The 71338-nt window shown below is 37.8% G+C and overlaps 1 long non-coding RNA gene across 1 annotated transcript; it reads left to right on the top strand.

Annotated features, from left to right (window-relative positions):
- Positions 1-11100: 11100 nt before the first annotated feature.
- Positions 11101-52765, top strand: LOC122153935. The gene is made up of 5 exons (XR_006165790.1): positions 11101-11212; positions 16776-16813; positions 33564-33705; positions 51996-52143; positions 52686-52765. It is a non-coding gene; the product is annotated as an uncharacterized LOC122153935 (long non-coding RNA).
- The last annotated feature ends 18573 nt before the right edge of the window (positions 52766-71338 follow it).

Genomic DNA, 71338 nt, shown 5'->3' with positions numbered 1-71338 from the left:
CCATACTGACTTGAAATAAAAAGTGCTTAATTACAGAGTAGTCAACAACTTCTCTGAAACATGATATCCTCTGCATATAGCCACATAAGACTCTCCATTTTACTGAACAAGTGATGTCTGAAAAAGAAATCTGTTCTTTGAGGAAATTCAGTAAGATTTTTAAAATGGAGTCTACTGTTCCAGAAGGAGTAGAGAAAAGGCATACAGATTAGCTCCACAAGTAAACCAACATAGGAAAAACTCTAGAAATTTGTCAACCTAGTTACCATGGCTGATGTTAGGTTTTACCACTAAACAGGGAGACAGAAAGGCATGTATAAATCATGCAGTGTGAATAGTGAAAGTAATAGATTTAGATATATGCTTACCCTCTGTGATGCCTTCCTTCCTAGTTCATAGAAGCAAACCCCACCTTTTATAAATATGTTCTTGGAGGGTTATATATTCTTTTCAGCCAGAGACTGATGAATGTATATGCTTCCTCTATGTTTGGTGAGATTCTGAATTAACTCTCATAGACACACCAGCCAGGCTGCAGGACTTTCACACTGGTTTTGCAGGAGTAGTGCTGACCGGCAAGGCCAGGTCTCCACTCCCCTGTGACCAGACATATGCACACACCAACTATTTAGACTTAGTTTACCTAGCAATCTTCTTAGCAAATGTAGTCAATGGCAGAGCCTGGTTAGCTAAGTTGCATGCTTAAGCACAATATCCATTCTGTCAACAGACAAAATGAACTGGAAAAAATCCTAAAATCTTCCAGGACCTGGCTGGGATAAAGTAAAAAACCCTATTTTTTCAGCCTTGTAGTGCTGCTTAATAGACCTAACTGAGGATAGCTACTTCCACAGATAAGCATTTGATGGGAAAACTGCAATTCTTGATTCTGGCAGCAGCAGTTATTCTTGTCTGTAGTTAATTAGTCCATGTGAGGGAGGTGTGATGATCTGCTGATACAAATCAGTGGCCTCAGAGCTTGTTCTGGAGGTCTTGACCATAGTTCTTTATACTTGAATTTAATCACATATGGCATGATCATCTGCACACTGTAATCCTCCTGCAGTGTTGCTGCAGATATCTAAGGGAGTTTTCTATTCAGGCTAAAGAAAAGCTGTTTTCAAACTGCAGGAAGTTCCTCATGACTTATTACAGGAATTGATAGCCCTTTAGCTAAAAAGTGGGTGAACAAGTGTTAAGCAAAAAGGATTTCAGGTGTAACGGGTTTAAATTGGAATGTCTGCCTGCTTGACTCAGGAATATTATTGGGAAAGCTGATGCCCTGCCTCATGAGTATATGCTTCAGGGGTGTCATGGACTGAAAAATAGGACAGCTGCTGTGTTATTGCATTGCTTCACTATGGTAGTTACAGTTTATTTTCAGCAGAAATTGTTCAAGTTTTTGTTCTTTATCATTAACTGTCTCTCTGTGCTGCTTTCCCCTTGAAAAAGGGATGATTTAATAGATACAAATATCACACTGAGAAATGGGACAGTAAGAGGAGCCAAAACTGGTTATGCTAGTTTTATTTTCACTTCTTCAGTCTCTGAGTAATAGGTAAAGTTTTCCTAGGCACCAAATAACTTGACTGCCTAAAGTTCTAGTTTTGATTTGACTTCAAGCCTTGTATGCCACTGACTTTTAGTAAAGCTGATTCCTAAGAGCTAGTTTTATAGCACTTCAATGTCTAGCTTGGTTAGTGGACTTTGAATGTGTCACCCAGGATCCTTTCTGTTGGATAGTCCCTTCAAACCTTGAGAATGGTCAAGCACAAAGAAATGTGTAAGGCAAGTCTTTAAGAGATTCTTGGGCCCTACATCTCCTTTGCTGTGAGTTTTCCTCCTACTTTGTTTTAATTATGGTTTTGTCTCCCTTTAAATAAGGAAAAAAAAAAAGGGGGGGGGGAGGAAAGTCACAGTATATAGGGTGAATAGGGTAAAAAAAACCTCATGAAAACAGAGCCTTAAGTGAAAAGTTCACATTGATGAGCAAAAATCTAAATCCCTCAGATTATATTTATCTCCAAAGAACTGTATCCGTCTTGAAATAATTCATGTCTTCCCTTGACCTTTGCAGGTTTCCAGAAAAAAGCTACGCAATCTGGAGAGTTCCAATGCAGGTCATGTAGGAATAATTCAGAGGCTCTATTTAAGGAACATATGCTGCATCCACTTATTTCAAAGAGACACAAGGATAAAAACTTACCATCCTGAACAGAAAGAATGGGAGAAAAAGTATGATAGTGGGGAAAAAATTGAAACTTTCAGGAAAAAGAATACATCACATTAAATTTCAGCAGCTATCATTTTTTTTTTTTTAATAGAGAAAACACTGCTTAAATTAGTAGGCAGTGCTTTCTTATTTTAAAATATGACTAATGTTCTTTCTGTTTGAGAAACAAGAGTTCTCTCTAACAGAAGAATGATTCGGATCCTTTGCACATGTATATAAATCAAGAGAAATAGTTCACCAGGAAGTAGCTGTGCCAGGTTTACATCACCACATATAGGATTGGATCTGTTCTGTTTTCCTCCCTGTCTAGAACTACTAAGGAATGATGAATACTGACTCTTATTTTTTCCATTAAGTGATGTTTAAGAAGTATAATTCCAGCCACTAGTGGATTAGGACAAGGATAGTATGGATAAAAGCAATCAGAGATTATAATATCCATATCCATAAAGAGTTTAGGTTTGTAAAGCCTCCTTGGAAGAGACCTTGTGCAGTGAGCTGCCTTCTAATGTGGGTGTGAATGTGTACTGAAGTAAGAGTGGCAGAAAATTTAAGAAGGGTGGGGAAAATAAACTAGGATTTTCCCCTTTGGTTTTCTCACCTCTTGGTTGTATGATTACAATCTCACCATGTTTCCATAAAAGCAGCAACGCCCAAAGGAAGCTGTGCAGTCTCCAGACAGCTGGACAAGAGATGCTGTAGGGTTCAAACAGGTTAGAAGGCAAGAGAAAGTTTGAAAATCAGTTTGAGAAGTCACCAAGTGCAACAGCTGGTGCCTGAGAGCATTCTGTGATCCATACAGTGCTCCAGCAGCAAGGCTTGGCAACGCAAGCAACAGAGCTGAGTGTAGCGAGGAATGTAACACGTTGAGATGCCACTTAATGCAGCTGCCTTTATTTTGAGACACAAAGGCTTTACCTGAAGGCACTGTAAAAACCATTCAGCGGGATCGATGCTGTCTGTCACCTAATCTGAATCATCACAGTCATCAGTGACTGTGTGCTGTAACTGGTACTTAATGGGCTGGAAAAATCAAGAGAGGATTGGTAGGATCACTCTACCTTTTCTTCAAGTTCATGCAGAACACAAAACACACAGTTTTTAATTTTAATTCCAGTTGCTGCTCTGTGTGTTTCTGAAGGACAAAAGCAAGTCTTACTCATTATATTATTTGTGTGGCATATTTTTTTTCAGTATCTTTCATGCCAAATAATGACTTTTTAATTTTTTTTAAATCCAGTCACACATTAATCATTATGCCTGTACTTTGTTTTGCAGACATACAGGGGAATGTGTATACATTTATGAATAATTTTCATATCTGAAGTGTTTAAGCAGAAACAACAAAGACTGGCTTAGTTTGAAACACCATTATGGAAACAGAGTTGTTAGCTAGGTTACCTTTATACAGTTACTTGAGATCTTTTTTCCATACTAGTCAAATATATACATCACTCAATACGATAAAATACTTTCAGGATGTGCCCAAAGTTTTCTTGTGTAGTGTACATATTTTGGCTCTAAAATGCTTTATATGCACCACAGTTAAATTTTGTGGTAAAGAAGGTTTTATTTTCTTATCCAAAAAGATTTTGTGCCTGGCTGGATTAAAGCTAGTTTATATGGTCTATTAGTGTGATGGATATCATGTTCTAAGGGTAGCATTTGGAAACCATTTGTGTAAGTTTATGCAGTGCCCAAGGGTGACAGTTCAAAATTTCTTAGCAAAACAGCAAATTCATCTTCCCAAAGTGTGCTCTTTAGCCTGAGTCACCTTGTCAAACAGGTGACAGCAGATGAAAATACACTGGTGTTCAGTTCCTTGCCAAACAAAATCATTGGCTCTTTTTGCTGTTTCAGAGTTCAAAGCAAACAGGCTATTTCCTTTTTGCAAACCTCTGCAATCCTACGTGGTCAATAGTCATAACACCTTGCTCTTTGACCATCAGTGGGTTTCTGCCATATCTCCCTGTTGCCAGCATCCAGGGAGAGCACTGGAGGGAGGTAAATCCATTATTAACATAGATTAATGGGGAGGAGGAATTAAAGGTAAATCTGAAAGCATTTAACCATGACTAGAAAAACTACAAAAGCTTAAAACTGTAGACATGGGACAAACCTAATTAGAGGGGTGGACCTATAGCTAACTGATTTTACTAACCTTTCAGCTTATTTTTTCTGTTGGAGAATGACACATTTCTTTTAATACAATGCCTTAAGCAATCTTGTGAAAGGCAATGGCTGGGTTTTAACACAGTCAGAACCTGTAAGTTCTATAACCTCAAGTTCAAATTGAAAAGAAATTGTAGAAGTATTTAATAAGTCTGGTTAGGAAGTATTTGACTTCAGTTTTGGCTGTGTTTTCTTAAGTTGGACTTTCCTTTTTATGGAAAAAAAAAAAAAAGCTGATTTCAGTAGCAAAATATTTTACTTTCCTCTCAGATATGACATTTTTTGTAGAGGACACAAAAAAATGTGGATATTTTAAGGAAAAAACTGTACAGAACTGTATAGGAAAAGGGCGATCCAATATCTTTTGGATATTCTTGAGACAAAAAATCATGATAGCTTAAGATGTTCCTTTTCACAAGGTGCCAGTCTAAGAATGAGATGGTCCTTTTTCACAGTGTTAGAGATTTCCTCAAACAAAATTGTGGACCAAGATTTACTTGCTTGTTGAAGGGCAAACATGTAACTCATATAGCTCCATTATAAATGATAAAAGGATACATGGCATAGATCCATCCACAAATTTCAGAAGGGCAACTCTGTTCATCTGGAGGAGAATTCAACCTTCCATGAAGCCAGAATATAAAATAACAGTACTAAGAAAAGTCAGTAGCAATAGAGTATTTCATCTTTTTCTTTCCAAGAGATTTTTTTTCTCTAATAAATCCCAAGTTCATTTAAACTGCATAGCACTGAGAGTTACAAACTTATATTGGAAAGTTAAAGTACTAGAATGTGGATTTGCCAGATAATCAAAAGCAGCTCTTTATGGTTTAAACAAAATCAATGAAAAATACTTTAATAAGCAGTCAGCAGTTTTAGTTTCAGTAACTTGCCAGATGTTACTGTATACGTATATATTAGCTGCAATAAGCAGCCTGAATCAAATGCTTAAATGAGCATTTGCCACAGGCAGTATGGAGAAACCGTACACTGCAAACTATGTTGTCATGGTGGTCTTTGCATGTCAAGATAAAACAGAATCAGAAAGCTTTCTTCTCATCACCTCATAGATCAGCTATCTGCTCTTCCTTAGCTGAGCTGCATGAAAATCTGCCCTCCCTTTCTATATCTAGAAAATACATGTGTGAGAGTAATCACACTTAAAATCAAAATTTTTGTTGTGTAAAGGTCATTTACAAACTTAAAAGTCCTGGTTTGCTGCTATAAGCAATGGGTGGAAGAGATTTAGATGGTGAATCTTCTACTTCTGTGGGAAAACGGTGAAGCGTCAAACTCATGGTGGATAATCTCTTCCTTCAGAGTAAAATTGCAAATCCCCAGCATTATGACTATGGAATAATAAACTAAAAGCTTATGCAGTTTTCTACCTTCTTATCAGTTCTTCTTGTATTTCTTCCAGAGATTGTTACAGGTTCATTACAGTGGAACTAAGGAGGTTTGCTTCCATCTTCTCCTTTAGAGCACTTGCTTCTGATCAGTTTGTAGCACAGGGCATCAGGAGCTGGCAGCAGTCAGTGCACAGTTAACAGCTGCACTATTGTCATAAGATTACAAATAGTCACAAAAAATGCCCTTTGATCTCCTCAGAGCTCACCTGGGATAAATAAGGATTTAAGAAGTTAGGACTTTTTTCTTCTTTCTTTCAGGGAGGGGTTTTAGTAATCTGAATTGGTTTTTAATCCGTTACAAGTGTTACTAAAGTCTCCTGTTGCTCAAAGGGATTAGAAAGCAAATATTTATCTCTGTTATTTCAGTTTATTTACTTTGTATTTGACTGAGCTTTGAATATTACCAATTTCACAGAAAATTACCCGCTGGCAAGAACCAGGATCAGAGGTACTAGCGATTCCAGCTGTCACAGTTCTCCTGGGAAGCTCTGGGACAATGAAGTTGCTTTTTGCCCTCTTTTGTGAGCTGGGCACATCACATTAGAGAGCCATTGGGATTCCTGTCACTGGCTTCTGTGGTTGCATGGGCAACCCTCCTCCAATCTCACCACTGGGGACATCTGCCCTATGCTCGTACCTCATATGAGAGCAACAGCAGGTAACATAGACAGTAGGAGAAGTGGGCAGAAATCCCCTACAGACTCCTAGAAAAAAGGCTAACATCAGCACTGCCTCTTTGGCTTATCTTCTTTGAGGAGTTTAATGACTACCTTATTCCAACACAGCAAAGCATTTTTCACACAGACTTAACTCTGGGTGCTGGCATAATTCAGTGGAAATCAGACTACTCGTATAAGGGCACACTTGTAGAAATTAGCTTAGAGCTATCTTTGTGTTAAACCAAAGGCAAGCTTCTTGATCAGCCAAATCCTATTTGAAATTCTCAAAGCCTTGTAGATGGTCACAATAGGAACTGCTCACAATAGGCACTAGCCACATCAAAGTGCTGCTGTCTCAGAAGCAAACAGGAAACATTCTAAAAGAATTGAAGTAGTAATAAATAACATCACGATCTTGGGATTTTGCAAGGGCAAAGAAGGAAAATGAGGCACTTCCCTTCTGCAGGAATTATTGCAAGGAAAGAGACTCGTTACATCTCCATTCTTTTTCCTAGAGTCCTCACATGAAGAAAACAAACCTGCCTAATTGCAAAAGTAAAGCTAGGTGTGGCTGGAAGTCTTGGAAGGATTTTGGCTGAAGATACAAAAACCTTAGCAAGTTCTGCAAAGTATTCCAGCTGGAATCTCCTGGAGACATGCTGAATGTTTTGTATTCCGCCACCTGGCCCAAGCCCACCTAACATTTAAACTGAGCTATATTAGTCAAGAAGGAATTAAATTATTTGATTCGAAACCCGGAACACCGAGCACAATAAAATGGAAAAACAGGCAGCTATAGAAATGCTGCTGTTGTCCTTCTCTGCAGACATGCAATGCCTGACTTCAGTGGAGCTACTAGTGAGAGAGAGCAGCACGTTTTATATATATTGCCACATCTTAGAGTGTTGAAAATTGAGGCAGCTCCATTGAAGTCAGTCATTGCATAACTGTAAGGTGAGACAAGTGCTTCCTGACACCTGCATGATTAAAAGACAGCCACCTTGTGAGTACTGAAGTCCTAATCTAACACTACCCTCAGCAGAGATGCTGGCAAATATGGAGATATGGAGTCTTTTGAAAAGGAATGCACAACTGCTAATTACTATCTTGTTGACCCTATTAAGGTGCTATAGCTGTGCAGAAATGTGAGCAAGGCCTTCAAACAAATGCCAAAGAAGTTTGTTGGATGCATATACAGCATTGCTAATTCAGAGATTTATTTTGTTGCCTATTAATTGGGTTCCTTGTTTTAAAGGGAAAATAAACATTCATTTTTGTAAAATTATGCTTGTTTGCTGGAAATTAATTTTTGTTTAGTTATAACAAAAAGAATTGTTGAGGGCAATACAATAATAAGTGTTGATGTAAGTTTGAATAAAGAGATTGAGACAGCAAATAAGAATTGTAAATTTATCTATTAATTGATGTGGCTATTATAGGTTTAGGGAGTGAACAAGATATGAAATATGAAAAGATATTGAAAGGAGAAATTCTTTGGACCATTTGTCAGTATAGTTTCTGGTATGTGAATTCATTATATTTCTCTCTATCTAGCTAAAAAGACAAACTATTTGGTTTTTTTTGCAATTAAAAGAAAAAAAAAAAAAACAAACTAACTCTCCCTCAGTTTCTACTTAACTAAACCTTTGACTTTATATAATAGTGGTAAAGTGGCTGGTCAAAATTAAGCTAGAAGCTACAACTATAATAGTAAGGTAAATGTGGCAATCATGAAATTTTATCGATGCAACTTTATTAGAACTATAATGCATCTCAGTGCACAAGTTAGCACAAACAAGATGATGAAATCTTATTCCAGTCCTGTGTAGCTGTTTAATTAAAGTCTGAAAAAAATATTTTTTCTCTTTCACACAAATATTGTAAAAATAGTATATATTTTTTTAAACAAGGTGTTATTAAAATTAACCAAGAAGCCAGCTGGATTCCTTCTTTAACACAATTGTTTCCCTCCTTCACGGATGTATTATTTTTAAAACATTAATAAAAAGATAAGGATTCTGAAAAAAAAAATATTCACAATCATATTTTACTCCTCTACTGAGTGGAGAAAGAAATAAAAAAGGGTACATTATGTCTGAGATGTGCTGTACACACAGCTTGCTCTGAGAGCTGCACTCCATGATAGCATCCTGTGTGTGTACAGCACCAAGACAGAGAGCAGTCTTATGTAAACCCAGCAGCAAAGGTGCTCTACATGATATCTGCTGGGACCAAGCCCAGACAAGCAAACATGCTGGTGTATGGTTTGGAACCTGATTAAACCAAGAGTTTAGAAACCACCTGAAAATCCTGCTGAGCATGTGACATTTGTCAAACAAAAACTCCCCAGTAGCTGTGCCAGCACTGCTCCAACTACTCCCCAGACCAATACCCATATCTGCTTCTACAACATCACTGAACCATAACAAATGACAGCTCTTCATAAATAAATAATGGTAATAAACCAAAGGCTTGCCTAAAGCCAGCTGCCACCATGATACTTACATAGCTCTGCAAGGAGGACTGTGAGACCTAGGAAACACATTGAGATTCAGAGCTCAACCTAGAAAAGAGAAGGTTAAGAGGTGATTTGATCACAAGTTATATGCAAGGAGAGAAGACCTCTTATGCCGGACAGCACTTTGATTTAACAGATAAGCTAGATAAAATGAAAATGAAACAAACTTAAAATGCAGATGTGTGAACATTTTTCATGCTAGTCTACTATTGGAAGAGATCTTGAGGTATGTGACAGTTTACCCAGCTCTTGAATTCTTTAAATCTGAGAAGCTTGTCTTCCTATGAGATGTAATGTAATTCAAGTACATTGTCATTAGGCAGGATGCATGATTCGTTCAAAGGAATTTTATGCCATGCCTTTACAAACTTTAAACCAAGTGATCATAAATGTTCCTCTCTGGCATTAACATCTGTAAATGAATTGCTGCCCTGATGAAGTCAACAGCAATTTTCACCCTGCTTTCTGTTGGAGCAGGATTTTACTCCACAAATGCATAAATGTTTGCTGTTTGTGTTCTTGACTCCGATGGCTTGATATCACCTAACTATAATTGGTGATTGCTTATCTACTAAATTACAAAGTGACTCTGGTGATGCCTCTTAACCATTACAGAAGCTGATTACTTGTATGCATGGCCCATTACAACTCATTCCTTTTTTACTACGTTCACCCTTTTCCTCTCCCCTTACTAAGATATATGTTAATACGTTGGTGAAGATAAGAGTGGTTCATTGGACCTCATATAAATAGCTTGTAATGGAATAAAATTTACTTAAGAACTTTTGAAATTGTGTTACTATTAAAAATGAAGCATGCCCATTATGTTTACCAACTTGCTGGTAGCTTCACTTGAGATCCAGCTAAATCTCTGAGATTAAAAGTTCCCACTAGCTGATTTGCTCTTGACTTTTATCTCACAGTTCATGTCATTTGCTGTTCTGTGAAGTTCTGAAGTAGTTTTTACAGAACAAAATAGCCCTCCAAGGCAAAAGTGAATGCTTGAAATAATAGACCAACTATGCATTTCTACAGGTGCTAGCTAGGAATAATGTGAAGGAACATCATTAGAAAATGTAGCATGCTTGTGAATGGAATCCCTTCTACCAGTAAGACTATTATTATGGGCAATTAGATTTACAAAGCTATTGACTGGTTGCATGAAAGGTCTGCTTTTTTTCTCTCTCTGACTACCAGGTACATGATGGACGAGGCAGGCGTGCACAAAGCACAATACATCATTAATCTTTGGGTCTAATGGGGTTATAAGTACTGTGTCAGTACATCAAACTCACACATCCATCTGCCTATCAGAACAGATTACACACTCTACAGCACTCAAGAGACAGAAAACCGATACCAACTGATAGGCCATCAGGACATCTTTAAAGTCTGGCATAATTATCTTACCGCCACTTAAGTTATGTTAGTCTGTAGCTTTACTTCTTCAGGAATTTGAGAGGAATAGAGCTAAAAATGAAAAATTCCATAAAATCATGAAGTCCATTCTGCCAAAGAAAGGAAAAATCCTTACTCATATTTTTATTATTCTGAGGAAAAATAATTCTCACAGGAAGTTTTTGCAGAGTGGTATGAGATCTATCACAGATATACAATATAAACCATATGAATGCAATGCCTTGAGATATGAAATCAATAATTACAGGATAAGCAAACAAAAGGAGAAAGCTTGTATATTTCTTTACTCCTATGTTTTACCATGCGTAAATCATAGAGGTGATTATTACACTTAACAGGAAACCTTAACTTATATTTTAATTTGATATTTTACAACTGTCCCTGTTTAAAATGCCATGTAAAATAAGTGTTATTTGCTTTAAACACTACCAAGATGTTATGCTAGAAATGTACATGATCAGTGTAGTTTTTGCATGTACTTTAGGAGAGATGGCATATGAATTTAAGGTACAAGACAACACAGCAGTGCTTGAGCTACTGTCTGTTATAACAGTGTTAATAGTGCTCCCTGGGCATAGTGCCATAACTCGTAATCATTTTGCTTCCAGTTCATCAAACTGGCTTAAACTGGGTCTTTGAATGCTAACTCGCATTTCTATATATGGCACTGCAATGTGTCACATGCTTTAAGTGGAACTGCTAGATGTTGGAAGGGTAAGAGGAAAAAAAGATGCCAGGTTAGACACAAGATAGTCACAGTGCTGAGTCTGTTAAATATACGGTGAAAAAGCTGACCAGAAAAGTAAGTGGAAAGCAAAGTTTATAGTCAATGGATTGCTATTAATGTCCTTATTTTGATGTAAAATATGAGTATGGGATTTTTTTCATTGATACTTGATTTTTTTATTCTTGAAAATAAAATTGATTGTCAACTAACATATTTCTTTTATTTTGTTAATGAAAAAAATAAATTTGATATTCTCTGTAGATCCCCATGCTGTGTCAGAGATTACAGGTATGTAATCTCTGTGCATACTTTTTTGGATGACATTTTATTTTGGAGGACAGAGTTGTACTTTCTTAAGTTCCTATGTAGTCTAATGCTGAAATTAACTGCATATGTAGAATTTATTTCTTATTGGTCTGTTTTAATAACATATAATATTTTCAAGGTTTTTTTTATTTTGTTTAAATAATAATAACCAAGGAACATTCTCTTAGGTCTGCTATTTTGGTCTTCTAGATCATATATCAAGCATAAAATTGATGAAGATGAGTGACCTCTAACTTACATACATGCATCCTAAATTCTGCAAGTTAGTCTAGCTGAGTTTTGAATAATAATAAAGATTCTATTCACTCGGGTTTTTTTACTTACTTTTTTGCTTGTATTACAAAGTCAATTCCTATACTATGTGCAATCTGGTTTAGCCATATTTAGACACATTTTTCACTTTGTGGGGCTTACTGAACACAAGGGAAGGATGCAGATTCAGGCTGACATTCAATACTGACATTCTTCCCATGTGAAATTTTGGAGATGCATGTTACGCTACACTGAATTTGAGAATTGTTTCTCTGGTTATTCAATGCAGTGAAACTGTGCATTAGAGGACTTGGGAATGAAAAGGAGTGGAAAAAACCCCCAAAATTTACACATTCCCTTTAGTTCATAATACTTGATGCACCATCTACTGAATATATTGTGCCCACTCCCACCAATATTATATTAACCTGTTTCTTTATTATGCATACCACAGTAAGGATACATGGGAATATGGCATACTCTGTAATATCTTCTAAAAAAAAAATACCTTTTATAGTCAGTCCATCCTAACAGTTACTTTCACAAGTGATTAATATTATGGATACTACATGGTACATTTTTATCTCAAAAATCTCTTGTTCGTATAGCTGCTTTTTAATAATAATTTTGTTGAAAAATTCTTTCTCTTCTTCACTTTGACTTGTAAAAAACACAGTTTTTTCAAACTTTGTCAAAAATACAATCTTAAAAACTTTCTCACTTATTTCCTGCTGGTCCCAATGTGGAGTATTGACTAAAGCTCAGTAATTTTATTCTTATTTTATGGAAACATAAAACAAATGAATATTAATTAAAGTCCTAAGTGTCACAAAATGGTTGCGGAGAGTAAAACCAAATAATCTTTCACAACCCAGTGGCAATATTCATACTGAATACCACAGTCTTTTGGATCTGTATTCTGAAATCTATTGACAAACAGTGCATTGGAGCTGCCATTCCATGATTTACTTTTTTTAAGTGGCAATTTAAAGAAATGTATTATTGAAAAACAAATTTTAAAACCTGTCTTTTCACTTCACTATGACACCATCTGAAAGCAATTTTCTAAGCTTCTTTAAAATATTTTGAATTTCTGTGTGGGGTGTATTGTCTCTTCTGCTATTTCTTTAAATGAACTTCACTGTACTAAGTCAGGAAATGATCACTTCAAGTTTCCCAAGCAGCCAAAAAGCCTTTACCTTTACACAACAAAATAATACCTCCCTTGCTGCTGTCTCAAAGTCCTTTGCAAACATAAAATTCCAAACAGCTCTGTGTGAGAGAGATAAGTACTGTACCATAATCAACTCCATTACCTATAAAGCTTTACTGCTCAGCTCTAAGTAGAATTTCTACAAGCCAACAGCTTCAAATTAAAGGTGATCTAATTTTTTTATTCTGTGGATTTCTGTATACAGCATGTGTTGACCTACTCACATTTAACTTGTTTTTATCCTTGTTTGTAATGTTACTTTAAATTATCACTTGTGGTACACAGCAGCTGGTCCCCAGGACAACAGAGAGTACATTTTCTGGTGACTGGGTAGCAGAACTGAATGATCTTGAACTTCCTACGGTCATCCATAGCCTTTCCCATATCCACCAATCTCTCAATATCTGTCACTGTAAGCCCTGTTTTGCTTTTTTCCTAGAGTAATGGAGAACTCAAGTCAGATGTGATTTTCCTTCTGCACCAATTTCATTGCAGTTAAGAGCCTTCTCTTTTTCCTTTGTTTTTCTATTTTTACTCCTCAAAAACTGTTGGTGAATTATATTGTATGTTGAAAATCATGAGTATGGATTGATCAAAATTATATGTGAATATCCCAAAATTGAGGAAATATTAAACAAACAAGCAAACCACAAGATCCTCACAACTTTCAGTGTTCTATTTTGATATTTTGAAAGTCACTTTAAAAATTATTTTTAGTTTTGAAAATGTTACTGCTATTTAAAAGTAAAATAAACGTTGGAAATTAATTGAACATCAGTCTAAAAAAAACTTAATTTTTAAAATTCTGCTAAGAATATCAGAAATATGATCTCTTCAGGTCAAAGTGAAGGGAGCCAAGGGAAAAAAAGTCACTATTGTACATCTGTAATACAGGACAGCATATCATAACAGAGAACAATAAGCTCTTTCTACTCAGCTAACCTTTGCTTTCTTTCTTCTTTTGCACTGGACTCACTACGGTAGGGTTTCCAATCTTTATCCCTTGAATTCATTTGTCCAGAATTTAAGTCTATCTGTAATAGAATAAGTGAATCATGAATGTTTCCTATTGTGAGTAATTTTTTCTATCTTTTCTGATCAAGATGTATATGAACAGAAAGTTTCCCCACTCTGTCATATTCATCTAATCCTTTCTTCTACTTTCTGACTTAAAATTTTTAGAAGAGAGAACACTCACTTTCTAACTCATTTTAGGGTCACTGGGTTCATCACATTTCTTTCACATTTGCTTATAACATGATCTCCAGAAGTATAGAGAAATTCCCAGCCTCCTGCTGTGGGTTCCAGTCAGGTAATGAAAGGGCTTTGTTTTCATTTTTGTCCTTCCTGACCCTGGCAGATAGCTTGTATGTGCACATGCTTCTTGTTTTGATTCTTATATAGTTGTTCCAGGTTTTTCCTGTCTTTTCATTAATCTGGAGAATAACAAATCCATCTTTTTTTTTTTTTTTTTTTTTTTGTATGTGTATGGAGATTTTGCTCTTTTCCTTTATCCTTTCACTGTTTCTTCATTGCCAAGTCACTTCGATCATGACTGAAGTAATTTCTGACGGTTGTAGAAAGAGAACAAGCGTTGATGGGGAATTATGTTTCTACTGAATCCAATGAAAATGAGCTGACCTGGAAGAACCAACAACTCTTTTCCTCCATTGTTACATTTTTCCCCCCATGCTTCCAACTCAGCATTTCTCTTAAATATCTGCATCTAAGAGAATTTGAGGGCACCTAATGGAAGTGCCGGTAGCTTACAGTTGTGGTCCTTTGGGACTTCCCATACACAACCTCTTGCATAGTGAGTTGTTTGGTAGCCTAAATGCATGGCACTATATCTGCAGTCAAAAGCTGCCCAAAGGATCCTTATTAAAGGCCAAAGGAAATAAATGTACATGGAAAATTTTTGAAGGTTATCTGGGGACCATGCCATGTCCAAGAATGGTCACATGCCCAAATGTCTCCTACCCTCCCCTCCATATGAATACTTGAGCTTACAGAGGACCCTTCAGTGGGTATGGAGCAAAGGACTGTATTGCTGAGGGTCATGTTACTGATGAGAGGTGGATATTAAACCTAATTCTGTAGAGTGTATATTCCTGTGAAATCACTAATTGCCATTAAAAACATTGAGTCAACACCCATTGAAATCAGTGTATGGATTTCCATCATTATTAGTGGGCTTTGGTTAGGTTCTGCATTATATACTTTAACTTTTGAATCTGTTAGATTTTTTAAAATGTGCTTGTTTAAAAACTAGGGTTTTTTAAAATCTATTTTTCTTTGTTGAAACAGCCTGTAATCTCACCCCCAAGAAGGCTTGTGTGCTTTCGAATCCACACATTATTAAGCATAGATTTGTTTTAGTTTCATAAAACATTAAATAGTCTTCCAGATAAAACTGGTTTTGTTTCCCTCATGTACAGAACTGCTTGGTTGTCATAACAATGAAAGCCAAAATAAAATATGTGAAGTGTAATGAAATCACTCAGTTTATTTGTAGTGCTAATGGCATTATTCAGTTCAAAGGATTTTATTAAATCATTGAAAATTCAGGAACAAATGATGAATAATCTAGGAAGACCTGTTAAGTAGCAGATGTGACTGAAAGATTGACACACATTATGCCAATTAAAATACAATACTATAGCTCACTGGGTAAAGAAGAGATAATGGTGCAGCCCAAACCTAGATTTACTGAACGTTACTTTCAACAAAACTGCGGGTGAAGACAATGAGTTTTGTCTGTGCTAGAAATACAAGATCCATCCCAGAATGACTTCCATGGTCCCAAGCTGACAACAAACTTCTTGGAAATAAGACTTCTGATCAGCACTGTGTTCATTATGACAATCTAACATCTTCCATTTGTTAGTGTTTTGTCCCTCTAAAGCCAGTGAGATTTTTGTCATTTAGTTTAACTGGAGCAGGGTAAAAGCTCTGTTTCTGCAGCCCAGCTACTGAGCAGGCTGGCCCCAAATTGCCAAAGTGTGTAAGCTTGTGAATAGACCTATTGACTTAATTGACATTGCTCATCTGCCAAAAAATAAGAGGAACAATTCCTTCTTGGCTCAAACCTTGCCCACTCATGCACTTCCTGGATCCCAGAGCACATAGTTTACTTTCCAACATGCTCTGGTGCACTGAAGGAAGCCAGGCTATTATTCTGGCCTAAATATTCACAGCTTAATTGAAAAAATTAATTTCTCATAAACTGAGATAAAAATGTGTCACCTGTCAGTTGCTAATTTTATTCCGTGACAAAGCAGGAGGGGACCAGACTGTGGTGGCCCTTAATGAAAGTCAGCAGGGTGGGAGTGGTATATAAGAAACTCTCTCAGTTTAGATAGTCACTTAGGGACACCCTGCAACAAGACGCTTTCATTTTTTCCCAAAGAAGGTTTGTGCTATTTCTACAAGGGACAGTCTGTCACTGGAAGAAGAAGACCAAAGAGCGAAATTCAAAGAGAGTAAAATAGTCAAAGGGATAGCTGTTTTATTCAAGCTGTTTGAACCTGAACAAACTTCCATTTGTGAGCTAAGGGCCTGATATAAAGCTCAGAAAAAATCATTATAATATTTCCGCTGACTTCTGTAACTTTGAATGTAGCCTTTCTCAATTTTTTAAAACTCATTTTACAATCCTATTTGCCCACCTCTAATTCAGCTGTGAAATCACATCCATTACAAGTAGCATCAATTTGAAAGTGTAATTGCCCTACTGTGGAAAATTATGAGAAAAGATTAATTAATATCTTCATATCTCATACTTTATATAATGACTTTGTCATAACTGAAATTGTCCTTCCCTTATCATATTGTCATTTTCTTCAGGTTTTAACTGGATGTTACACTTGAAAAGGTCAATTGTGGTAAGTTTAAAAAAATACATGAATCTGTAGATGAACAACTGACATTTAACCTAAGTGATGATGCTCTGCTTTTAACTGTGAGTCTGTTTAATTTAAAACCAATTTGGATCCATTCTTTGCTTCATTGCCGTGCAGTGAAACTCCAAAAATTTGACCCAAGTGAGTATAACTCAAGATGGAATAGATGCTTAGTAGATATATATGTCTCAGTCTCATAAATTCTCTGGAGCAAATGTAACTGAATTAAGGGAGAGGTTTTTTTTGTTGGTTTCTTTTTATTTTTTTTTTTTTTATATATAATTTACTTCTTTTGTTACTGTGTGATACTTCTAGGTAGAAAATACCCCGTAAGCCTGTTTCCTGAAGAACATCTCCCTCTGATTTACTGACTCTACTTTGTCAAGTGTTTGCTTCCATGGCAATTGACTGCTGTTAAGTGTTGGTGCTGAGTAAACTTTTAGTAAAATCTTAACATGTTCTAATTGAGTCTGAGCTGGAGTGACAGCTTCATAACGCTGTTTTATCCACTGATGATCCATTTAAGGCTTTATTCTGACATCATTGACTGGGAGTAGTATCCTTGCTGAAGTCAGCTGAGCTTTTAACAAAATAAGGGAGTGTTTGAATTGAGCAGGCACCTTAGGATCTACCACTAATCTATCTGTTTCTTTCTTATGTACCTTGCTGTGTAGTACAATGATCTTTGTTCATTGTGGCCATCTGGACAATAAGTGGGAGATGAGTGATGGATTTGGGGGTTGGGGTTTTTGCTCTGTTTTTAGTGTTTTCTGGTTTTATGCAATGTAGAGGTATGCATTATGGACATGTAGGCCTCCAGTCATTTTTCTTCTCAACTATCTGGGCCTACTTAACTGCCTTCTCACTGGCTGCTTGTCCTACACCTGCAAACAAAAGTCCTTCAGCTTCTCCTCAGTGTCTTCCTGCAACTTCCTGGAATTCCCAATGCAATGTTTCTCTTCCACACAATAAACATCCCACAGAAACACTTTCTAGGGCATCAATATTTCTTCATTACATCAATTTGTCTTTGGGTGTCTCCCCTCTTAACTGTTGAACACATACTGTCATCACCACCTGCCAGGGAACCTGTGCAAGCAGTTGCCCAGGTTGCTTCAGGCTGTCCTCTTCCCTGTTTATGGCATGATGAGGGATAGCACACACACACACAGAGCTATCATCAGAAAACCTTGTTAGCTTTGAACATTAGACTATGTGAGGTAACAACACAGTTTTTATCACAGTTTGACATCATATTTAGCTTTTGTTCAAAGAAGTATGCAGGTTCTTCCTGTCCCAACAGCTCCCTTGGTCATTACCCTCAATAAGAGAATGACCAGAGAAAACAAGGATAATGGCACAGCTCCAATCAGTTTGGTACTAGGATATTGTGTGGATTGCTTTTATTTATTTTTTTATTTAGTCATACTCATATCTCCTAAATATATCCCAGCAGTGAGCTGCCTACATCTCATTTCAAAATTTCTTGCAATTACAGAAGATTATATGTCACTCAAAGCTGCAGCTGTCCCAGCTGTCTTTTACTGAATGACCCACGGTCTCACCTGTGGTAGATTTACCATGTGCATGTGAGTTCAAGCACTCTATCGTAAGAAAATTATGTAGCAAGTCTGACTCAAATGCAGGTGCTACATCTTATGTGTGCAGAGTTTCTATCCAGATATTCTTTAAGAAATTTCAGATTACTCTCTTTTATCAGATTTTTTTTCTTTTTTTTTTTTTTTTTTTTTTTTTCAGTGTCTAATTTTCCTCTCTATTTATCTGTGTACTAATGCACTCCGGGATCCTGTTCCCCACTCTTGTCTGTCTCATAGGACCACTGCTTAAGTCTACAGTGTCACAGAGCAGCTGGTAGTATTTAGTGACCTCCTGCTCTATTAGATGGAAATTGATTTTCCTCTTCCAAGCAAGTGAAAAATCCATAATGTTCTCCATCTGCTTCACTTGTGCAGCAGCACTAGCAATTGAAGCTATAGGAGAAGATACAGCTCTTCAGACATCATAAATGGCAGTATCTTTTCTGACTATCAGAGTAAGCAGACTGTGGTAAAGCAGTTGTCTGGCAGTTTGAAGAAAAACTGTTAAGGACCCGCTGGCTGAGGTTTCTTTGGTAATGTTTGTTGCTGAATTTCCCCAATAATGTTTCACCACTGCAAAGTCACCTATAACTAGTTATATTATGTGGCCACAAATATTAAAATCTGAAAGTAATTGCAAACCATAGCCCCACCCAGCTTAATTGGAGAAATACTACCCAAACAACAGTACACAGATGTGCTTCTATGAGTAGAAAGCAAAACCAGATTTTATTTCGGTAGCAGCAATTTACCTACTCTGCCTCAGATTTAAATCATATAAAAATCAGTATTTATGACAAGTATTTGCAAAGAAGTATTCAATGCAATCATGTAGTGCCACATCTTTGGGAACTTTCAGTTACCATCAATCTGGACAGCAGTGCTTTTTGAGCACTCCCTCACGTTAAGGGTGCTGTTCATGAGTTCAGGGTGCATATTTTCATCTTTGTTTTCATCTATGTATCTGAAACTTTGAAATTAATTCCTGTTTGATATAAGAATGACCAAAAATATCAACTCTCCAGCATTACTGTAAAGCATTTTTGCTTGATCTTACTTTTCTTCACAGCAGCTCAAAACCAATTAGTAGCTGAGGAATATGTGCACCCAGATACAATATAACATATTTTTATGTGAGGAGAGGGAATGGAGTAGAAACTTGGTCAACATAGCTCACCTTGATGGGTGCTTAACTGTATGAGGTATTCAGACACCACAGTCTTGGGTGCAGTATAAGAACCTGCATAGAATACAATGAAACTAAAAAGGAGGGAGTATATAGGCACATTAACACTACGGGGAAACATTTTCCAACAATATAAAGAATATATTTTCTGGGAACAATGTCCCGTTTTTTTTTATAGCAAGCCAGATGGAAATTTTCAAGCAGATATACTCACAGTAAAAGAAATTAACCAGACATTCATATGATAACTACTGAGGTTTGTCACAAGATAGCCAGCCTGCAGTCATCAACAAGTAGGAGTATTGTTTAAACATAAACAATTCCTTATTTTATCATAATTTCCAGTGAAATCAACACCCACCAGGGGATGAAAAAAAATATAGGGAATTGGTAAACTGAAGTTCCAGTTCATCCAGTCACCTTTTGTGCAATCTAGATATATGATATAGCATCAAGACTGTTTATGGTAGCGTATTTTCATGTAAAATGGGAATATGAATATCGCTCTTCTTTATCCCACAGAAGAGCTATAAAATATCACATAAGCTGTAACTTTCAGGAAAGATAATAAGAACAAAATGTTATGTAGGGTACTATCACCAGTTCGATTGTGTTTTCATTTTACCTATTAATGACCATGCTTTCTTGAAATAGGGACAGGTTTTGACATTGTGGGAGTCAGGTTTTCTCTTGAAGCAGGGCACAAAATGAATGGGCTGCAACCATTCTAAGTGTTATATCTTTGACATTCAAGTTTTTTGAGGAGACCGAGCCCATGGGGGAGCCCTGCAGAGATAGTGGTTCCTATGAGGGAGATCCAACTCTATCAGTCTGGACTTATGCAGAGGCAACTACACAAGCATGACTGAGGTGTTAAAGACCAGACAAAAACTGAAGAGGGAATTGTGGCATGCATGAAATTCAAAAATTCTCCTGCTTTTTAGTGCCTACTGTATCACCTCCAAAGTTACTCTTTAAAAACCTGTGTGCTCATGAATGTATTTATACATATAGAGATGACTATACATGTGAGATTAAAGTAGGCATGGGCTAATACTGTGTGTATCTGGAAAGGCATGGCTAGCATTCAAAAAAAAGGTATGTCCTTTACTATCTGAATTAGATAAAAGTTTAAAATAAAAACAAAGATTATTAGGATTTTGAAATGGGTTAAACTTTGAAATTCACACCTGAAGAAGTTACTTAAGTTAAAAACAAGTATCTCTACTTTTATAGTCTATCTGTGAAAGTGGGCAAGTAAGTCCCCTACTACAATGATTCATCTAGCCCAGCATTCTGCCCTGACAGTAGCAAAAAGAGCCATTAGTCAGCAAGGGGAAAATGAATCTGGGCAGTTTTTCAAATCCATTCACCTGTTCTTACTGACATCCGCAAACACTGTATTAGGCACATCAGAAAGTGCATGCCTCCATATTCCCTTTATATCTGTCTATAGTCCTGTTCATGAATTTGTTCACTCTTTTGCAACCACTCATCCTTCTGTCTCTACAGCCTCCTGTGGCAGCAACACCTAAAGTTCATCAATTGCTCTCTAAAGAGGCATTTTATCTGTCTGTTTTAAACTGATGTCCCACTAGTTTTAACAAGTACCCTTAATACTGCAAGATGGGGTGAATAACAGTCCTGCAGTCACGCAATCCACCACTTCCATCATCTTGTAAACCTCAGTCAGACTGCCTACGCACATTATCCTCATCAAATTTAAGATCCCACAGTGTTTGACCTCTTCACATATGTCGATGCTTCAAAACTTGACTGTGTTTCTTGCCTTTCTCTGCTTCCAACTCTGCTACATCTGTCTTGGGATGTGGAGACCAGGACTGCATAAAATATTCAAGACGTGTTCCAAAGAATTTTACAGAGGCAGAACAGAACCCTCTGCCTTGTTCTCAAAGTCCTTCCTGACAATGTTCAACAGGACACTTCTGTTGGCCGCTGCCACACATGGACGTGACCATTTCAGAGAACAACCATGGTGACTCCACAGCCTCTTTCCTGAGTTGTCCCAGTTTAATTTCAGCAGCAAATGTTTTAGATTATTTAACTGTAGTTTGTCCTGGGTTTGAGTGAGTTGTGGAGTTTTTGGGTAGCAGGGGAGGGGACTACAGCAGTGTCCCCCTGTGAGAAGATTCTTGAAGCTCTCCTGGCTCCAAGTCAGACTCACCTCTGGCCAGGGCCGAGCCAATCAGCTGCTCCTCTGCGATAGCATATTTAAGAAGGGAAACCTGGGAGGAGGAGTTGGACTTGCGAGGAGGAGTTGCAGCAGCTGTGTGAACACAAAGGTCAGTGGAAGAAAAGAGGAGGAAAGAGGAGGGGAGGTGTGCCAGAGCAGAGACTCCTGTATCCTGTGGTGAGACACAGGGCAGCCCCCTCCGCTACCCTTGGAGGTCTACGGTGGAGTGGATGATAGGACCTGTGGGGTCCCCACACAAACAATTAAGGTGGCTGTGCCCGAAGGCAGCTGGGACCCTGTGGGAGGAAGCAGCCCTCGCTGTTTTAGTTCAGTGCTAGGAGGACTTCAGCATGCAGAGATGTCCCACACTGGAGCAGCTTGGGAAGGGCTGCAGCCTGTGGGAGGGACTCCAGTTGGAGAAAGTTTGTGGAGGACTGTCTCCTGTAAGACGGGGACCATGCTGCAGCAGGGGAAGGAATTCCAGAAGTTCCCCCCCTCCAAGATGGAAGAATTGACATCACTGACTGCACCCCCATTTCCTAACCCTGTGCCACTGGGGGAGGAGGTATATCAGGAAGAAGGCAGGGTGGGGGAAGGTGTTTCCAAGATGTGGTAATGCTTCTCACTGTCCTACTCTGTTAAGTGTCGTTGTTGTTAGTGTCTGTAATAAATTGATGTTCTTTTTTTCTTCCCCTAACAAGTTTGTCTTTTGCCTGTGACCATAATGAGTGATTCATCCCTCCTTGACCTATCTCAAATCCCAAGTCTTTGCTTTATTTTCTCCTTCTCATTCTGGGGGGGAAGGGGGAATTCTGTGGCTATGTGGTGTTCTGTTGTCCTCTGAGCTCAAACCACGACAGGCCTAACACGACACTTTTCTTATTACAGCTGAGATCAGAACTAGTGTGTGTCCTGGTGTGTGTCTTCTGCTCCTCCCAACTACCCCAGACCTATGCAGAGTTTTTTCCTCCTTTCCTGTTGTTGTTAGCTGGACAAATCATACCTGTTATTTCTAATCCCCTGCTGCTAATTTCCTCTGCCTTGCAGTTCACCAATTCCTAGTACTTCCACAGAGGGGAAGAGGATTAAGCTTGCTGTTACTGTTGCATACACATGCAATTGGGATCTAAAATTGACCTTTCTTTTCATTGGCCTTTTTCCCTCTCTCTTTATCCCTCTTCTCTTCAAGCACAAATCTAAAGTAGAAGAGAAAATTTTGTCTCTTCCAGAGTGAAAGCTGTGGCATAAGCGTTCTCCTCCCCTGCCATCTGGGCAGAAGTCATGTCTGTTATGGTTTGTGTTTTATATTTGCTTGGCATGCACCAAACACTGTTCTTCCCTGAAGTACATTCTTTCTTTCACTTACTCATGGGAGAATGATGCTTTACTAATTGAAGGTGAAGCTATGAAGGTCCTCCCTACCCATTTACAGCTACCTGTATTTTTGTTTTCTTAATCAGATCAAACACATTACTTCTGTACTCCAAGAAGGTAATTTGTGGCCTCTGCTTTTCAGACTTTCTTTTTGCCCCAGGGCAGTAATAACAACCCAACAAGTTGTGTATTACAGCTCTCTCAAGGCTAAGATGCTTATTCCATAAATCCTGCTTTGAAATGTTATAATGTCTTGTTTTGTTATTTCCAGCAGTACTGTGCAAATCCATGACAATATCTTTTTAAGGGACTAAGCAAAGTATATTATAAAAAAAAATAAAAATAATAAAATCTTCCAGGAAGTTCCAGCAGACAGGATCTGTAAATGTCTACTCAGATTTCTCGAAATCTGATAGACAATGCCTTTCCTGTTTGTGATCTTGCACAGACAAGAAGAAAAAATGATACTTGTTCAAGAGAACTTGTATAAATAACATTTGTGTTACTAATAACAAAAATAGAATTTAAAGACAATAACCTTCATTAAGATTAATTTAAAGTTGCAGTCAGTGTTTGACTATACGTCTTCATAGATAGATAGATAGATAGATAAAAGTAGTGTTAAAGGTTCGGTAGCCAGATCAGTTCTTGGAGTAGTCCCCCATATAAAACATCCATATTCTACCCCTTTCATTTCAATTTTCTAATTCTTTTCCCTTAATTCTCCCTCAAATAATAGTTTTAATTTTAATATAAACTTTATGACGTTGAAGAAAATCATGGTTTTTACATGAAAAAATCACGGGTTTGTAACCATATGATGGTTAACAGTCAGATCAGGTACTCTCTATTATTGCATGAGCTAAAACCCAGTCTGAAACACCAGTTACAGGCACACTGTACGTAAATTTCAAATCTATCCCACAAAAAGAAAACAGTAACAACTGTAGAAATTAGTTGGACTATTACTAGAATTCACCATACTTAAGAACTTTTAAAAATGGTTAAGTTGATCAGATTATTTAGATAAAATACCAGTGATTCTATGTCAACAGTTATCCGAACCTTATGCCTGTTGTCCTCTACTTTTCAAAATTTGCTTGATTGCAGCACAATTTCAAAATTCCTGAACTTCTGCAAAGCTGCACAGTTAAGCAATATATTTATACAGTGATTTTGTAGTGGATTTTTTATCATTTTGTGATATGAACTGCACTGAAATGAGCAAAAACACAACTTGGCCTATCATCTGGGATGTGTCATCTTGTCTCAGTTTCAAAATACAGGTGACCAGCCTCTCAGATCAATAAGAGGCTTACCACATGTGTCAAAGTGCTGTAGTCTCTCTCACATTCAACAGCCACACAATTCTGTTTCCACACACAAGATGTTCTGACTCTGTTAGAAGAAATGGAGAAGTATGTTTGATTCACAAGAGATTTACATTGTCTTGCATACCATCCAAATAAACAGCCCATTTCTGGAAATAAGGGCACATCCATTCATTGATATATAGATACTGGATTCCAAAAGAAATGCCAGGCATGTTTATCTCTAAGTGTAATGATGTTGTTTAGGAGAAAAATAGATAGACAGACAGACAGACAGATAGTCAGAATGCAAAAACAAGACACAGCAAGTCTGTGGAATTTTGTGACACCAGCCACCAGTTATCCTGTAAGGCAGAATAGATTAAACAATAAGGAACATGACCTGGAACAACAGACCGAAGCCCTGTGCATTGAAAAATCAATCATCTAAGCCTATAAAAGGCATGTGGCTTCACAGCTCCAAGGTTTTTTGTACATTTGAAAGCACCTTAAATATGAAATTCATGACTTGAACCCATTTCTTTAAAATTATGTGTGGTGGTTAGAAAAATCAAACACTTTCTTCTCCCTTCCTGCCTTTGACAAGAAGTCACGGACTTTTTATTTTCTTTGTAATAAAAATATCTTTACAGATGTCTTCCAGACTCTTGTTAAAAGCTGACATTTGGAAGTCTTGTCCATCAATCCCAAAGTAATTTCCAAACTCTTTTTTTCGACAGAAACATGCTATTTTCATAATGTTCAGTTCCTAATTACTAGTGAAACATCCAAGCTTTGATTTTAAGAGGTTAGCTTAATGAAAATGTTATATTATTCAAAAATGTTACTCTGAAAGACTAATACCCATCATTTCTTTTTATTAAAGTTCTAGATGTGCTAACATATTTAGTGAAATCACTAGCTTTTTTAGCTATGATCACTGTTAAGCACATTTGTTGTTCAAGTATTGTTCCTGTGTATCAGCACTATTTAAATAAAAAACAAGGTGAGCAGTAGATTAAGAAGTAAGAATCTAGAATTAGCAAATACACTTGTACTTCAGTTTCAGAACAACAGTTCCAAATTTATAAGATGCAGGTAACCAGCTCAAGAGAAAATTCAACAGTTTTTATGAAAATAAGTAATCAGTAATATAGAGTCTAATATTTGATATGAAGCTCTGAAAACTATAGATTTTTAAATTTTTTTTTTATTCATTTCTAAGTACGCTGAATATCTTTATTCCTATAAGATAAGAGACTAAGAAAAAGTTTAAGAAGAAGTTAAACATTTTATTTCATTCAAAATCCACTCATATATCCCACTTTTACAGAGGCAAAAAATAAAAAATGAATGTGACATACTATTATTACTTTATAACCTTTTTTCTTCAAATTTTCAGTGGAAGAGAGTAGGAGAATCATTTTGCTAATAGAAGAAGATGAGGGCAGTTTGAAAAATGAGAGAAAGTTGGATTTATTTTTTTTCCCATTATTTCTCAATGAAAAAAGCTTGTCAGTAGTTTTTTTGTCTGTATTGACTAGAATATCCATATAAAATTATTTTCTCAAGTGTTTTCTATCACTTTTATATTCATATAGTGTTGCTCAAGATATGTTAACTGCAATGTCTATGCTAACTGAAGGCCATTAGAGACACCTAGTTCTCTTTGTTGACTATGTGGAAAACCCACAAACATAAATTAACCTGCCAGATATTCAGGTGACACAGAGCACATGAGCAGCCAGAGTCTGACTCCTGCCCTTGACCATAGCTCTGCCCTCTGATCAGGTTTACTTGGTGTCCTGGGTTGAGTGAGTGGTGGAGTTTTTTGGTGGTGGGGGAGGGGGCTATCAGGGCGGCCTCCTGTGAGAAGCTTCTCGAAGCTCCCTCAGCTCCAAGTCAGCTCCACCTCTGCACCAAAACTGAGCCATCAGCTGCGCCTCTGCATAACGTATTTAAGAAGGGACGTGGTGACGAGCAGTGGGACTTGTGAGGAGGAGTTGGAGCAGCTGAGTGAACACCAAGGTCAGTGGAGGAACGGAGAAAGAAAGGAGGGGGGAGGTGTGTGGGAGCAGAGACCCCCCTGTATCCTGTGGGGAAACGGCAGGGCGCCCCCCCCCCCCACCCATAGAAGGATATGGTTAAGCAAACACTGATATATGGCATGAGGGGGGCCCACATGACCATTTACAGTGTTTGTGACCAAAAGCAGCCAGGATCCTGTGGGGAGAAGCAGCTCCTGCTGTTGTAGTTCAGCACTGGGAGGATTGCAGCATGCGGGGATGTCCCATGCTGGAGCAGCTCGGGAAGGGCTGCAGCCGTGGGAGAGAATCCAGTCAGAGGAAGTTGGTGACCCACGACAGAGCAGTGTGGGGAACACTGCAGCCAATGGGAGGAACTCATGTCGGAGAAAGTTTGTGGAGGACTGTCTCCTGTGAGAGGGGGACCACGATGGAGCAGAGGGAAGAAGTTCCAGAAGCTCTCCCCACTGAAGCTGGAGGAAGTGGCAGCACTGATTGCATCCCCCATTCCCTGCCCCTGCGCCACTGGGGGAGGAGGTAGAGATATTGGGAGCAGAGCTGAGCCCTGGAAGAAGGGAGGGGTGGGGGGAAGGTGTTCTCAAGATGTGGCAATGCTTCTCATTGTCTTACTCTGCTAAATGTTGTTAGTGCCTGTAATAAATATATGTTCTTTTTTTTCTTCCCCTAACGAGTCTGCCTTTTGCTCGTGCCCATAAAGGGGGATTTTTTCCCCATCCCAGTCTTATCTCGAACCCCAAGCCTGGATCTCTGTTCCTTCTTATTGATGGAAGAGAGGGAGAGAGACTGGCTGCGTGGTGGTTGGCTGCCAACCAGGTTCAAACCACGACACTTGACTGCTCTAATTTGTGAGATATCGGAGCCCTGAGATACCTGACCTGCAAACAGTCTGGGATGGTCTTTAAAATAACATTTTTTTTTTTTTTTTAGTTTAGGTTCATGGGTATTTCAACAAGGAATCTTGAATCCTTGAAAAAATACTACAGCTAAAATGGAGGTTTATGCACTCAACGAGAAGCAGTGCTTTTTGAATACAAGAATTAAATTGACAAGGGTTCAGTATCTTCTGAAGGAAAGATACAGTTTTTCATGAAGGCTGTGTATATGCTTTGTAATGTTGGCGGATTGTCCTGATCAGATCTCAGAAAGAGCCCTATATGATTTTCCAGGCACACAGTAATTTTGGCACATATCAGGAAAAAGCCTTAAATAGTGAAAGCTATTAGAAATCTACTAATTCAGTAATATGTAAAGTCAGTGAAAAAGTCTGCATAGAAATTGTTCTGCTCTGTATAGCAGAGCTGCATGTATTTTTCAGTTGCACAAAATTTCACTGCACAGTTTCCATTCAAGTCAAAGGGACTTGCGTGTGCCTAATTCCCAGAAAGTTCACAGAAAAAATATTCTAGGGACAGCACTAATAAAATCAGGTCATTAAAATCTGTACTCACAGTTTGGCATCAATTTTTCATTTACCGCAAGACCTTGGACTGTCTCTCACTGTTTCTGTTAGAAATAATTATGTCGGGTCACAACAAAAAGATTCAGCATGATGTATTTCTTGTCTTCTACAATGTGAGCTTGTTAATGTTTGTCACATGTAAGACCTTTATGACTTTTTTACTGGTTTTATTCAAAAAACATACCTTAAGATTGTCATTTTAATTGCTTCAAATGGATTACCTTTATAAATCCTCTTTCTATGAGCACTGATAAGCTGTTGTTTCCACAGATGGGTTATGGTCATTTTAAAAATAAAGACTCTAAGGTCTTTTGAAGATGAGGAAAAGAGAAACTCCTCCTTACATTAGGTCTAAGCGAGCATCAAAGCAACAGCAAATGCTGCTTGCAAGGTATTCTGTTCTCTGTAGACTCCTCTAGACAACTTATTTTATGTGACAAGTCACCGATAGCTGAAGACACTGAGGAGATCTTTAGGGTATCAGGAAAACAACCAGATGGAATTGCTACTTCCTTGTCTATCTCAGGAAAGACAGGATATTTGCTGCAACTGAGGTTCCTTCCCTGTCTCAGATAGACACCCACCCATGGGAGGTTTTATTTCAAGTGTCACCTTTTTTGAATGTTTTTGGTTCTGTGTTATTCAGGGTGTTGCATCTCAGAAGAAACATTTTCTGGGATGTTTTATGACTTTTTTTTTTTTTTTTTTTTGAGAAATAAAAACACATGGCAGATTATGGATTACCTATCCTTACTAGGTAGCACATCCCACCTTCAGTGGTGTTCAGGAGTTTCTTGTGGACTGTACTCTCTCTGAATTTGCTCTCTGAATCAAGCTTTGGCTGTTCTTTCACATATGGATAAGACTTGTTTGTTTGTGTTTTGTTTTCATCTCTGTAGTCTTGTGATCATCTGGGTATCTTATTTCATCATTTTTCCTTGATAGCTTTTATGTCCCCCTTCACCTTTCTCCCCCATGTTCTTCCCCTTCATCACTTTTTTTCTGCCCTTTTTCTGCTACCATTCTATTCTCTTCTCTTCTCTCATGCTTTTGCTCCTTCTCCAGTTTCAAGCTCTCTTCTTTATTTTCCTCTCCTGACCACTGTATATTAATACTGTCTCTTTAAATGCAAGGAAATGAATTCATGATGGGACTGTGTTTCAGCCTGTATATATTTTTGTATATGTATGCATAAAAGTTACATATTAGCAGTATCATCTAGTATGTATACCATGGTACTAAGGTGTTACTGGTTAACAGGATGTCTGTGTAACTTACTGAGGCATGGTTTCTCTTTCAAAGTTTGCCAGAAATGCCTACACAACTCTTCTGTCTTGCCCTTCTTAGGGCACTTCACACTCTCACAGCTATAGGACCAGAGGTATGGGGAATGCAGAGCTGTTATGCAAAGATCACTGAAGGACTGACACCACTCTTGTTCTGGACACTGAAGAAATGAGGGGAAATGGCACAAGTATGTGTCTCAGCAGCTGTAGAGTTGCTTGTGTAAAAGTCCTTATTTGCAGAACTTAGGGGTCTCTGGAACACATGCTCTTCATGAAGCAGAGAGGTATGGAGAGATTATAAGAGGATAGAGAAAACCTGTGTCTCCTTGGTCTTGTTTTTGCCACCATCAGAAAATTCCCCTGCTAGCTTTCAAGCAAAAATGGAGTGCAGATATTTAAGGGAGAGGAGGCAGTTCATCTGTAAAAATAAACAGAGTAGGGAAAGCAGTAAATTCTTAAAAGCTTAGAATGAAGTGAAGAATTCTTAGTTTTATTTAAAACTTAATTTTTTTAAGTGTTTTTCCTGTTTCATTGTCATTTCAGTGTAAAGTTATGGCCAGAGTGGGAAGGTGGGGTTGCACTAAACCTGTGAAAACTGATGACACTTCAAAAAGATTCCAGTTCTTTGCAGGAATTACTTTAACAAATGTGATGTCTTGACTCCTCTGCTGTCTCATGATTGCATCTTCTGTCTAAAGTTTGTTCTAATTTACTTTGTGCAATATAGGCTCTTTCTGTTTAGCTCAGAACATGTAGTCCCTATTCCAAGTGCTCATACTCTTCATAGGCAATGAGTTAAATGTCTACTGTTCATCAAACTGATGGCATCTTCAACAGTTCTCCTAGGAGCCAGGGAGAGAAGCACCAAAGAAAGGTGGTGATCAAGAGTAGGATGATGGGTAGCACATGGTAGGTAGACAATTCACTGATCACAGCTAATGACATTGTGTTAAAACATCAGTCAGATTTTAGATACCTCCATGTAAATCTTGACCCTGTCTGATACCACCAGGACCTCTAATCACAATGTTGTGTATTTAAATGGCCTCATTAACAAGTTACTGGCTAATCTAAAATGAAGATCCTACTTCTTATTTAAGTGAGTTCAAGGTGATTGCCACTGCCCATGAAGAAAGCTAGGTTCAGAGTAGTCAAGTCTCTTCATAACTTCTTTTTTTTTTTTGCAAACTCTACAACTAAACAAATTATGGCATCTGTCTCTCTAACGTGACAGCTAATAAAATGATTATCTTAGTGAAAAAAATATAGTTGGGAATTGATTGCACATAGAAATGTTAATGAGAATTGAGTTTAGTGCTAATCCTATTCTATGAGTTTTGGAAAGTTGGTAATCTGAACTCAGAAGCCAAACAAACACGGGTTTGGGTTGTGTTTTACCTTCTACATACCCCACAAAGTGTGTAGAATGACTCTGTCCCCACAGAAAATCTGACTCCTTGTAATCCTGAACTGTACCTAGAGCATATACAGCATATTAATTCTGGCCTTGTTTTTTTTTTTTTTATTATTTCTTTTATTTGTACACACTCATGTCATTATACTAACAACTAACTATTTTTTAGTAAAACAGGTTTAAGTTCTTTCATCCTGATTCTAATCAGACATGTAAGATTTTGTCAGAGAAGATAATTAGGGTGCATCATTAGCCTCTGTGATGCCTATATTAATTGAACTGTATTTCTCTCCTTCTTTACAAATTATGACCTTATTTATGGATGTTTCTTCCTGGGCTTTTCTCTGTGATGTTCTCAATACATCACATCAGTTACAAAATGCTTTGAATTTCTGTTGACTTTTCAGAGTCTTGAAAGCACTTGGAATCTCATGGGATGCAGGCTCCAGAGCAGACTATAAAAACACATCTACCTTGTTGCTCTAGCTAAAGCTCAGCTGCCTGAAATCATTATGCTGTGATCCAGTAGGTACTTAGCTCCAATTTTCTCTACAAACAGTGCCACATTAATCCAGATGTGATACATGCTGATCTTTGTGTCTCAAGCAGTCCAACCTGCAATTCCACAGCAGACATTGGAATGCTATTTCTAGTCAGAGGAAAGAAATAAACAACAGCAAATATAGATACCAAAAGGATTTGCAGAACTATATTTCTTAGAATGAAACCTCTTGTCTGAAGTTGAAAGTACCAAACTTCATAGGATTTACAAACTACTTTCTCAACAGCCTCTGGGATTTAGGTTCCTCAGGAGGATGAATGATTTCAAGCAATCTCCAACTTTCAAAGGAGTAATACAACACTTTCCTGGTGGTAGATTTTTATTTTTGTTGCTGTAAGATCTGAAGAAGGATTTCTTTCATGCTAGAGACTTTTTGCAAATGTTACAAGGGATGGTCCTTTCTCCAAATAACTTAAATCAATCCTTGACTCAGTTCCCTCTTATACTTTGATTCTTTTAGTTTATTTTAGGCAAATAAATCTAAATAATGTAGTAGATCAATATTTCTGAGAAAAAAACCTGAGTTTCAATGGATCTTAGTGTATTGACTTCCACGCCTGATTATGCTACTTACCTGTAAACAACCTCACTTTTATGATGGTAAGGCAAAACATGCAAGTTTAGTTCTCTTTAAGAGACAAACTTGAAACCATCTTTCAAGTATTAATATAATAAACATCTTTGAAAATTACTATTATAAATATAATATAAAATGTATAATCATGAATATTTATACAACTATGTGTTCAAGGAAAGGAAAACAGTTAGAAGAAAGTGTTTTGGCTTGGTTTTGTTTCTTTTTTCGCACGTGAATAGAGCCCCAAGGAATGTAAAGTCAACTTTTAATTCTGCCTAGCATCAGTTAGCACCTTTCATTGTTCAGTCTGGGGTATTTCTGACTAAAACAGGAGATGACTGAAAGAAGTATAAAATACAGAAAGGCTGCTGCAAAGAGGTAAAGACCAGCCTCCTTTCCATTCACTTTGGATCAGGCAAGAAGCAAAGGGCATTGTCCACATCGAGGCAAGTGGGTTAGGCACTGGGCTGAGTGGGTTCCTCTAAAGGTGAAGCACAGGGACCCATTCCCCTGAAAGGCTGCAGAGGTCCTGTCACTCAAGGTCTCTAACAGCAGTTTACACAAAAGTCTGCCAGACATGCTGCTGCCCTAGAATGGACTAGCTGACCAACTAAGATTAATTGAACCCAGTTCTTATTGCCTCAGTTTCCTTTATGCTTCTTCTCTTCATAAACAGCTGATTACTATTGCAGGTTTCAATCTTACCTCTGCCTTACAGCAGAAAGCAACCTGCCAAAGTTGGAGTGAAAATCTGGGACATCAGAGATTACAAATCCATTTCAGTACAATATCCATTTCAGTAGTTGGGGAAAAAAAAATAAAATATTGATCTCTCTAAGTATTTTCCAGAAACTTCACTTTTTATAAACAAGACATAAGCTGAAATTTGGGGAGTTTTCATTGTTTTTTCTCTGCAAAACAAAGGCTATATCCATAGCTTCAATAGGATAGAGAATAAAAGTGACAGCAAGGCTTAAGTGGTGCTGACCAATTTGACATGAAGGAGGGACAAATCTTTCACAATGTGCAGCAATGTTTGTGGACTTTTCGGAGATGGGAGGTATGGGCATGAGGGAAAAACAAAGAAACCCAAGCCCAGAGAATTTGTCAAAGAGGAAAGGATAGTCCACCTGACAGAGAGATGGAGATGGCACTTTGTTTGAAATAGAAGAAGATGTGAATTTTTGCTTTTGGTGTGCTTGCAACTGTTTCAAAAGTGTCCCAGTCTTCATTCCTGCCGCAGCTTCTCTGCCTGTGCCACTCCGTTCTCTCTCAGCTCGATGTACAATTTCCTCCTCCCTCTGAAGTTTTCAGTAGAACTCATGGCATAATAGACCCAACAAGGCAAATGGGGAAACCTTGCAATAGAGGAAGTGCGTACTAATAATATTCACACAGGTAACACATATATACCCTCTGTCATAAAAAGCAGCAAAACTCTACAATGTTTTCATATTAGGAAAAGAAAAAGTCAAAACAGATGAAGTTCAGTGATGGAAGTAATGTGAGAGAGGGATTGTGAAGGAATGTTAGGATCAATGGTGTCATATTTATGACTGAAAAAGAAGGCATAAATTAAAAAAAATATATCATTTCATTATTATAATGAAACAAGTACAAAAGGTAATATCTATGTGTTAAGAACATACTGCTTCTCCCTTGTCTTTATCACTGGCTAATGATCAGCAAGTCCATAATGTTTACCTAATTCTTTCTTTTCATGTTAGGTAGCACGTTTAGATGTGCTTTCTGTTCTCTGAAGCCTACCACATATGGAAATGACCACAGAACAATGTTAACCAGAACTTAACCTGGCCTGCCCTTGTGAATAGAACTGATCCCATCTCGCAGCACCCGGCTCCAAGACAAGTAAGCGGGAACACTATTTCCATGTCACTAATATGCGTCATGTATTCTTGCACAGTTGCTCAACGTTCATGCAGAGGGGACACTGAGAGGGAGACTGCTTTTGTTTCATCCTCCCACAGAATTTCAGTAATGTAGAACACCCTAATTTCTGGAAGTATGTTAAAATCCTCACCTAAATCCTTCTAAAAGTAAAGATTATCAAACTATAACCTATGGCCATTATGGCAGGAATTGAAAACTAATTGAATTGGCCATGTTCTTATTTCTTTTGTATGAGCAGAATACAAAATTTTTTTTAAAAAGGTTATAAGTGCTTGTCAAGGGCACCCTGTGATTGAAAAAGGTTTCCTTTGTCTAGTGTGAACAAAGCTGGTGGCTTGGAAGGATTGAAAACATGTAGGTCACAACAAGCCCTGCACTAAGGGCTCAACTGTTATCCTGAGAGACATAGTATAAAGTTGCAGATGCAATAAAATGCTGATATAAAGCTCCCATTTAAAGCAAGTAGCATTTGGTCTCTAAGAAAGTAGTTGGCCTTGCACTGGATTTATTCTTCTGAAGTAAGAGAATTTTTATTACTTTCTGTTTCATCTTGGAAAGGGAGGTTAACGTTTCATGAAGGAGATAATGAAAACTACGTAGGGAGTCATCAGACAAAGAAAGTTCTAGAAGCTGCATTAAAAATATTTCCATCTCTGCTTGACTCTTATACATGTGAATCACCTTTTTATCACCACCTTTGGAAAACTGACAAATTTAATATGTGTTCAAGCTAAGCAACTGAGGTGTGTGTAACACAGAAAAGTGTGGAGGGAGATTTCTTTGAAATAAAAGTGCTCTGTAGAACAGAAAATATTATAACATAAATTTCAAAGGAAGGTTTGGGCAGATAACATATTTGGACTTTGCAGGAACAGCCTACTAATAATCAGTATTGCTAACTGACACAGGATGATGTAGATATACAGAACTGAAAATAAGTACATTTACAGTTCAGATGCTGCTTTAGTTACAGTATGCTAAGATTCTCCTTTATATTCATCTGTTCTTTATGTTGAATACGTATTTTTTTTAAATACTGTTAGAGGTTGAGGAACAGAAAAGTTGATTCCCAAATAATATTTAAATTTTTAGCTAAAAAGCATAATTTTATAAAGCAACCAAATGCAACCAAATTTTCTCCTTGCAATATCTAGTAAAATTTTTAATTCTCTAACTTCTTTAACTTCTAATGTCTCTCAAAACTAATACATCTTAGTTTTAAACTCTAATTTTCAGCCTAATAAAGCATATTATTTCAAACTTCAGCTATAATGTTCAGGTTAAATTTCTACCCTGGGCAAACAACCAGTAATTTCTTGATTTAATAACAAAGGGATTCCTGATGTTTCAGTTCCTAAAGCAAGTATTTGGATTTAGATGCCTGAAATACACTTTCTGTGAAATCTGGTGTCCTGGTTGGGGCTGGCATAGAGTTCCTGTTGGTTTGGCAGCGGGAGGAGTGCTGCAGCACACTGAGACCCCAGGGGCTCCCCAGGTCCCAGAGCCCTCACCTGTGTGCGGGGGCGGGGGGAGCACAGCTGGAGGGCTGGGCCCGGATTGGCCGATAGTCCATGTCATGACATTATGCTCACTATATAAAGGCAGGAGTGGGCCAGCATGGGCTCTCACTTCTGGGAGTGTGGCTGTGGTGCCTTTGTGTTTGGGATCACTGGCTGGGAGCAGGTGGGTGTGGGTCGGTGGGTGGTGAGCAGCTGTATTGCACATTACCTGCTGATAATGCTGTCACCGTATTGTTCTGTTACCGTTATTAAACTGTTTTTATCTCAGCCCATGAGTCTCCCTTTGCCCCTCCGATTCCCTCCCCATTCCCAAGTGGGGGGGAGGGTGGGTGAGCGACTACGTGGCGTTTAGCTGCTGAGTAGGCTCAAACCACCACATCTAGGGAAACTGAACAGACATGTTTGGTGTTCCAGGTCTTTGTAAGGATGTACCTAGATTGTTATGATCAATGTGACTAGGTTATTTCAACAGAAATCTTAATTTACATTAAAATATTTGTAAAAAGCATATGACTAAGGATTAACTAGTCCATATTTTTAAGTACTGGGCTTTTTGTACTAATGGTAGCCACTAGGATCAATTTTTTCAGAAAGGTATTACTAATAAATACTTGATGAGAACACTGATTTTTCTGCTTTTGTTTTCTGACTGGTTGTTTTTCTACCACTGTTTATAAAGCAAAAAGATTTCACATGCTACAGAAGTTGAGGCCTGAACTGTTTTCTGTGAAAGAAAACTTAGGAAGCTGCAGGAGATGATACACTTCACCTTGGAAAAATTCTGTTGTCTAAATTAAGTTTTCAAATGGAAGTAGTTCAGTCATACAAATAAGGTTATGCTCTTATTCACATCCTAAATGTTTATTAATACAACTATGTTCTATATTGCCTTTGTTTGGTAGCTAATACAGTTATCTCAAAGAGTAAATTTCAAAGCTGAAAGGTGGTCAATAGTCACATTTTGTGTGAGGCCCGGGTTTCTTTTAGACCCCTGCATCTGCCATGGGTTCAGTGAGATTTTGGGTATAATTCTGGGACTTCACAGTTTGTGTGGTGGTGGCAAAGTTGTGGATTAAGGAAGAGGATGGACCTCTGTTATCTTCCCTGGGGGAGGCTGGGTGTGCAGTGGTAGCATGTTTGTTGGTCATACTCCTCTGAGTAAGAGAAGGAAGGGGTCAGGTGAACTCCCATGTTGAGTATGCCCAGGAGAGGAAAAGCTGTAACCCACAAAACGTGGTAACAGGGAGAATGACAGCCTCAGCACTGAGGACCCTTTCTGGGAACTGGAGGCCAAGGCAGATTTTTCTCCCACCCAGCTGCTGAGTGGACAAAATACAAACCTAAAAGAAAGGAGCTCTCTTGCTCCAGTGTGCAAGCAAGATGGTTATAAATTTTATTTATTTCATTGCCTTTAGAATTGATGGATTCCATGTTTTTTTTTTTTTCCCATTTAATTGTTTTCCCTCATTTCATATTCTAATAAGACTTGTCTTCTGAGTTAAAAAGCCTTTACTTTGGAGGACTTGTAATGAGAAAAGCTTAGGCAGATCCACCACAAAGTTGTGGCCATCTCAGAGGTCTGTCATACCCACATAATGCAATACAGAGTTGTTTGTGGGAAGACAGTTTGGTGACTTTCACACTTCAGGGTAGCATGTTTGACTTGTATACAAATTTCTGTTCTGGCTTAACAAAATTGCACATCTTTAATTGGGCTATACTAAGATGCTTCCAGCTTGGTGGATATAATGTGAACATGTACATCTATGCAGATGAAGCCTATAAATAGTTGCTATTTTCAGTACATTAAACATCTTTCCTCTTAAATCTTCCAAAGACTTGTGGGTGAAAACACACTCTTTTCTTTTTCTACTGCAATGACCTGAGTTATGAATGACATGCAGCCGCTGTGTTGAATATTGGAGTAAAGTTTATTTGACAGCCAGCTGCAAGGGAAAACACTGATTTAAAATATTGTATGGTTGAATTCAAGGATGCTTGCATTGTACTCATTTTACTCATTTTTATAGCTTTTTTTTTTCCCCCTCAAAGCATCAATGACACCCTGGGGTAGTTTTGCTTGAGGAAAAAGTCACACTCTTTGGGATCTTATTACCTGGAATTAACTTTAAATCGAAACAAGCCACCTGCAGCATGGCAACTCTTGAAAGTTCTCTGTGTGTTCATCCGGTACAGACTAAAACAGTCCATCAATTCAACCTTGTTATTCCTCATTAAGCCACTTCCCTTTATAACTGTACCTGTAGAATGCTGTATTTCAAATTAGCATTCAGAATTTTGAGCAGAGATACCACAAAGCATTGCTCAGATGTTAATCTGCATGTGTCTGGAGATCAATTCTTTTTCTTGCTGTACAGGTAATCTTCCATGGAAAGCACTGAAATCACAGTTTAATTATTTTTAAGCCTAATTCCTATAACTCTTCCATCTTCACTGTAACATCCATCTTGCTATTTTATGGTGCCACTTACAGAGTGCCAGTAGGTAGTGTAAAGGAAATATCAGTCAGCGCTGCATTCTTTGTCTAAACAAGTTTCTGCAAATGTATCTCAAGCCATGGAGTGAACTGTGAAGAAGGGTGTTCTTGGGCTCTATGGTGGCTGAAGCTTAATCTAAACAGATGTTATTTCCTCAGCATCCTGGAGTGGCACCATCTATAAATGGCTGCTTTGGGGTTGCTATCAAGCAGCACTGAGCATAAGAGGCTAAAAGTGCTGCAGGCCTGACAGGCTGAGCGCTTGGTAGCATTGTTCTGGACATAAATCCACTTTCCTATTCATGTCCTCAGACATTTGCTAGGAGACCCACCCTGAGTGAGCAAACGTGCACTGCCAGCTCTGTCCAGGAGATTGTTACCAGTAACTACTAACTAAATCACAGAATAGTTTAGGTTGGAGGGCATCTCTGGAAATCATCTAGTGTTTAAGCCAGGTCAGATAGAACAGGTTGCACTGGACCGTTTGATTTCTCCAGGTTTTTGGGAAACCCAGTTGAGTTTCTGAATATCTCCAAGAATGGAGATTACACAACTCCTCTAATCAACCTGTTCCAGTGTTTGACTGCCTTCACAGTAAAAAAGTGTTTTCTTATGTTAATGAAATTTCCTGGTTTTGTGTTTTGTTTTGGGTTTTTTTATTTAAATCTGCATCCATTGCCTCTTCTCCTGTTCATATAACTGAAAAGAGTCCATCTCTCTCTTCTTCATTCCCAACCATCAGATATCTGTAAACATTGACAAGATCCCCCCTGATCCTGCTCTTCTCCAGGCTGAATATTCCCACCTCTCTCAGTCTTTCTTCATGCAGAAGATGCTCGAGTCCCGTAATCACTTTGTGGCCCTTCGCTGGACTCACTCCTGTAGTTCCATGTTGGTCTTGCATTGAGGAGCCCACAACTGGATCCTACACTCCATGTGTGGACTCACCAATGCCAAGGAGAGAGGGAGGATCACCTCCCTTGACCTGCTGTAAACATGTTTCCTAATGCAGCCCGAGATGTTCTTGTTTTCTCTGCTATGAGACCCAGTTTGAAGCTAATAGACCTTGTGTCATAATTGAGGTAGAGATGTGAGGTTCCACAAACGTGTTAATATTCATAGTTATAAAACTAGGCAAAACTGGTCAGATTAGAATACCAGAGGAGGTGCCATTAAAAGATCACTTGTGCCTATCTTTTTCTGCCTCTTTCCCACATACCTCAGGCTTCCAGGTCCATCAGTATAAAGTGTAATGCACTGTGAAGTTGAAAACCCTTATTGATGGAATATTGCAATTTCAATTTCATTGAAACATGCAGGAAGGAGTTAAAAATCCATTTGATTTCACAGTTAGGTGGGCTTTTAAGAAAATTTCAAGTCCATCTTCCTGCCCCCAGAGCAATTCTTCATAACTGTGTCATTCCTGATGTGCTCTTGTCATGGTTTGAGCCTGGTTGGCAGCCAAACACAACACAGCTGCTCGCCCACCTTCCCCCACCTGGTAATGGGGAAGTAATCCAAGGGGCAAAGGGAGACTCATGGGTTGAGATAGAAACAGTTTAATAACAGTAATAAAATAAAATGGTGACAGTATGAACAGGTAATGTACAATGCAATTTCTCACCACCCGCTGACCGACACCCAGCCCGTTCCCAGCCAGCGATCCTGAAACACAAAGATGCCGCAGTCGCAATCCCCGAAGTGAGAGCGTGCCCCTTCCCACCCACCCCTCCTTTATATGGTTAGCATAATGTCACATGACATGGAATATCAGCCAATCTGGGCCCGGTGCTCCAGCTGTGTTCCGTTCCTGCTTCTTGTGTGCCTGCGCACAGGCAGGACACGGGGAGCTGGAGTGTCCTTGAAATCTCAGTGTGCTGTCAGTATTCTTCTAGCTACCAAAAATGAACATGAACTCTATTCCAACCCAAACCAGAACAGCTCTTTTTGTAAAGACCTCCAGAAATTGAGACAGGAACATTTCCCCAGGCAATCTTTACTACTGGTGTTCCTAAACCATTACTATTAATGAGGTCCATCATTTAATGAGATTCTTTTTTGACACATCTTAGGACCATTATTGTCTGTTTCACCAGTAACCCTTCCTTGCCACCAGACTGTTGTATTTGTTTATTTGAAAAGCATATATTTATGGTTTATATTCTTTTCCTTGATACTTCATTTAAGCTAAACAGTAGGCAGGGTCCTAATTAGCTTTGAACTGATAGGCCCAGAGCTCCACAAGCTCATAGTACCTATTTAGACAATAGCATCTGTTTTAAAATAACATGCAGTCGTTCTATCTAATAGAGATGTCATACCATGTTGCCATGTAAGGTATGTGAAAGATTAACTGCCCTCAGTCTATGAAAAAGAGATCAAAGGCAAATGCATGCAGTATTTAAAATCTGAATTAATAGATGAAGTAAATTAGGTATGAACTCAAACATGAAGTGTTTCCTTTAAGACTGGTATGTGAATTATGGAAAATAGAAATGGGATGGAAGACATGTGAATCTGAGCACCCCAAAGTGCTAGGACAGACATAGGGGCTAGAGACTTTGGACTAAAGAAGCTGGGAGAAAGATCATAGGGTGGGAGGGAAGATGAAAGAAAAGGCTGTCTTAGGCAATGTGAGAACATCTTTGTCATAGGAAGGAATGGCAGTATTGGAAGATTGACGGTGATTGAGAGACGGGACTCTGGATGGGTGTAAGTAAGAGGTTGAGAGTTCGGAGTTGAAATCAAAGCTGAAGTCGAAGTCATGGTCAAAGTTACTGCCGAAGTCATTGCCAGAGTCATTTATTGTCAACAATCCTTCTACAATTATACAGTCTCTAACAATGCTTGTCAACATTTGATTGGTCACTACTCTCTGTCCATAGTACACCAGACAACTCATTTGCTACAAGTTAGTTACTGCTATCCTAAGCCTATTGGTTAATTAAATCTTACAAACACAAACACAATGTTCTATACACTTTTAGCTCAAAGCAGAAAACCACTGTTTAAGAAACGACTAGATGTTTTCCTTCAACTGTCACCTAACATGTTGTCTTCAGACAAAGCTCAGCATCCTTACCTTGTTTTTCTACATTCCTGTTTGCTGCTCCCAAGGCTTCTGGCTGACCAGGGTCAAGATGTCCTCATGATTCATAAGCTGTACAGCTCTCTCAGGTCTTCTTGCCAGCCATCCTGCTACAGATTATCCCACAGAATTTATTTCTAAACAGAATTAATTTTGATTTAAATAGAATTTATTTCTAAAGGAAACAGTTGTGAGTTAAAAGAGATGAGATTTCCTGTGCCTGTGGGGAGGGAGTCAAAATCAACAGTCACGTAACTCAGGGTAATTAAGTATCTGTTAGCTTAAGAAGAGACCAGTCCAACAATGTAGGGGAATGTGTGAAAATTTGATAGAGATGTTCAACAAAAATTTCTACTTTAGATATTTGCAAATATTGCATTTGCTCTAGGCTGAGCCATCTGTGCATGAATGTATGTGTACTTTTATTAGCCAGACTTCTAAAAGGTAACTACTCCCGAAAGATTGCCTTTTGCAGAGTTGTCATTACTATGATGACTATATTCTTATACACATATAAAATATATATTTGTGTGTTCTGTAGGATATATTATTAAGGAAACAGTCTTGCAGATTTCCAAATGTGCCTAATGATACTTTAAGGATTGCAGTTTATTTCACGAGTATTATTTTCAAAGACCAGACTAAAGCATCAGGTAGATAGCATTATTTCAAATACTCAAGAAGTCTCTACTGTATGGGAGGTTGTGTCTGTGAGAGTCTACCTCAAGAGAATCAGAGAGACCAGATGTGTCAACTGAACACAGATTGATCATAAGTTTACAAAAGAAAAATTTTCATCTCAAATTTTGGAACTAGGACAGCCCTTAAATATCCTAATTCCAAGAATAACTCCTACCCTAAAAGCTTTTCTGTCTAAAAGCCAGTATTTTAGAAAACATGAAGTACCTTTCTTCAATGAAAGATCATTGTCCTAAAACATTTATAATAAAAGGAAATGTTCTGATTCTAATGAAGAGGTGCAAAAAGACGCAACTAGGCAGTATGGCAGTGGTGCTAACAGGGCAAACATTGCTTTTTGCAGACACCAACCCCAACCATTACTGTTGCTTCTGTTGATTTTGCACCCGACAGCAGGACAGCATGTGATGAGCAAAATTACTCCTGGCTTTCTGAAGCCTACATTGGAAAGCAGGGACATCACAAAAGAACTAGAACTGTTTCACGTTACGCATGCATGAATTCTAATAATGCAAGTAGAGCAATTACAGGACATAATCCAGCCAGCTGAAAAACTGTATCTTAACTATACAGTTCTAGCTGAGGTATTCCAGTCAATAAGCACTTAGCTAGAGGCAACTGTGTCTCAAAACAGAACATTTTTCAAAGTTAGTTTTGAAAAATAGGCCCTTGAGAGATACTTTTTTAGATACTTCATGATTTAAATAAGGCAATTTGTAAAGGAATATCTATTGCCCCAAGATTTGCCTACACTCACAAAAGACAGAGCTTCCCTATTTAGGAACTGGAGCCTTTGGCATATTAAAAGAGTTATACATAATTTAACCTTTTAACAGCATATTTTAAATCACCCACATAAAACTATCTGTACTGTCACTGCAGAGCAATCATATTAATTCTAAAGTCATATTCAGACTTGTTTTTCTTTTATCATGTTTTCTGTAGACATTAATCTTGATTTAAAGTCATTACAAAACACTGCATTTGAAATCCATGGTAAGATTGTTTCCACCAAATCATTAAACCTTTCCTAGTAATTTTGATTTTGGGATAAGAAGGAGAGATCTCCACCTCATTTCTAGTACATTTACTAGAGAGACTTGAGTAAGGAGCATGGAAGACAGGCATAAACAAAGAGAGGGTTTATTTAAAAAAAAAAAAAAATCTTATTTGTTTGAAACTTCCTTGAAATATTGACTTTGGAAAATTTTTATATCTAGTTAAATTTTTATGCCTAGTTAAATTCTGAGAGTACAAACCATCCTGTACTTCTCTCTCTCTGCAGATCATAATCTGATTTGTATGTTCTAATACTGACAATTTGGTGGGATTTTTTTCTTAAAATTAGTTCCTACATACTATAGGATGTATTTATATTAACATTTTAGCTCAGATCAGGAGCTTACTTTTGAAGCCAATTTACCAGCTATCCCTGCCTGCTGGTAGGGTTTTGCCACTGCATGTGCTGTATTCCTTTAAGAGGTAACTAAACTAGAAGATGCACACTTAATGTACTCCAACTATTAAAAGAAGTTTAATTCAACACCACACTAGAGCTACTCTAAAATAAAATCTATTGACATGCATATGAAGTGGTTCGTTGTACTGAACTGCTTGAGTTGGGCTACAAGGTACCATACAGCTAACATAGATACAACCAGAATTTGTTTAAATAAAATAATCTCTTCCTGTGGAATATTTCTACCTCTGGACACTTAACATTTATATCAGTATGAAATCTTTACTAGTTCTAGAAGGGATTTTCTTAATAGGGAGATAAAGAAATTCTCCATGAATGCAGGACTGTAGGTGCAGAGAACACTCTTTAAAAAGATTTAAATACAAAGTAAAAGAACATTAATCTGTACTGAGCATAAAGTTAGGAACTAAAACTATTCTGAGTGGCATTTACTGATGATGCAAGTAATAGTACTGTGTTCACTTCTTAACATTCAGATATGTTTTCAAAGGAAGAAATTTAAGGAATGGATTCCATATATTTAATTACTTATGTCACAACTCTGCTTTCATTGGGTATACAAACTCAGCATATGTTTCCATGGTTCTGCCCTGCATATCAGTAGATGACAAAATTAGAGGTTTCCTAGAAAACAGTCAACTCATCAGCAAAGTGTGGTTTGAGCCTGGTAGGCAGCCAACCACCCCACAGCCGCTCATCCACCCTCCCCTCACACCTGGAAATGGGGGAAGGAATTGGACGAGGAAAGGGAGACTCACAGGTTGAGGTAGGAACAGTTTAATAATGGTACTAAAATTAAAACAATGACAACAATAGAAAATATAAATGGGCAATGCACAGTGAAATTACTCACCACCCGCTGACCAATACCCAGCCCGTTCCCAGCTAGTGTTCCCAAAATACCAAGATCCCTCAATCACAATCCCAGAAGTGAGAGAGAGCCCCCCTTCCCAATCACCCCTCCTCTATATAGTGAGCATGACGTTCCATGATATGGAATATTTCATTGACCAGTTTGAGTCTGGTTCTCTGGCCGTGCTCCCTCCCTGCTTCTTGTGCACTTGTGCACTGACAGGACATGGGGAGCTGGAGAGTCTTTGAAATCTCAGCAGCAGCTGAAAACATCAGTGCGCTATCAGCATTCTTCTCATACCAAACCCAATGCTGAATCCAAAACACAGCACTATTCTAGTTACCAGAAATGACCATTAACTCTATTCTGGCCCAAACCAGGACACAGACATTTGTAATTCATTACATGAAATAGTATTTTACCTTAAGAGGTAAAGTGGATTAGGCATAAATTTGAAGAAGTCAGTCTCTGCCTTAGTTATGACAATCACTTATGCACTTTGTATGAAAGCATCTGAGTTAATCTAACTTTATATGTTCAGTTTCCTCTTCCAGATCAAATATAAGAATTGAATAGTTAATGTTTTTCAGCACCTTGAAAAAATACATGGGACTTATTTGCTATCTTGCATCATTACAAATTCCAAATATTGAAGATTATTTGTGTGATTCAGTTGGCTTTATCAGTATCTAACAAACTTGAAGGACTTAATTTTCATTATTATTCTGTCATACCTCCAAATCTGCTAGCAGTATTGGATCTTAATTACATCTCAGACATACAGAAAGCTCATTCCTAAAGCTGCAAAGGAATGTTAGTTAATGCATGAATCTTCCTCAAAGATCCTGATAGAAGTTCACTGTCATTTCTCTCTGATATCCCCTGCATTGACTAAGCTTCTCTGGCTGCTCCAACTGGAAGCTGGAATGACCAGCTTTAGAGAAATCTTCATTGGTGAAAGGAAGCTTCCCCACTCCTCTTCAGAAAGTCAGGATAAAACATGGTCAGAGGGAAATTGAAGTACCTGACAGAATGAAGTCAAGAATTTTGGTTACAGAATAAAACTGAAAAGCACTGGATGGCTTTTGGGGTAAAAGTCAATCCAGAGATTTTACAATTAAATAAAGGACTGAAATCAATCATATAGCACAAGCTATAAACCATAATGGACATGTAAGAGATCTTTATAGTTTTAGTTAGCACAAAAAGTAGAAAAACATTAAAAAGCAGGATTTAGCCAGAGCTTTTCACCTGGATATGGCCCATTTCATTACTGTTGGATTATGTGATAAAGCTTATCCGCACACCCACAGTGGAGCAGACAGACAACGGCAGGAGGAGGAGCCCAAATAATCCCCTGCCTGGCCACTCTCAGGCACATCACAGGGGCCATCAGTCCAGCAAAGGCCCATCTGCAGAAGCCCAGAGGAGCACAGTGACCCACAATGGCAGGGGGAACCCAAATTAAGGACTCCCAAGGAACGACAGTCTTGTCCAGACACCTCCCATAGTTGTTCAGGAGAGACATCAGCTCCAGAATCCAAGTGTGAAACCCATCTCCATGAGTCATGGGGAACAGCTTTTGGACTAAGGGTGTTGCTGCCTATATATATGTATATGGTATATGTATTCTCACTGGTGGACCTCCATCCTGTCTAGCCACAGAGGGGATCAGGATGAGGCCATTGGTGTTGCCTGTCTCCACAAGGGTACCGTGGCTTTCTCTCTCTGTGATCTGTGTGTACAGCTTTGTCTACATGTATATACATAGTGTGTATGTGTGCTTTCATGTGTGTGCCTCTTGGGAACATGTCTTCAGTATTGGTGCCAGTAGACCTGGAGATATGGAGCAGCAGCAGCCTTGCTGCTCTTTATCTGTTGGATCCAGAATGATATATTTTCTGCTAACAAGTACCTTTTTTTCTTTCTGCTGATAGTGATACAGAAGTTAGAGCATGAATATAGTTAAAATGCACTCTAAGGTATTATTCATGCAAAATATTCCTTATAACTTAAAACCTGATATATTTGTTTAATATTACATAATTTCTCATCTTGCAATAAATAGAAAACCCCCACCTTGATCGTTAGCTCTCATGAGAAGAAGCAAGGAATCAGGAAGGAGGCATAGCTCTCTACTTAGAGTTTACAGTTAAATTTGGCATGCAGGAATAAAGCTGCTCCAACTTTAAACAAAAAGATTTATCTGAAAAAAAACTAACAAAAAAGTATATTGTTGAGGGGTAGTTCCTGAAAATATGCAACATGCTCAACTTTTACCTTCATGAAAGATCTAGGAAAAAATCAGACTGATTTCAAAGCTTAGGCAGGAATGATACACCAGAGAAGGTAGCTGAAGGATATGATCAGCGACAGTTACTCTGAACTACTGTTTTACAATAAGTTTTGGTTTCAGTTACACTGAGGAATGGAACTTAAGTGGTTTCATCAATCAGTTGTCTAGTGCTATTCTTCTATCAAAATGTTTGTGGGGACATGAAATATGGGGAGATACATAACATAACTCCCACTCCTACTTCTACTAAATATGTTAAAACTCCCTTAACTAGATCAATATATAACAGGTAATATTTACATATCAATTAAAAAAAAAACCTGCCTAATATTAATTTTACTACAGAACCTGTATGCTAAAGTGGTAAAATTACCTTTCTCGCATAGACAGAGCTTATAAGAAAATAGCACTTTTAAGATAATTAAAGTTTACTTGGTTTTAGTCTCCTTGTTAGTAGAGGGGATAAAATAGGGACAGGTGGCAACATGAGTGAATTAAGATAACAGCAATTCATATCTGGAAACTTACTTTAGCATAAATTTTATTGTTAAAGTGACTTCTCAAGCTTCACTGGTTTTATTTGTAATCACCAAAGAACATCTTTTGCACTTACAGAAATTAAGGACAGTTTTGTTGTAAATGTTAAACAAGTGTGTGTTTTCAGGATAGATGTCCAAGTAGCTTCTGAGTGCCTCAGTATGGATTCACCACTTACAGGAGTCTGTAATAAAATGATCTTAGATTGTCTGTACTGTTTGAAATCAGATAATGAAATGGAGGCCTGGAGCAAGCTGCAAGGACAGTTCCCTCTATTCAAGCTGGCCATTGCTTTTAGCTACCATTATGCACATGAAGAGATTTTTAGTTTTGGAAAAAGTGCAAGCAGGGAAAAAACAGGCCCTGAGGATTTTACCTTGACTAAAGTATAACATGTCTGGATATACTGATATACAATAGCTACCTCCTAATAGTGACCTTATATTTAACATGGGAAGAGGAAATGTGATAGCAGGTAGAAACTGTATGCTAACATTGTTTCAAAATCAGGTTTTTGAGAAGGATCAATTAGGTTAAGCTGTAATAAAAGTGCAACTATTATAGATTTCACTTCAGTCAAATGAGTAATATGGATGCTGTAAAAGATGATGGTAATTTAAATACATGCACAATTAAATATTACTAAATACGGATAATAAAATGCATGGAAAATTAATGAATAAGGGAAGAAGATATATTGAAGGGTAATTCTCTCAAATTACTTTTCCCAGGCTGGTGTTCCATAGGTCTGCTTATTGTGTTCTGCCAAACCAAAGCAGCAGACAGTCTGGGAAAGTGGAAATGGAGAAAAACCACTGGCTGATTTGGTACAGTGTTCTGTGCTTTTCTCCTGTGCTGTTACTTGCAGAATGCTAAGCCATGGTTTGGCTTGGCAGTTTTCTCTTAGTTATCTCTAATAAAACTCATGTGGTTGTCCTGGGTTGAGTGAGTGGTGGAGTTTTTTGGTGGCAGGGGAGGGGGCTATTGGGGCAGCCCCCTGTGAGAAGCTTCTCGAAGCTCCCCCAGCTCCACGTCAGCTCCACTTCTGTTTGGGAAATTGAGCCAATCGGCTGCGCCTCTGCGATAAAGTATTTAAGAAGGGACGTGGTGACGGGCAGTGGGACTTGTGAGGAGGAGTTGCTGCAGCTGCATGAACACCAAGGTCAGTGGAGGAACGGAGGAAGAAAGGAGGGGGGAGGTGTGCCGGAGCAGAGACCCTCCTGTATCCTGTGGTGAGACGGCAGGGCGGCCCCCCCCTGCCACCCATGAAGATCTACGGTGGAGCAGACATTGATTTACAGCCTGTTGTTCCTGCTCAGCTGATCAAGGTTCTGTGCCCGAAGAAGGCCGGGGTCTCATGGGAAAAGGTAGCCCCGCTGCTGTAATTCAGTGCTGGGAGGATTGCAGCATGCGGGGGAGTCCCACGCCGGAGCAGCTCGGGAAGGGCTGCAGCCGTGGGAGAGAATCCAGTCGGAGGAAGTTAGTGACCCATGACGGAGCTGTGTGGGGAACGCTGCGGCCTGTGGGAGGAACTCATGTCGGAGAAAGTTTGTGGAGGACTGTCTGCTGTGAGAGGGGGACCACGATGGAGCAGGGGGTAACAAGTTTTGGACACTCCCCTCACCGAAGATGAAGGAAGTGGCAGCACTGGCTGCACCCCGCATTCCCTGCCCCTGTGCCACTGGGGGAGGAGGTAGAGGTATCGGGAGCAGAGCTGAGCCCGGGAAGAAGGGAGGGGTGGGGGGAAGGTGTTCTCAAGATGTGGCAATGCTTCTCACTGTCCTACTCTGTTATGTGTTGTTAGTGTCTGTAATAAATGTATGTTCTTTTTTTTCTTCCCCTAAAGAGTCTGCCTTTTGCTCGTGATCATAAAAGGGGGATTTTCCCCCATCCCAGTCCTATCTTGAACCCCAAGCCTGGCTCTCTGTCCCTTCTCATTGCCGGAGGGGAAGGGAGAGAGAGGTGCTGCATTGTGGTTGGCTGTCAATCAGGCCTAAACCACGACAGTGGTGCATGGAGCTAGAAAGAAAGGGCTAATAATGTGACTATAAAAAATTAGTATGTAAAATAATAGGGAAATCAATACTATAATAAAGTGGTCTGGAGATGGAAGAACAGAATAGATTCTACTAGTAGTCCTCAAGTGGATTGAGCATCATCTTTGTATTACATACCACTGTTCAGCCATAGTTTTACCTGTTTTTCATGTATGGTTTCAAATTCTTGCTATGCATTATATGTTTGCCTCCCAGTTCCTAAAAGAAAGTACATGATAGGACAGTGTATAGTTCATTCACCACCCCATGACCTGGATTTTGTTGAAAGAGGAAACTATTATTAACCTGGAGTTTAAAGAGCAAGTGAAGAAAGAAGGAATAGATGGTACGTTTGAGACTTGAAAAGGCAGGAAAAGGAAATCAGAACTGAAGGATTATGTTTTTCCTTAGAGCTGCTCTTCATTATATCTTGTAGAACAAGAATCAACAGGTCTCAACATCACAATTTGCAGTAACATCAGAATCATTCTGTTATTTCATGAATGAGATCTACCTTATGTCCCCCAAAACTCAGATGAGTCAAAACATAGAAAATGAGAATTTATTCTCCTGCCAGATCTTAGAAACTATTTTCCCACTCTCAGTTGCTATAGAAAGCTACAAATTAACAGGCTGTCACCAAAAGTATTGATGGGGGGCAGGAGAGGAGTTGGAGGCCACTGGGCTTATTTCCACGTAACACATTTAGATTCCAGTGGATTTCAAAGAGCACTCCTGAGCTGCAGACCTGTGGACTGAGAAAAGGGAAGAAAGGTCCCATTTGCTGTTACTTGTCACAGTTCTGCTTCTCAAACACTAGTTGCAGCAGCTTTCTTTGGTGTACAGTGCTGTGTGAAAGCAAAACACACAAAAAAAGAGCTAGTAAAGCTTGTATTTCTAATCTCTCAAGGACTGCTAACCTCTATCTTTTAGGCAATTTAAGCCAGCACTATAGTCCGAACAGAAGATGATTGCCAGGAGATTATTAGGTGTGAGTGCTTTAAAAGAACAGCTACCCTTCAGACTCAGTCCTGGAGTAATATATTAATTATACAAAAAAAATTGAGAATCATTTCTGGACAAACAGCAAAGTTAAGAGAATAGCCTGCACATGATTTTAATGAAACATGTAAGAAACCATGAAATTCCTGCCTAGACATAGTCAGAGAGAGACCAGAATAGAATATTTTCTATCAACAGATACTGTATTTTTTGGCTATCTTGTTTTGCAGTGTATCATACTTGTTCTTACGAAAGTATGGAAGAATGGTAATTAGACTTAGCTAAGGGAACAGGCTGAAGTAGATCCAGCTGAAGATGTTTTTCCAGGCAAGATAGCAAGTTACAGTATTTCTGGCTAAAAATCAGTGACATTATACTGTGTAATAGAGTAGTCTATGTCATCATCCATTTATAAACATCTATAAATATTTAAATTGGATTATTTGTGCCCATCTTACAATACTTTTGGTCAGCTGAGGACTGTGGACAAATCTCATTAACTTCCCAGGTATTGGCATGAATCTTGCAAGTTCTACGAAATACTCATCATTCTGTCATCTCCTGTGTCATTTTTTGTTCTGGTGATTATTCCTAGGAACATGCCCTCTGGAAAAGGCACAGTATCAACTTGATTATTTTTATTGCTTATTCTGTAACCTTTACATTTCTAAACACATGTATTGACATTGTTTACATATGTCATTATATCCCTAGGAACATTTCATATTGAAGGGTTATTGCATATGAATTAATTTACCTTGTGGCCAGAATCTATCTTAAGGCTGAGATGTCTTTTGTAGTAGAATGAACTCTTTTTTTTTGACCAATATTAGAAAAACAGTAATCATAAAGAACATATGTTATTGTAATGCCTTTAAAAACCCAGCCAGACTCCTTTGTGTTAAATCCATTTGACCCATTATTTATGTCATACACAGTTATATAAATCCATATTTAGTTCCATGGAGGATATCATCACACTTTACCGCATTAAGCTGTAGTTTTCCAACCTTGTTCAGAACCAGACTAGGAATCTGATAAGATTTGTAATGGATGTGCATTATTGAGACCCTAATAAAAGTTTGTAACTTCTTGTTTAAAAGTGCTTAATTACTCTACTATTTTAGAGTGAATTTTTCAGTAACTCTATCTTTCCAGAAATACTGCATAATTTCATTCATTACCTCTGTGTATTGTAAGCAAAGTCATTGCATTTCTTTTTACTGTTCTGCAGTTTCTTTTAATCTGCATTTTCTCTAAATACTTTAATCTGCAAAGATCCCTTTAGATCTGCATAAACTCATGCACCTGTCACATCAAATGTTTCTGGTCTGGTTCTTTTGAATAACAGGAATCTCTCTGACACATGCATTGCAAAAATGAATGCAGAAAGAGCTATTCTGTTTTCATTCAACAATTTCCATTCCTACTTCCCAGTGTGATAAAGTACTTTGATATCAAACATTTTTTTTTTTTTCTCTACCAAATGCTTTCATATTGCTGAAGCTGATATGTTTGTACTTTGGGACACCAAAATAATTGCTAATCCTGTTGATGCTTTATTTCTTGGGATTTGAAAGGCTTTTAAATGCCTTCTGCAAAATTTAGTATTATCTTGTTTATTTGATTTAAATTTGTGTAAGTAAAATAGTTTTTGATTATGTGATTTAGTAATGGACAAGAACTAAATTATTTGGTTCTATTTGCATAAGCACCTAAAAGCTTTTGGACACTTGTTCAAGTTAAATTCTATCTTTATGAAATGGGATGCTCTAACAAGAAGTGATGTTGGCACATGCTTGAAAGCATTCCTCTTTAAGCGAAACTGCTTCCAGCAAGAAGCTGTCTCTAATGGGTATTTCTGTTGCTGAAACAAGAACTTGTAACATTCTGTTTTTTCCTGAGTGGTATAGGATTACCACTTTCATGGGAATTGGGGCCTAAATTTGGGAAGACAGAATTGTGAAGGGACATAATCCTGAACAAATTTACCAAAATCTGCTAAGCATTTTCTCAAATGTCTAAAGTGGCATGTAGGAATTTCTGACTCCAGTAGCTCAACTAGATAAAAGCTATTATCCTAGATCTTGTTTGTTTAATCTTAGCTAAATCTGATTTTGCCTATTACTTTCTAAATGCATATATAAGATGTAAATGAATGGGGAATTTTGAGGGGAAGTGTGTATTTTTTTAAGGTATGACAGCAATTAAAAGAATTTTTTATGTTTTCAATAAATGAGGCTATAAGAGGTTTATAAGAGGTTCACCTGCATGCAAGAGCAATCCCCAGGGCAACAGAAGCAACATACAGTCACTGGTGTGACACCTATCTGCAAGACAAAGGTTACTGCAGCTGCTTTATGATGGAGCTAAGGGACATTTTTGAAGGTATAACATTTTCTGATAGAAAATAAACTGGAAAATTCTCTTGAAACTTTGCTCAGGGTCAAGCTGTCTCTAGCAGAGATATTTAGCAAGGGTCCTAAGACAAAGCAGAGAGGGAGATACTCTCTCAAGGTTGGCTTGAAAGATGTCAGCCATTCCTTCACGTAAATTATGGGATTTATGTGGTCCCTTTTTGGCATATTATTAGGACAATAAAGCCATTCCCTGATCAATAAATGATAATGTAATATAAAAGCTACAAATACCACATCAAAATATTATAATATGTAAAGACATAAAACTCTCCAAATCCCACAGAACTAGAAGATCAAGCAGGTTTTTTTCACTATAAAGACTTCACCTACTCATGCAGTTTATGCACATTGTATTTAATGAGTCTTGGGAATTGAGATTCTCCTCATTTGTTCATTTGGAAGTGTCTGTGTCCATTTATGAAATGCAGTAAAAATATCATGTTTGTCTAAATACTCTAAGTATAAATAATTCATATTATTTCATCTTTATTTTATTGAACTTCCTACTAGGCTTGCCACTTCTAGTTCAGATCAGGAGCTGCTGTGTTAATTGCTCTTTGATGGCCTCTGTTGTCCAGGTGCAGAAATAGGAGAATTAGAAGCAATGTTAATGAGTGAGGCAGCACTGGGATGCAACATATGTATGTGTGTTGTTCATCTTCTGTCTACTGCAAAGTAGAGCCAATATTTAATAAACCACCAGCGGTAATACCATAGTCATGGAGGGAAAACTCTGAGTTTATCCCACCAATCTGCCTGGCTGGGCTGAACCAGATCCAAATGCAGATGCAGGTCTTATGCAAAACCAAATCAACCTACTAATACTCAAATTTTTAATTCTCCTTGTAAGCAAATTTCTGTCTTACTTTCCACCAGGCACAGAAGTTGTGAAGAGGATTATAGCCATTCTCAGGAGCACTGGATGTTGCATAGATTTTTATTTGATAATATACTGATGCAGTTTATTTGTATATAATATCCATGAGCACTGAGAAGTGTACTGAAGTTAAAAGGTTACTCGTACACTCAGAGTGGCCACCTGGACTGGGGTCCTTTCCTTTCTGGCTTGCTACTCATAACATCTTACTTAACTTCATTCAAAATGTGCTGCTCTTGTCTGACCTTTACATGCTTTCCATGATCTTTCATTCAATTTGGAAACAAAAGGGGGATGAAAACTCTGATAAAGTTTCCAACATCTAGATTCTAAATGCCCTATAGTGACTTGACGTGCTGTACTTCAGGGATAAGAGAAAAATAGATTTCAGTTCTAGGTCTTTAAAGCACAAAAATATAAAGTCTGTGCATTCAGAAAGCCTTTAATGTTAAGATGGGAGCAAAACTATTTTTTTGCAAGTCTAGCAATTGCTTGTAGCTTTTTACATCAGCTAAGAGACTATTAATGAACCGATTCATCAGACACTACAAAGATATTTTCTGTTCACTGAAGTGCCCCACTGAAATTGTTTATAGTCCAATTCCTTTGCTTGTAAGGGGAATATTTGTCTCTACAGTATAGTTTAAAAGATTATTTTATATTAAAATATCAGCCTTGACTTCCAAAAATTATTTTTTTACATTTTTTTTATTTTTTTTTGTGACTGGATGATCCAGAGCACAACATTTGCCTTAATAAATATATTTCAGTTAATATTTAACAGTTCGTGTGTATGGGAACTGAACTTAATTTTTTTTTTAAATGAACTACATGTAAAGAGCAAAATCAACTTTGTTATCATGCACTCTCTGCCCTTGATTGACTATGTTGATTGAGTCTGTTGTTAACAGACTCCCTCTGCTCTTGATTGAGTCTATTCTTGCAGTCCTTGCTCACATTGATATTGTCACTTGTTCATCTAGGGAACAGCATTGCACTAAGGATTACTTGTGTATTTGCTACTGGGAGAAACATCTCATCTGAAAAAAGGCTTACTTTTCAATCCTTCATTCATTGAGAATTGAATTTTTGAAGTTTAATAATTTTGATCAGATTAGTGGTTTAGGTTTTCAGATCAATGGTTTGAAAGAAGGCAATTTTTCAAAGTGATGAAAATGTGAACTCTGGAAATTGGGGATTTTTTTCAAGAGCACAAATGGGTTGCCAAAATTATGGCAAGTGGAATTGCTGCTTACTTTTTGGTTGTTGTTGTGTTTTTTTTTTTTTTGTTTTGTTTTAACAACAACAAAACAAATATAATTTTTTGGCCAGCATCCTCTGCCAGGTGCACAGGATAAAACATGACAAAAGAAATGTCCTAGTAAGGGAGGTGTGTTTTTTTGTCTGTATGCTTATCCAGCATAATCCCCTCAAATTGCAGATTACAAACTAATGCTGGTAGAAGAGTGTTAATTCTGTTATTGTTTTCCAGCTCAATGGTGTGTGGAACAGCATTGGACTGTTAGGAGAGAGTCAAATCATCTTCAAAATGGTTTCATTTGTTTTGTTATGAATAAGCTTCCTATGTTTCTGATTCCTATTAAAAATATCTACAGAAATCTGTTAAAGATAATATAGACCTGCAAATTTGGAAAGAAAGGGATTTTGGGGGTTTAGATATCACAAAGTCCAAGTCCTTTTTCACACCCCAGTATATTAAAAAAATGAATTTTGCCAGATCTTTTTAACCCTTCCCTCCTGCCAGTCTGAAATACACTGTTTCCACATTATGAATAATTTCTCCCTTGATTAGTCATATATATTTTCAGCTCATCCAAGTTGCTTGATGAATTTAATAAATGTATTTTTCATTTTATATTCTCTACTAAAAGAACTAGTCACAATGCCTGTAAGCTTGAATCCCTCAAAGGGAGCTTCTTTCATGTTCCCAGTTAATGAAGAGATCCAGTAGACTTGACAAGTTTCACTCATTTGGCACGAATAACTTTTATTTTGCATGAATTTGAAGTTGTTTCTTAAACATCTTACTTTTCTGTGCCCCTGAGACATTTTTCCACACTCCTATTCCTTTGAAATCTTTTATTCAGACTGTCATTGTTTGGCTGCCCTGGAATCCTTTACTCTCATCCACAAGTACAAGTAACTGTGTCCCCAATGAGAAAGAAGAAGTCTATTTTTACTTGCATTGATTAAAAAAAAAAAAAACTAGACTGATCATCTGCAGTTAAAATAAATTTCATTTGTGGAAGATATCATATAACAATAAAGAACTTTAGCAACAGAGAAACTTAAATTTAGTTACCTTATTATAAATGAGCAGTAATTTCACTGAAATTAGTGTTATTTCTGATTTAACTCTGATGCAGCTCTGATATAACTGCTGCAGCATTATTTTTTTGTCTGAGCAGGCCACTAATAAAGCACAATATAACAGTGAATTGAGACCCTTTTTAAGTACATTTAGATAAATTCTCTATTGCACCAATGTGGTCTGCCTGTTGTTCTCTAGCATGTTGTTTTGGGAGGAGAAATCCTGCTCCTGTATGAACCACGACAAATTTTGTATTGGTAAAGTAATTCTAGAACTGGACCAGAAACAGTTTAGTTAAACTATCTGCAACTATCTGTTCATTAAGCGTATTGTGTCACCTATATGCTTCACATAATTCCAAGCTTCCCTTGTTGGGATTACTCACAAATCTCCCAAAAGGCTTTGGGAAAAGCTGTGAGGGAGTACGCACCCGTACATCTCCATTGTTTTACTGTGGTGGATGTTCTTGTCATTACTGGAGTGGTGGAAACATCCAGTATACACCTGCAGGGAGCATCTACAACCTGGATATTATAAACAGTTTTGCTCACTGTCTCATGACACTGCAAAAGTTGTAAGGCCCGCAAGCCTATGTCCTTCAAGAGAAACACTCTGAATGTAGGGTCAATAAGAAAATAATGCTGATCCATCTGGTTTGCACTATATTCAATAATGCTGATCTACCTTGTTTGCTTAACAGTTGCTATATTCTCAGTGAAAAATACCAAGTAGTTGTGGATAGCACTGAACTTGGCTTAAATATATGTATCCTACCCTGCATCTGTGTTCACTCTGGGTCAGTGATGAGATGTCAGTCCTCATGTACAGGGGCTGGAACAGAAAGTATGCTTGTGCAAACACACATAATGCTTCTTAAAATTCAGGTATATTTAACACAATCAAAACCCTGCAATAAGCCTGAAGATACCTATCTTCTTGATGGTTTAAATTAGGTAAGATCAATCTTATGACCAACATTTTACTGGGGGACTATCTGATTTACCTAGTCTCTCTCATAAAGCATTGGTTATGCTTTGCAGATTCCTGTGGTTCTGAGATATTCTTTCCCCAAAAGTCCACATTCTTTAAATTGTTAACATGCTAGGAATGTGATAGATTTGTCACAGAAGGAGATTGTTTCTTATGTCAATGTATTCTTCAAATTATAGATTTTTTTTGCTTCTTTTTATTTATTTTTTTTTTAAATCAACAGACAGGTAATATATTTTGGGGGCAGGGGTGCTGTTTTGTAATCCTTTAATAACACTGTTCTGTTTTATTAACAATTTCTGAAGTGTCTCTATAGTCAGGTTAACAGTATGAATTGTAACATTGTTTTAGAAGTGTTTTAATGTTTGTTGACATATTTGGAGTGTTTTCCATTGTAAAGATAAGTTAATACAGTAATGGCCAAGTTTATTCTGAATTACTGAAGGAGATGCCCAGAACAATATCTACATTCATTTCCCACATTATTACCTTCCCCACTGAATTAATAAGATCTAAGTTTACATCATTCAGTAGTTTTCCACACTCAATACACATGACCATAATATGCAATTCTTGATTCTTCTTGCATATAAGAAATAATGTGTATTTATAAATGTAGCGCTTTCATATTTGACTCCTTCATAAAGTACTTCATAAAACACTAGTGATTTGCTTCATAAAGCATTTCTTCACAGTCCATGCGAAAGCAGTCTAGTTTTGTCTACATTATGAGCTGAGGGAGACGTTGAAAAGAGTTTTATGATTTTTCAAGGTCCATCACATGTATACTGTATACCCTCCATACATCTACAGCTGTTCACCCACTGTCTTATCTACATGTCGTGGTTTAGCCCCAGACAGCAACTAAGCACCATGCAGCTGCTCACTCACTCCTCAGCCTCAGCGGTATTGAGGAGACAATTAGGAAAAAAGTAAAACTCAGGTTGAGATAAAGACAGTTTAGTAGGACAGAGAAGGAAGAAGAAGAAAAAGAAGAGGAAGAGGAAGAGTAAAAAGGAGGAAGAAGAAGAAGAAAAAGGAGAAGAAGAAGAAAAAGAAGGAGAAGAAGAGGAAAAGGAGGAAGAAGAAGAAGAAAAAGGAGAAGAAAAAGGAGAAGAAAAAGGAGAAGAAAAAGGAGGAGGAGGAGGAGGAGGAGGAGGAGGAGGAGGAGGAGGAGGAGGAGGAGGAGGAGGAGGAGGAGGAGGAGGAGGAGGAGGAGGAGGAGGAGGAGGAGAAGGAGGAGGAGAAGGAGAAGGAGGAGGAGAAGGAGGAGGAGAAGGAGGAGGAGGAGGAGAAGGAGGAGGAGAAGGAGGAGGAGGAGGAGAAGGAGGAGGAGAAGGAGGAGGAGGAGAAGAAGAAGAAGAAGAAGAAGAAGAAGAAGAAGAAGAAGAAGAAGAAGAAGAAGAAGAAGAAGAAGAAGAAGAAGAAGAAGAAGAAGAAGAAGAAGAAGAAGAAGAAGAAGAAGAAGAAGAAGAAGAAGAAGAAGAAGAAGAAGAAGAAGAAGAAGAAGAAGAAGAAGAAGAGGAAGGAGAAGAGGAAGGAGAAGAGGAAGGGGAAGAGGAAGGGGAAGAGGAAGAGGAAGAGGAAGAGGAAGAGGAAGAGGAAGAGGAAGAGGAAGAGGAAGAGGAAGAGGAAGAGGAAGAGGAAGAGGAAGAGGAAGAGGAAGAGGAAGAGGAAGAGGAGGAAGAAGAGGAGGAAGAGGAGTGCCCAACCAGTTCTTGAGCAGTGGTCTCCAACCAGTTATATACTTTCCCCCTAGTTATATACTGAGCATTATGACATATGGTATGGAATATCCGTTTGGCCAGTATGGGTCAGATGTCCTGGCTGTGTCCCCTCCCAATTTCTTGTGCCTCTCTGGCCTTCTCTCAGACAACGCATGAGAAGCTGAAAAGTCCTTGACTTAGTATAAGCACTACTTAGCAACAACTAAAACCATCAGGGTGTTATCAACATTATTCTCATACTAAATTCAAAACACAGCACTATACCAGCTGCTAGGAAGAAAACTAACTCTACCCTAGCCAACACCAGGACACTATTCAAAACAGACAGTATTTTTTTTTGCTATTGAAAAATAAGGCCCAATTTGAAATAAGAAAATTAATATAGGCAAAATTAAAATCTTTTTTATTGAACTCTGTTTGAATTTTAAACTCTGTTAAAATTTTAAAAAATTATTATAGCAATGTATATTGGGCTTTCATGGCAAGGTTTTGGTAGTGGAGGATCTACAAGGGTGGCTTCTGTGAGAAGCTGCTAGAAGCTTTCCCCAAGTCCAATAGAGCCAACACCAGCTGTCTCCAAGACAGCCCCACCGCTGGCCGCAGCTGAGCCCATCAGTGATGGTAATTGCAGCCAGAGTGAGGAGTGAGAATATGTGAGATAACACTGCAGATACCAAAGTTAGTGAAGAAGAAGAGGTAGGAGGTCCAGGTGCCAGAGCAGAGATTCCCCTGCAGCCTGTGGGGAAGACCATGGTGAGGCAGGCTGTCCCCCTGCAGCCCATGGAGGTTAATGGTGGTACAGATATCTACCTGCAGCCCATGGCGGACTGCACACCAGAGCAGCTGGCTGCACCCAAAGGAGGCTGTGACCCCATGGGAAGCCTGCATTGGATTAGTCTGTTCCTGAGGGACTGCACCCTATGGAAGGGACACACACTGGAGAAGTTTGTGAAGAACTTCAGCCTGTGGGAAACACCCATGCTGGAGAAATTACTGTAGGACTGTCTCCCATGGGAGGGATCCCGTGCTGGAACAGGGGAAGAGTGTGAGACGTCCTCCCCCTGAGGAGGAAGGAGCAGCAGAGACAACATGTGATTAACTGACCGCAACCCCCATTCCCAATTCTCCTGTGCTGTTCAGGGGGAGGAGGTAGAGAAAATCAGGAGTGAAGTTGAGCCTGGGAAGAAGGGAGTGGTGGTGGGAAGGTGTTTTAAGATTTGGTTTTACTTCTCATTATCCTACTCTGACTTGATTGGTAATACATTAAACTAATTCCCCCCAAGTCGAGTCTGTTTTATCTGTGATGATAATTTCTGAGTGATCTCTCCCTGGCCCTATCTCAACCTACAAGCCTTTGTTTATGTTTTCTCTCCCCTGCCTAATTGAGGAGAGGAGTGATAGAGTGGCTTTGGTGGGCACCTGGCATCCAGCCAGGGTCAACCCACTGAACAGTGGTGCAACTATCAATTTCTGAAAGTACAGTTTCAATAATTTTAAATTACCATGCTACATGACTAGGATGCTTTAAATGACATGACCAGACTTAAAAGCTTAATTAAGGTTAAAAGTCCCTTATTTATCTGTGCATTTCCTTTTACAACTTATGTAAACCATATACCTTGTAATAGCTCGCATCTTCGTAAAAAATGTTTATCAAGTTTTGCTGTTGGATCTTCTTTATCAAGAGATCTGTAACAATAAATATACCACAGGAGCACCAAGTCAGTTTTCATATGGTCTCTTATATCAAAAGTAGAAGAAAATCAAAAGCCTTCAAAAGAGTTCTAAATGTAGGAGGAGGTCATCACAGAGCACCCAAGTTACACATAAAGGCTAGTGAAAGTAGATATGTAATTTGTCAGGTAACCTTTTAGTCTTTATGACCTAAGAAAATCTCAAAGGGATGAAAAGGAGAGCTACCTTTTACATGCACATCGAATACACAGTACAGTAGGCAAGAGCAGAGAAAGGTCTGAGCAGCCCTTAAGGTATTGACAATAATAGTTAGTCTTGAGTACGGAGGTATCTTATCATGCACATCTCTTCAGGCATCCCATGCTTCAGGAGAGGTTATACTTGTGCTCTGCTGAAAAGAGTATTAGAATATAGAGAACCCTTCTTCTATTTCTTAATAGAAGAAGTTTCCAGGTTTGGAATGGAAATGGAAAAGGGAATAAAGTAAATCTGAGCAAAATAGATGCATGCAAACTCTTTCCATGTGTCCCAGAAGGAGCATTATGACAGCAGACAACTTGCTAGCTGTACAACTTTCAAATGAAAAGTCCTTTAATGTCGCCAGGACTTGGTTTTGTATTATATCACTGAGAGTTTTCCCATAACTTGGAATGTGAACAGGATTTGAGTCATTTCCTCACTAAATGGCAATGATGAAAATTAAGTGAATAGGTCTCATAATCTCCTATTTGCCAGGATCTGAATACCTAATTGATTCAGATTCTGAATACGTAATTGTAAGCTTGAAGAATATAGTAGGGCGTATTAGGCTAGTCCTAGATGACCTAAAGTCAACATGACCAGTGTCTTCTGAATCCTTAAGGCCAGATGTACTCTATAGTTTTTACTGATCGTGTTTCTCTGCTTGCAGTGCTGGACTAATTGTGTGTCATACCTGGATTCAGATACAAGCAAATGTGGGAGGACTGAAACAGACGATTTATGGCTAACTTCAGGAAATACATTTTTTTGTTTATGTTCTTATATGAATGTGTCTTCTTATGCTTCAGCTGGTTATTGTTCAAGTTATGACCTTTGTTCCATGGGTAGAACTCAGTCAAAATAAATTAGCTAGGACTATACTCTGCTGTATGTTATATATTTTACTGTATTGTAACATATTGCATACAGTCTTGTACCCTTCTGTTTATGATGTGGCAGGAATAGTTCCATACTTAAATGATATGATTCAGGAACACATTCATGTTAAGGATACCTTCTCCACAGAGAATAGTTAACACTCTCTATCAATATAGCAGCTTAGAAGGGAATTGTAGGCACTCAGCATTTTTTAAAAAATGGGCTTTTTTTCAGGCACCTAAATGTTAATATAAGCATGTACCTAGAGTTACTGTGTCTTTCAGCTTTGGGGTTTGGCACATTGTTGTTGCTATTGTAACAGATGGTTGCTCCCTGAAGTCCTAAAGTTCTGAGATATTGAGCAGTGCTGACTGAATACTTTATAGAGTTAGGGATATAAATTAAAGCATGCAAAAAAAGCTGCCTATGTATGGTACCACAGTTTAGAAGAAATAATCTCTGTGAAAGGGAATGAAACAATAATAGATAAAGTTTGTTTACCATGAAACACATCCACAGGTGGAAAACCCAATAATGATGAATTTTGGTCTGGTTTAGCCTCAAGGAAAAAAATATTTTTCATAACTGTTATTATGTTTCCATGTTCCCTACCATGCACACAGAAACCAATACGATATTTTCCTTCTGTCTGTTTTTCTCATTTATAATATCTGGTAAACAATTTCTCACTCTTGTGATTGAAGAGTGGTGATGCCACATGAAGTTACGATGCTGTAAATGTGAATGCTGAGTACCATGTGTATGAATTGCACCTAGACTTTTTCTATGAGTAATAATAGGTTTGTTTTCCTTTGTTCCTCCATTTGTTCACAAAAAAAAAACCAAAACAAAACAAAAAACAAAAAACAAAAAAACAAAAAAAAAAAAAAAAAAAAAAAACAAAAAAACATATTGCTGAAATTTTTTTACTTAGTCAGCTTATGATTTCTCAGCCTAGACAGATTGGTGTACTCTGTCCTACACAAAAAAACCCTATACAGAACATAACCTAATCTATTTTATGAATTTTAGTTCAGTGCTGCTGGAGAGCTCAGGTTCTTGTTTAAATATAAAAATAAGTATATATTTTGATAATGTTGTATATAACATGAAAAGATTTTTATCTGACAGTATCAAAGAAGCCTTAGATTTCCAGCAAAGCCCTGCAGGCTCATAATAAACATAATAAAAGGTACTGGTTTTGATGCAGAAGTCTCGGACACAACATGCACGATCAATGTGATCAAGTTAATGCCACTTTATTAAAGGATACACAGCAATTTATACACTAGCACAAAGCACATGCATTACGTTTTGGTTGCTAATAGATTAAAGCTGCTTGTTCACACGCCTTGCTCTGCTGTAACTACATTCTGTTTCTCCCTCTTGTTATCTTGTTTCTTACATTCCATCCTCCTTACCTCTCTGCAACATAGACAGTTTCTCAAAACCCCAATTGCATTATCTCTTTCGACTTTGCATATGTCCTTCACAACAGCTGCAGTTGTGAGGCCCCTCGGTCTGGATCGCTCACAAGATGCCTATTTTCTTCCAGCCACTCCACATGTTTTGGGTTTTCTTTTTTCCTTTTTTTTTTTCCCTCCCAAAATAGGCATATTCTTCATACTAATTATATTTTAAAATGTTCAATAGGTCAGCAGACACTAGTACATAAATACTTGTGAAATAGGCAGGACTGAAGCAGTTTTAAAAGGCTAGATTGTATCTTCTCAATGGCTTGTGGAAAACTTCAGTTGTCCTCAAGTTATATTCAAAGGAAAATAAAAAGAGTCAGTGATGGAATGGATATTCTGTCTGGTCTTAAAAAGAGTCTTGGGAAACTTTGTAGCAGTGAATTTAGAGTCATTAAACTTCATTCTGTTCTCTTAATGAAGGAGGAAGCTGCCCTGACTAGATCCTGACCCAAGGCAACTTCACCAAGGCTCAGGATACTTAGGAATGGTGAGGAACCTGATGAAGAGAAAAGCATTATAGATCACAAAGTAGTTTCTTTTCTTTTTTTTTTTTCCAAGTCTTCCCAGTCTGGGTGTCTGTTCAACTTCAAAGACTGTCTGTCTTTGAGACAAGAAACTAGGAATTTACAATTTAAACTAGGGGACTATTATTTTTGTCCCTAGGAATCTTGGAAAGAAGGAAACTGGCAATGGTTCTGAGGGTCTACCTTCAAGACCTAATTTCTGAGAAAGAATAACAGACAGTGCTTAAGACATGGAAGGATCCTAGCATGGGAATGAATGTACTGAAATAATGGCACTCTACTGGGCCCAAGGTGAAGACAAAGAACACGCAGGCCAAGGGTGGTTCAGGGGCCTGTGAAGTCAGTGTTCTGGCCCTGTCTGGTCACTGTGGACTGATAAATGACAAAGAAACAAACTTTATAATATCTGTGTAGTGATTATAGCTGTTCATAAAATTATGGCAAGAAAAAAACAAACCAACAAACAAACCAACAAACAAACAAACAAACAAACAAAAGCAAAAAAACTTATTTGGCATATTCCTTCAAGAGGAAGAATGTCTGAGAATTTGACAGCTTTGCTTTTGCATTTAAAATAATAAGGATAAAATTGTTGATCTCTGACCAGGCAAAGTATCAGCCTCTTTAATGTTTGCTTGTTTGTGTTTTTTTTCTTAAACATAAGCATGAACAGAGATGAAGAAGATTTTACTTAATTAAAATTGAACACTTCCTTTCCAGCCTTCAGGCCTTAGGTCATGATATCAAATATGCCAGCAATGCATTCTTGTTCCACATGAAGACAGTTGCTAACAAAGTCCCACATTCTATCAGGGAATCTTATGGTGTATTTCAAACCACGTTGAGTTCAGTAGTGAACAATATATGGGCAGCTTTACAGAGAAAGGTAGCGGAAATAAAAGCCCTTTCCCATTCACATGACTTTCAAAAATCTGTAAAGACTAATTCAAAGACTGAAATAGGTGGCAGATGCACCTACATGCTTTCCATTATAGTTTTAATGATTCGTTAACAGAGAGGACTATGTTCAGGACCCTAGAGTCTCCTACCCCAAAGACACTAGACTGAGTTAAGACTAATGACTAGCAGCTGTTAGAACATGATATTATGCTATATTAACAATGACTTCTGAAAGGAGAAGGGAATCTTCACTCAATTACTGCATATTTATTTGGCATCCCTCAGTTTCAAAATGACATGAGAAGAGAATCAAACTTCAACCCAGTTTATGTCTAACTGAATTCTTGTTGGAGGCTCCCTGGAAGTGTATTAGTTGATATATGTAAGTTTCAAACACTTGGTCTGTAGGAGAGTAGCTTTGTGTAACCTGATATATATTCATAATTGCTTTGCGAATTTCTTATGAAATTCATATAAATCAATCAAATTATTACAACTCATGGATATTGTGTATCAATATATAGACTTAAAAGGAAGAGTTTAAAGGCCAAGGTTTAGAATGCAAAATCAGTATTTTCATTACATGTGATATTAATGTTCTGGCTTTGTTGCTATTTGTTACCTGCTAAAGCAGATTTTTTTTCCTTCAAGAGACCAGTGTACTTTTTCTACGTATGTCACCATATTAATTGAGCATTCAAGTTTTCGTGAAAATGTAACCCTTCGTTTATTGGATTGCTTTAATGTGGACATTTTTCACCATGTGCAGAGGCTCTATAGTAGTACTATAGTGTACTACACATATTTTGTAACCATACAGCAATTATTCACTGGCTAAATACACAGAGCAGGCACTTAGGAATAATTAGACTAAACACTAGTATCCTCAGCATTACCAGTACAGGCATCTGATAAGTCTCTTCTGCCCAGACAATCTTTATTCAAGTGGGAAAGTATAAAACCATCCTTGGTCCTTAGAACAAGCTTGATCTTTTTGAGTTCTCATTTTTTGACTTGTTGCTTCTTTTCAGCATTTCACACCCTTTCAGATCAGTATTTTTCTCTGAGTCACTGAGTTGCTACTAACACTTCAACAATTTCACTCCTGTCTTGGTTTTTAATTTTCTCAAGAAGAAAATCTTGGTTTTAGCCTATATTCTCTCTCACAGCTCAACAATTTTTCAGTAAAGCTGAGACAATGCCACATAACTGCCCCATACAAGTCTGGGCCACAGGCTGCAGACAGCTAAACCCCTGTGCCATATATTGCATAGAGTACGAACACAGTTCTGCTGGAAAAAGTTAAGACTGAGGAGTCAGGTATTGCACACACTTCTGAGATAATCTTAAGGTCAAGGGTAAAGTTTTCTGTTTACCAGCATACTTCAGCTTTTAATTGATATAATGAAGTCTGGACGCAATCTATGGATAATTAAGTGCAGTACATACATAGAACAGAGAAAATATATTATTATTAAGGTCTACAGGATGGAAAAATTGTTTATCTGAGAGGTTATAATTTAATTTAACTTTTTTTTTACAGTAGTGGCTGCCCAATACTGAAAAAAATATCTCTAATATTCTTGATAAGTGGTATCTGAAGCATCAAAAACATATTTTACAAATAAACACAATGTTACTGTATGATTATTAATGCAAAATTATTTGATGTCTATGTATAGAATTGCATGTCTGGCATTAGTTCAATAAACATTTTTTTGGAAGAAGGTTCTGAAGACACACATCCTTAAAGTTTAAGGTCAGTTACTTATACACCAGTTTGAATTGTCTTTTAATGGCTATTTAAAAGTGTTTCTGAAGTGTTTTTCCAGAATAGAAAGCTAATTAGCAGTTAGATTTGCTAGACTAATCTGAGAGTTTAGATTATAAAACACTGATTGTTTTGGACACCCATGCACCTTTGCATGACCTGAAATATTAGACTGAAATCTAGCTCTCTTCCCAATCTGAGAACAGTTATACATATTCTGCATCAGTTGTGAATAACCTTACTCTACCCTGTTCATATTAAAAATATTTTTTAAATAATTAAGTTGGGAACTGGGGTTGTTATCCACTGTCTACATTCAAAAATGAAAGGCCCATAAATAACTAAACTCTGTTTACCTGGAATTTGTGACTCTAATTCTCTTTTATTACTGAATTCAGATTACCTCAGAACCTGTAACAATAATTTTGCCTTTGAAATATTCTTCTAAACTAAAGAGCCTCCATTTTCTTATTTTGCATGTCCTGATTGAAATAATTTTTTCTTTCACTGTCCTCAGGAAAAGGAAAGAGGTAGACTTTGTGACCAATAAAGACCAATTTTTTTTTTTATTCTCTGCTCTGCTCTTTATTTTGTCATATTGCCGGCATAATTCTTGAATAACAGCAACAAGATAAAGTAGCTAGATCTGGTCTCATCTTTCCTGTTAACATCTGATGTTCTCATTTTTGTTTGTGACAGTCATAAACAGAATCTTCACTGAACCATTGAAATATACTTTGCATGCAGTTTTGTGGAGAGGAAACAAATATTATGATAGTTATTTGACAAGAGTTTTAACACTAGACCAATCAATTTTGCAGCGTAAATGAGTACAGGATAAATGGAATGGATATTGCTTCATGAAGGAGCACGATATGTTTTCATTATATGTGTAACTTAAGATCATCCATGTTTTCCCCAACTGCTCCTGGATGAGCACTGAAGAGAACACCTTCCTGCACCTTCTTGAATGGGCATGATACATTCAAGACAGTCTGCTGAGACTGTCTCTCAGTGATTCCTCTTCCCTTTTATCACTAAAAGTTCCCAAGATGTAAAGCTATTTGCCAAATTCTTGCATGATTGACATTCACGTTTGCCCTTAAAATTGCACAAGTTATTATTATTTCTTTCTGAGGGAAGACTTGAATGTCACATTATAAGGAGATGCTTATACCACATGCAAAAAAGGGTGTTGCAGATACTGACATTTTTTAGTAAACAGGGAGAGGGCTCATCTGCTGGGAAAAGATAGAATAGAAAATATTGCATGTCAAATTCAGTTCACTGCTCTGTGATTTTAACACTGACACATCCTGGGGACCTTGGGATCAATAATATTCATAATCTGATTTCCCAGAATAATTTTTTGTCATATGCAAACATCACCAAATCAGTTGTCATTTACAATTCAGCACTTCTGCATAATGCCAGAGAATCTGAGCAATAATTAGACAAACTTCCTCTCTCCTCATTTCTGACCTTGAGAATTGATATGAGAGAATCTGGAATGGTGATCTCTGTGGCGAGTTCCTGTTTAGCAGCAAAAGAGCAAACTGATCTCTGATCTAAGGCTGTCGGTCTCTGTTCAAAGACATTAGCATTGGATCTGAACAACATCAGTGCAGTAGCAAATCTTGTTCTAGGGACATTACAAAATCTGAATGATGATGTAGAAAAAAATTGATTAAAATTTTGATTATAAGTTGATTAAAATACCCACAGAACTAAATCTGATCACCTTTCTCTGCCAAGAATACCTGCATTTTATTAGCTTGAAAAGTTGTGATTTTCTTCTTCAAGGTAATGACTGCATTTCAGACAAGAACAAGATGGTAATGTTGATCTGTCTAGGTAGAAGCTGTGTAGTAATACAAAATCACATTTATATGTAGGCTAAAATGAACCTCAGATGTGTAGACACTCTAACCTCTCCTTTGACTTGACATTATTAGGTAATAATGTCATCCAAAGCACTTTCCATATTTCAGAGAAAAGGAGACTTTTCCAGTCTTTTAGAGATATTTCCCCTCCCTGACCATCTTATCAGGGATATCCTATCTAGGAAATCTATCTAACATCCAAAGCCTAGCTAGACTGCTTGTTTAGAGCTAACTTGACTTCTCAGAGCACTAGTGTTTTTTCCAAGATGGTGAAGTAGTTCTTTGTAAAGATTATTGCTACCACAGCTGAAGCTGTTCTAAGCACAAAAACCAGCTGTTCTGGTACATTATATAAAATTTGCTTAACATTTCATTCTAACATAGCTGATTTTGTCTTGGTTTCTTTCTGTCTGAGAGCCTATTTCTGAATCTCTTGCTTTTTAGAAAAGCTTTCTAAGTTCTCTAAAACACAGAAATGACATTTTAAAAAAATCTCAAACACACACAAATGAAAATGAGAACACCTGAGATCTAACAAGTTATTTTTTATATTACATTTTGGTCTTAAAACACTCATGTACCAGTTAAAATACTTAGAACAAATACAGTCATGGATAGCAGAGGATAAGGGACAAATGCTCCTTGTCTTTATAAAGCTGATTTTTTCATTTTTCTGATAGTGGAATGTCAAATATAGAATTGTTGCCCTGTCAAAAGGCTACAAAGAGGAAAAGCACTGTTAATTCATTAATGTCTTGAGGTATTGCTAAGACATTCAGCAATGTTGTGAGGCACAAAATACAAGTTACATTAACAAGCATTGGGTTCACTATTGTCTAGCATCCTTCCCTCAAGAAAATGAGTCACTGTGCCATATAATTGCTATCGTAGACTGACTTCAGGTTGCAGAAAATGGTATTTTGTATGACAGTGGGAAATTTCAGCACTCAGACATCGAAGCAGAAAATACTTTTTCTCCTACTAGGGTTTTAATTTGGAGATTAAAACCATGCCAGTAGAACAAGATCAAGGCTCAGCTTTCCAAAGGGATGACTCTTCTTGAAATACAAATACTGTTACTCTTCAGAATTCCTGCCTATGTGGATGCTAATCATAGATCAGTGAAATTTTGAATGCTTTCATCAGTCATTTCTTTTGAGCTACCATGTGCATTCAGACTGTCTGCTCTTACCCTCCCAAGAAGCATAAATCAGAAAATAATCCCTGCTGCTAATCAGATCATTTTTGTTGTTTCTGACAACATTAGTAATGACCCAGAGTCCATTAAATTACAACACTGAGGTTTTACATATAGTTTTTCTCACTGTTCTTTTTCATTTGGTACTTTGATTTCACCCTATTTAGGTTGAGGGGATTTTGTGGGGATTTTTTTCTCTTTTCTTTTTTTTTCCTCTGTGACAATGGTATATAAAGTCACTTTTCTTAGGTAACTAACATTAAGAAATAATCTAGCAAGATTCTTGCTGTCATGGAATCGATGTTTGTAGACTACATCTTATTTCAGAAGATTAGTAAGGAGTAAGGAAACAATAAATAAGACCTCAGAAAATAGTTTTAATTCATTGAGGATACCCACAAAATCAGGTTATATACAGTCTTATTTCAACAGCTGATTAGTGTCTGATTAATTCAGAAAAAGTTGTCACAGTTTTTGGGTGATGCAGTCAGTCGCCAACTGGTTTCCTCAGCTGTTTTCTAAGGAACAACATCAGTAAACCTGATCTTACTCCATCTCAGTCAGTGGAATTAATAGAAGTTCATTCTAGACTCACAGGTAGCTAAAGCCACAGGAAAATTGTTTCATATCATCTTTCATCTGAGAGCAGAGCTTCAGAACTTATCTTTGTTCATTGGTCAAACTGAGCTTCAGGTTATTTGAACATTTGGTCCACAGATCTTCTCAATACTATTTATTCAAGAAGTTTGTAACCTGTTTACAAGCCCAGCTGGCAGAAGATAAGCCTTGGAGTAAGCTCTAGCATGTGCGTTTTTCTCTCTTCAGTGGTACACAGGTTTGTGAAATGCATGCCAGATAGTTCTATCTGTTTTCTATCCCAGTATCTGGTGTTTCAAAGACTTGTTAGTTGGATTGAATATGTGTGAAGAAAGCTCCTTCGGACCACCATTAGCTATGTACCTAATGATTTCTGCTGGCTGCTGAAAAATCACACAAAAGAGCTATAGCACAGAAGTGCTATGAGAAACCAACGTTTAACATAAACTTTCATAGAAGAGTGAAATCAGACCATTTTGTCAAGAACTTAGTGCCAGTGTAGCCGACATTGATAGTCAAAGAATCAGCGGACTAGCTAGGCAGAAAGTCTTCATTATTCTCATCATCTCATCTATGACCTCTAAAGTCAGAGCTGAACAGTGTTTTCAGAAGTGGCAAGTTCCTAGCAACTTTCACTGCATCTGGTAAAAACTAACAGAATCAAGGACTGCTCTGAAGAAGATGTCAGTCAGAGCACCAGACCTGCAGTTTACTTAATCATATAGTCATGTTTACCTGGTATGTATTTTCCCATTGCATCTATCATTTCCAAATCTTAAGAATATACCACATACTTCCACAATTAAAAACAGGATCTCACCAGACAAGTTTTTAAGCTGAGGCACTTCATAGCAGCTAGCTCTTGTAAAAAAGGCTTATTCGTTACTGTAGCAAAACATCTAAGAAGGATGTTTACTAATTCTATGAAATCCATGCATCTGCATTAATTCCTCGAATCTCTTTATAGTAAGGTAAGAATCACAAAAACTCTGCATGTAAAACCAGAACTGGCTCTTTCCTATAACTATGTCTTTGATTATGCTACATTAATTACATTATATGTAACAACTAGGCATAAATTAAACTATCAATGTTTTTGAAATTAGTCTCATCTCACTCTTTTGGAACACAGCCCTCACTGAGCTAGGACACAAATGCGAAGAAAAGTAACTTCCTCTTGTCAGTACTGGCAGTGCTATAGTTTAAGAGTGTAAGGTTTTTCATAATCACTTTTAAACTTGGTCTGAGTTTCAGAGTATATGTCAGACATCTTCAGAGATGTTTTCTAGTATGATGAAATGAGCCTTATGAAACTTCAGAAGGACCATACAATCTATGAAAGGCACTAGATAAAGAACCTAGACTTTGTCCAGGTCAGCAACAAGAAAGGCATTGAGTTTTAGATTCTTCCAGGAGACTTGAGACCAGCAGGTGTTTGGGGAACCAGCAGAAAGGATGGACAGATTTATTTTTTTAACAGGAGGGAGAGGCAAGGAACTTGTTTCCAAACCTCTGCCCAAATGTTCAAAAAAAAAGCCAACCAACAGCAAAATCAGTTGTGGTATTTGTGGACTAGGTACTTATTGGCTCACACTTTACCTGTATAGCTGTGTACTTTATCTTGGAGAAGAACTTACCTGTTCTGGTTTTCCCTTGTATAAACTGAATTAACTGACATATTTCAGGTCATTTCCTAAAACAGTTTTCAGTCAACTTACTTGCACTTTATATCTAGAGATGCAAAAGACTATACAGCATTTCCTTGCCTAGACATGAGACACACTCCAGATTAAACGTAGTATTTCTGTAGGCAAATCACCCATACATGCAACATGGTGGAGTTGTAGTTCTGTATCTGCATCTGACTGGATCCCTGGAGTATTTGAGCTGCCTTTTGAAAGAAACAGGCTCATCAGTTCTGGAAGCACAGGATGAAAGCAATTGCCTGTTTAACAGCATAGAGAATAACCTCAGCTCCGTGCTACATTCTGAGATCTGTCCTTTGGGGAAATCAGATAGTTATTTCCTCCAGAACTAAAAAGTCCCACTGGCAAGAATGACAAGTCTTACCTTTA

The sequence above is a fragment of the Tyto alba genome, unplaced genomic scaffold (genome assembly GCF_018691265.1).
Source record: "Tyto alba isolate M040663 unplaced genomic scaffold, T.alba_DEE_v4.0 Super-Scaffold_27, whole genome shotgun sequence".
Classification (NCBI taxonomy): domain Eukaryota; kingdom Metazoa; phylum Chordata; class Aves; order Strigiformes; family Tytonidae; genus Tyto; species Tyto alba.
This window is presented reverse-complemented; position numbering and strand designations above follow the sequence as displayed.